Genomic DNA, 72,089 nt, shown 5'->3' with positions numbered 1-72,089 from the left:
GTTGACAACGGATGCCGACAATCGTGTGAGAGACGTTGGCATTAGCAATCGCGCGACAATGCAAATGTTTTGTCATGAAATCTTCGTTTTACGAGGAATCCCCAGTGGCTAAAAAACGGAGTGTTACTGCCAACTTATCCTCTGGTGGAATCGCTTCCCGAAAGTTTGTGTTGGTTTTGGACACAAGAGGAGCCACAAGTGATAACAAACCGCGGAAATCCTCCATACTCATCCTAACATAATTTCTAAAATATGCGCCATCCTCTAGCGTTAATTCGCGAGAAACTCTCTGTGCCACCATCTACGCTTCCTCCGCCTTTTCTTCCTATCATCTTCCAAAAGAGCAAGTGTATCAGCACATAAAAATGTGAAAACTTCCAAATCGTCGTCGGAAGCTATCGCACAGTGATACATATCAACCAGTGTAAACGCACGCTCATACATGTATGAGGTTGATACTTGTCAACTCATACAAGTCGCGATACATGTCGCAAAGTCGCATATACATGTATCTCATACATGTGCCGATACAAATCGCAGTGTAAACGCACCTTTAGAACACCAAAAACTGGACTCTCGATATCTCGACACTCCGGGAAACTCAACAAGCCTGACACAAATTTTGGCTTTGAAAAAAGAAACAAAACATATACATGCATGGTATTTTCGTAAACAGCTAATTTAATTTACAGTAACAATCTTGCTTATAGACTATTACAGAGCACTGAATATAGCTCTGAAAAGACTGAAATGATATAAATCCTAAATTATCATTAAAAGAATAACACACAAAATATTTCTGTCGCACAGTAATAGCACTTTGATTAATAAATGAAATAGCTAATTTAAGCTTACTTTGAATAAGGCTCAGGTTCATTAAATAAAAGCAATATCTCAAAATTAATGCTTTAATACTGTTAATAAAGGTAATACAGTATGCCTAATACTTTCAGTCAAAAGTAAATTGCGCGTTTCAATTGGGTCTTACACCCTAAAAATATTTAAGTATTTGAAAATAAATAATACTGTACTATAGCAATATGGTAATACAGCATTTATTCAAGATGGCGTAGAGTAAACGTGTAACATATTCAAAGCTGACGAAAACTGATATAAATACGAGACTATTATGTGCGAAATGTGTAAAAAATGGTGGCGATAAGGACAAACTGTGCTACTCTTGCAAAAGTAAATAACTGTAAAGGTATGATTACACGATCAAAAACGAACTGTGTTTTGGTGCCACATGGCAATCACAAACTCGTAACGGACTCAGCATCGAAAGACGAAATAACTAAAGTGTTGCAACAGGATAGAAACGTTCTGTTAGCGAGAATCGGCGAGTTAGAACAAGAACTAAGCAGATATGTAAGCAGCGAAAAGTGGTGCACCGAAAAAGTGCGTCCAACACACACAATTTAAAGTCGCAACTTAAAATTCACTCGTTTTATAATGTATCTGCAACGCCAACGAGATCCAGAAAAAGTGCGTCTAAACAAGTCAGTGCACCTTCAGATAAAGAAACTGTTCTGATGTCAGCTGGTAAAGAGCCAGTGCAATGTGTAAGTGTAACTGAAGGCAGTGTTTACACGGCAATCAGAGGAAACGGATCTGTAGTGAACGATACCAACAGTGTTCCAGAAGATAAAGCACCTGAACATATGAAACAAAGTTACGAGTTAAGGAATGCCGTACGGAATCCGAAAGTTTTAATAGTGAGTGACAGCCAAGGCAGGTACTGCAGAAACATTCTGGAGACAAAACTAGACACAAAATATGACATTCAAAGTTTTATTAAAGCAAATGCTCCTCTCTGTGAAGTTTTTAACCGAACTGACAAATTAGCAGAAGACTTAAACGCGAGTGATACTCTCATCTTAATGGCTGTGTCGAATGATACTGAAGACATTGTGGAAAGCATTGATAACGTGTTACCAAGTGTTATCCAACTCAGTAACAAGACAAATATCATTCTGCATCCAATTCCCCAAAGATTCGACAAAGAATATATAAACGAAAAAATTGACATGGTTAATCATCATTTAGTGCAAACAGTGAACTGTTCAAAATCTTGCAACAAAAGTAGAATATCCATAAACTTTGAAATGGAAAGACTGTCTCGTGATAAATTCACACTTCACGGATTCCACTTGAACAGACAGGGGAAGGAGCAAGTATGCAATAGACTGTCTTTGGTAATTAAAATTAACAATCGTACAAACCAGTTGCATGTATCTCTGAATCGACCAGTCTACCTGAAAAAATCAGTGTTTCACCAAAATAAATACAAATGAAAACCACTGCAATACAAGTGCCTAAAATGAAACAAATGCTACGTAACAAGTGGATTACCATTAGAGGCACAACAGTACACGAAAGGCAGGGCCCAGAATCCAGGGAACCAGCTGGCAAGAAGACACCACCCACACCTCAAATCAAGGAGGATTTTTTACAGCTAACAATACTAGATGTAAAAAAGAGGTAAGTGGTCAAGCAAGACACAATATAGTCCCTGCTTCATACTATAAATTGTTCCATCAGAATGTTCAGTCTCTTTCCAATAAACTGAATGAAATACAAATCTTGTTAAATGATATGAGTGATATTTCCGTTTTATGCTTTACTGAGCACTGGCTAAATAAAGACATGATAGAACTAGCACACCTACCTCAGTTTAAATTAGCTGCCACATTTTGTAGAGATGTACTCAGGCATTGTGGTAGCTGCATATATGCCCGAGAAGATATAGACTTCACTAACATAACCAAATTTGACAGCTTATCTAAAGAAAGAGACATAGAACTCTCAATAGTAGAACTGCCAACTAGCAATTCTGTAATCATCTGTGTATATAGGCCACCAGATGGCGATAAAAAAGTTTTTTATAATCATATGGAAGAGATTTGTGGAGATTTCAATGTTGATTTCTCCAAACCCAGTAAATTTAAAGATGAAATCAAAGACTTACTGAAGTCCTTTAACCTAAAACCAACTATAACCAACCCAACTCGTATAACCAATACTTCTTCAAAAACCATAAATCTGGTGTTTGTAAATACAGATAAATATATCTACAACACACAGACTGCAAACACGGTTTAGTCATCACAATGCCCAAACACTAACAATCGCTATTCCAGGAAACGTGAAAGCCCAGAAAACTAGAGCTTTGTGAAGAAATTTAATAATGAAAACATAGATTACTTTTGTTCTCTCTTGAGAAGAGAAATCTGGACTGATGTTTACAGTTCAAACAACACAGATGACAAGTTTGATAAATTTATGGCCACATACAAACATTTTTTTGAAATAGCCTTTCCTAAACAAATGTCACTTATAAATTTTGTGCACAAACCAAGTAAATGGATCACAACAGGAATAGAAATATCATGACAGAATAAAAGGAACTTATATGAAAACTCAAAGCAAACCACAAATCCTCTATTTATCAACTACTTTAAACAATATAAACAAATACTTAAACAAGTTATAACAAAAGCAAAGAAAATGGAAAATGACAAACAAATAAAAAATTCCAGGAACAAGACTAAAGCAACCTGGAGTATCATAAAAAGAGAAACAGGTCCTACATCATTAGCCCACAAAAATATAGAACTTCATGAAAACAACAATAAAATAATCAACCCCACAATAGTGGCTAATAAATTTAACATCTGCTTTTCTAATGTAGCACACCACGTGATTACCAAACATAACAACTCACAACCAGAGAGCAATACACTCCAGTCAGATAAAAAAATTCTTACAAGAACCCTAGTCATGTCTCCAACAACACCTGAGGAATTATCTGTCATTATAAAAAGGTTACCCAATAAGTATTGAGCAGGTACTGATGAAATACCAGATATTATCATCAAAGCAAGAGTAACGTCTATTGTAGAACCATTAACAGATTTTTCAATTCATCATTCATGAGTGGTATATTCCCGAAAAATCTGAAAATGGCAAAATTGACACCATTGTACAAGAAAGGGGACAAATATGAAGCTGCAAACTATAGACCTGTATCCGTATTGTCAGGCTTTGGTAAAATTCTTGAAAAACTATTTTTTAGAAGGCTGACAGCCTTTCTAAATAAAGAAAACATAATAAGTGATGTGCAACACGAATTCAGAATTGGCAGATCGACACAGTCAGCTATTTATACCTTCTTAAATGAAATTCTAACTGCAGTAGATAATAAGCAACATGTGTCTGGCATATTTCTTGACCTTAGTAAAGCCTTCGATGTAATTGATCATAACACTCTGTTGCAGAAGCTAGGTAATTATGGAATACGAGGCCTGCCAAACAAGTGGATACATGACTGTCAACAGATCACTCAAATGTATCATACTAGCATAATGCTTTACAATCACATGCCACTGTATTTGAAACAGATTCAAAATTTACAAAAGTTTAAAGTGAAACTGAAAGAGTACTTGCTTGACCACTGCTTCTGTTCTGTTTCCGAGTTTTTAGAGTACCAGAAAAGTGTAGTGTAACTGCTCAAATATTCTTAATAAGTCTATCATTTTATTTCATTATATTACATTTGTCATCAATATTCAATATGTATTGAATAATTTTAATTATTTATTCTTTCAAAATAACAATGTGTATGATGTTGTATATACTGTACCAACCTCTCTTGTCCTACATCGTTTGTGTAAAATATGTACCTAAACACAATTTACAGGACCAATAAAGAAATACAAATACAAATACTAAACTAGTGCTAATATTTCGAAACTGAAAATTTAACATTATGAATGTATTTAATTCTCTATTTTATAAAGATTTTTAATATTGCTCTAAATGTCACCTTGAAAGGTGCATATGTCGACCATCTGTTTTACTGAATATGAACTCATTGATTACTGGTCGGATATGCAATTCATCCAAAACATCTCGGTGGGCATGAAGAACAGCCAAGTTGTTCAATCGATTCTGTCCCATTGTTGATTGGAGATATAATTTCAGATGTCTAAGGGCGCTAAATGACTTTTCTGCTGTTGCTGTCGTGATTGGAACTACTTAAAGAAGCTTCATGCACTTCATTACTTCACATGACATTTCTCCAGCTGCAGGGTCTTGTGTAATGTACTTTCTTACATCACTCATATTTTTAAGACCAGTTGTTTTTTTATTAGCGATATCGGCTAACATATTCAGGTGTAAGCACAGTCTCTCAATATCTAGGTCATTTGTTTCACCTCAGCTTACTAAAAGCAAGCACTGTCGTTCAACTACAAAGACCTATGTTAGTCCAGTTGAAGCAAACTGCTCAGTAATGCAGGATTGCTCCATTTCACAAACGTCACTGTAAATATCTTTGTAGTATTCCTTTGGGGTTTTGAAATTGTGTGGTGAGCTGGCTTCATTTCTTTCATACTTCTTTCGTATACTTCGATTCCAAGGGAGCGAAGGATCGTCAACTTGTGAAGTTTTTTTTTTTTTTTTTTTTTTTTTTTTTAAACACAATTCCCAAAAGTATTCAGAACTATCAAACCTTCCATTCATTATACAAATCAAGCCCTCATATATTTTTTCCAGATCAGCAACCCTTAGATGAGGTCACTGAATTTTTTTATTGATATCCCCTACTGGGTTCATTGCATGGCAATAAGACGTAAAAAGAAATAAGTCTTGTATTGTAACATTGACTCAAGGTAACCTGCACATTTGTAACCTGCCTCTGTTTTGTCCTCTGCAGAAAATGTTTCAAAAACTCTACAAGTTCTTCAAAGTTTTTCAACATTCTCAAGATACTAGAAGCTCGCATAGGTCATCGAATCGGGCTAAGGGATCGTAGACCAGCTTGGTTATTGACGCTCTCATAGCATATGCTTCTGAAAAGCCTGATCCTTTTGTTTGATTCCCTTACGAGATAAACAATCGTATTACTTAAACAATGCAATTAACAAAGTGTCGTGCATATAAAGAACCACATATGTGGATAACGACTTTAGATCTATTATGGGAACTATAGCCTCATGAACAAATGTAACATGCGCCCTTATATTTCTCATGAGTACGGTGGTAACCAATACAAGGATTGCCATATCACTGCCAACCACCGGGGATAATGATGTGTGCTCATCAATAGCTATGCTTTTTCGCTGTAGATGGCCACAGTGGTTCGATCTAGTTCGCTAAGGAGTAGATTAACAGTTTATATCGTTACTGTTTTTCCGTTTTCTAATGGTTGACATGTCGTTATCAGTATTGCGTTACTCGATATATGGCGGCCTTTATATTTTTCGGGCAAACTTACATTGCTAATCGTTGTTTCAACGAATATTTTAGGCCATTAGAATGTAAGTTTGCTGCATTGAGCAGATAATCTGTGATCACAAGATTGTTCATATTTGTTCACATTAGTACCATAAGATATAATACAGTATGTTGTGTTGTTCTCTTCCTGCTGATTATTTATGTTGCATTACATCAAGTGACGTATATTTATTCTACAATTTTAACTTTTGGTTTTATAAATGGTTTTGTATCTCCTTATATGTATTAACTTTTAAAGAAAATATGTATTTTGTCAAATCTGATGCAACTGCCAATTTTGGCACCTAAACTGAGCCATTCTTATTCAAAAGAGTGGTTATTAGATGGTAAATGGTTTTCGGTGTTTAGAGTTGATTTTACATATTTTGAGCATGCTGCTCTTGTTGTTTTGTGTTTGACTTTTGAGCACCTATTTTGTCAACGGTGGTTGGCAGTGATATAGCAATCCTTGTATTAGTTACCCTTATACTCATGAGAAATATAAGGGCGCATGGTACATTTGTTCATGAGACTATAGTTCGCATAGTAGATCTAAAGTCGTTATCCACATGTATGGTTCTTTATATGCGCAACACTTTGTTAATCGCATTACTTAAGTAATACTTTGTTTATCTCATACTGTAATTTTCACCTGAACTCTGTCAACTTTGGATTTGTGCATTCAGTAACATAGCGTCATCTATTGGAATTACCATAAATGTGCCTTTTGATGCACTTGTAGTTCGTGTGTAGAACGGCAGATGGCCATTGATACCACTATTCAGTTTCGTCATTATGAAAAATAAGTTTCATTCCCTAAATTTGTGTGAATGGAATCATATTTTAGCGAGTTTATCCCTTCTTACAATTCTGACGATCGTCGTTTTGATGTATATACTTAATTTGTTATTACCATTTGACAAACAATGTTAAGACATTTTCACTTTTATAATTATTTAAATTGGTTATTATCAATTACCATCACTGTATAATTTTTTGTAATGTGATCTATTCTTTATTGCTTGTATTTTACATTACTTTTGTATTTTGCATAGAGGGCGGTTATTGCAACGTGGTGCCACATGTTGTCTTGTTGTAGTGTTGACGAATGATGTGTCACTTCATGATAGAAATCTGCCAAAGACTGTGCTTATACTTATGGCATGTCTCGGTTAGAAAAATGGTATGTTATGACTTTGAATTTAAATTTCAGACATCGGTATATGTTGTAATTGATATAACTATGTTTTATTGTAATTTTTTTGTTTGTTAAAGCAGTTGTTGTTTATGCCCTGTCTCTTGTATTTGTTTTAGCACCAATGATGACTGATATCAATCGAAATCGATTAGCAACAGGATAAATAAATTATGTTTCTGCGACTGGTTGCTACAATCTTTATAATTCCCTTACGGTGTTTATTAAGTCCTTGGCTAAAGCCATAATATCCCTCAGAGACGTAAGATGGCGGATACTGTCTACAACTGCCAAGTCTAAACTGTGAGCAGTGCAGTGCACATACTGTGCTTTTGGTTGTATATCCAAAACTAACCTTTTTAGTCCTTTGAACTTATCTCTCATATTAGAGGCATCATGACAGCACTGTCCTCTTAAGTTATCCGTTGACAAATCAAGATGAGCAAAAAGTATTTTAAAATACTAAACAGAGTTTGTGATTCAGTGTTGGGGGTCTCTTATAAGCCATTAAAGTCTTGTTCGTGAACAGAAGAAAAATGTTCAGTCTTCTTGATTGAAGCCAATACCTTTCTTAACACAGACTTTCCTAGAAAATCAATAATCTCGTTTTGGATATCGTGGGACGCCACATATACTCCGAATGCTCTAACCAATCTTTAAACTCAGCTATGTCACTCTTTCAGAGTTCCAACAACTGAAAAAAACTTGAGTTTACATCTTCGTGCCCTCTAGTTGCTAGTCCTTGTCAGCACAGAAATTTCATGGTAGTAAAAATGGTCTCAACAACTAACCTGCCTTTCTTCATATCACTATCTAACTGTTCATTCAATTGGGAGGCTACACTTCGGTTAGTGATAGAATTTAGTTTCTGAACACCTTCTTTATGCTTAAACATACTTTCATGAAGACGGAATTTTTCCAAAGCCTTTTTCCAGATAAAAAACCTACGGAAGTAAATCCATCTTCTTTTTTTGAAGAAAATTGTAATAGTTTTTAGCATCTGCTTCTTTGCAAGTTTTGCAAAAAACTTTTTGGGTAGATGCTTCATATTCTAGCCATGTATATTTGATCAACGAAGACTCCTGAAACAATCTTCCCTTACCGCATTGTCAAGGTTTCGGCTGCGAATGGTTCTCACCTTAAGACGATGAAGCAATTGGCGACACAAAAATTGTTGGTGTTGACTTGCAGTATCGTCAACTTCCAAGCATGCCTTTTTGGTAACAGATTTATCCATTGCAAACTTAATTCACAATACACTAAGACACTAAAGTAAACGAATAAAATATAGTCGTATAAAATAGTCCAAAAGACATTAAAGTCAGAACACTAAACACATCTGCAGCGTGCAATGAATGAAAGTATCCATACTGAATGACTGTGACAGCAGGGTGGGCTTTATATAGCATGTCGTCGTAGTGTCTCAAAGCGTCAAGGCGAGACAAGGTTGAGGTTCCAGGCACTTCTGCTCCATTCCTTTTGATGTCATCACAGCCACAGCGCTGGCCCGCTGGCGCCAGACTTTACCTCAAGGTTCGTGCACAGGGACAAATTCTGACTGTGCCCACAGCACCATGGCACTATCATGATTCACACCACTCATTTTAATTAACCTGCTTACTACTGTAATAATTATTTGTTTTAAGTTGTTATTGAATGTATTTTAAAAGGTAACTATCGTCAAACAAGGAAAATAAAAAATTCCAACATAATTTTGTGATTTTACAAAGCATAATATAACTAATAATTTTTTTAAATAATCCCCCCTCAAGCGAACTTTTGAGGGGGCTTGGGCCGCCTCAGGCCCCATGGAGTCGGCGCAAAACAACGTAAAAAAGAGTGTAGGTACGAAAAATGCTGTTACATAGTCAGAAATGGAATTTCGCTTACTATACAAGGAGCTTGAGGAAGAGGAATCTGCATTTTATTTTTGCAAAGTCAAAGCACCAGTTTGTTTCATTTGTTACGACTATATGCACCCAGAATTACCAAAAGGAACTGCTATCACTTCCTGTGAAAAACTGGTTTCTTTAAGGTCCAGTTGTCAGTCCAGTTCAAATTTTCGTGCAATAGTCACAGCTCCCTCAAACCTTTACCTTCAAGATTTATCAGTTTTCTTTAAACCTTATATCTGGTTTCAAATACTTCAAATGTCTTTCTTGTACAGGGATTAGCTAGTGAAACCACTTACACACTGACCACTGACACTTGAAAAACTCTTTCACACATAGTCACAGGAAGTACTTAGCAAAAAATAAGCCTGCCACAAACACATATTTAAACAAACAGCCCTAATACATTACTTGGTGCGTATTTCATAGAAAAGCATTTTCCAGTGTTGCAGTGTCTGAAGGTTTCAGTCCATTTCTTTGTGAGACATTACAAATCCCTGCCAACATACAAGTAAATTCTACTTACTTATCAATCTGATTCTACCCAGTACTTTTATCTCTTCAAGTTGCAGCCACATTGCAACACGTTTCATTGTAAAATATTAAGTATCGTATTAGTATGTATACAATACTGCTTTATAAATGTAGTAGAGGGCAAGTAATTTAGACACTAACATTGTACAATTAATCTTCCATCATTTATTATGAAATTTTAAATTGCAACAGAAGAAATAACAAAATGAAACAGTTTATAACAAACATGAAAAATAACAAAGAACTGATACCAGCCACAAAAACCATGATGAAACAAAATATGGAGACCTGTGCATGGTCGTATATTAGGAAGAATTGAGCTTGGCGGTCATGTGATCTGTAACAGATGGGTGATGCCAGTCATCAAAACGTTCTTCCCAAGAAAGAAATTACAATGAAATCCAGGCCTTTAGCTGCTTAGAAGCGTTGATAAATATCAATGGGGACAGTTGAAAACGTGTGCCCCAACTGGGACTCGAACCCAGGACCTCTTGCTTCAGCCCCTGTAGGTCTTGTATCACTCAAATTTATTTTCAAGCCTTCTTTCTGTTCCATTAACTCCCCACTACTCTACTTTGCTTTCATCAGCGGTTAAAAGTCTTGTTTAATGCATGTCTGGACTGAATCACTTAGTACTAATTACAAGGGAACCTCCCCATCGCACCCCCCTCAGATGTAGTTATAAGTTGGCACAGTGGATAGGCCTTGAAAAACTGAACACAGATCAATCGAGAAAACAGGAAGAAGTTGTGTGGTACTATGAAAAACATTCGTAAAATATACAAACTGAGTAGTCCATGCGCAACATATGCAACACCAAGGACAAGATGAGCTGAGGAGTGCCGTGGTCCCGTGGTTAGCGTGAGTAGCTGCGAAACAAGAGGTCATTGGTTCAAGTCTTCCCTCGACTGAAAATTTTACTTTCTTTATTTTCGCAAAATTATAATCTGTCCGTTCGTTCATTAACGTCTCTGTTCACTGTAATAAGTTTAGTATCTGTGTTTTGCGACCGCACTGTTAAACCGTGCGATTAGTAGATGAAAGGACGTGCCTCTCCAATGGGAACCGAAAACATTTGATCGCAGGGTCATAGGTCAACCGATTCGTCCACAGGGAAACACATCTGATATATTCTATACGACACTGGTGACGGCATGTGCGTCACATGACAGGAATATGTTGTCGACCCACCTAACTTGTACACTCAGCGAATGGGTAAAAAGATTCTTCTACCTTGCCCGATTTAGGTTTCCTTGTGGATGTGATAATCACTCCCAAAAAAGTGATGAAAACATAAGAGTTTGTCACATAAACTGAAAATAAAAAATTAAATTTTTTCACTCGAGGGAAGACTTGAACCTAGGACCTCTCGTTCCGCAGCTGCTCTCGCTAACCACGGGACCACGGCGCTCCTAGACTTACAGTCTCCAAGATGTTGCCTATCTTGGCATGGACTACTCAGTTTGTATATTTTACTAATTTTTTTCATAGTTCCACATAACTTCTTCCTGTTTTCTCGATTGATCTGTGTTCAGTTTTTCAAGGCCTATCCACTGTGCCAACTTATAACTAAATCTGAGGGAGGTGCGATGGGGAGGTTCCCTTGTTAGCTCCCTCCATCTCAACCACCTCCCACATCCTTACAATGGTCCTTCACCTCCCCCTCAATGCTAGCTTTATCCTGCCCTGCCATTCTACTTTTTAATCTTACAAAGCTGCTCAACAATGTGTAAAAGGTTTTGTGGTTTTGCTTTTGATGACTTCTTCGATGCACCGTCTTCTGCTGTTGCTGCTGCAGTGTGTGTCTGCCTGGATGACTGCTTTGCTACTTCCATGACCATTTCTCTCCATTCAGCTCTCGTCATCTTCTTTGTGTAACGCTTTGGCATCTGTCTCCAGCTTTTGTCTTTAACATTCCCCTTTTACCTAATGCCAAACTACCAACAAACAATTACGTTTCACGTTTCTTCTTTTCTGATGACTAATTACTCATTTCTAATGTTCCTGTTTTCACGTTATCCGGACATCTAATGCACCATATTTGTAACATTGCTTCATATCCTGCTCTCTTAAGGAGAACACCCTACTGCTACCTGCCAGCAAAAACAAAATAAGACCTAACATTGGTTTTTTATTAGGGCAAGCAATGAATGACAATCCCTATGTGACAGTATACCTAGACCACTTTGACTGATCTGGTATAGTAAGCAATAGGTTTGAGGCTTGTGTGGCAGGTCCTATCTATGGCATTAGCAGCACAGTCATCCTCCATATTTCCACGACCTTTAAACAACCTTGCCTGCAGTACAGCTATTCATGCATTGTTCATCATCACGTTAATTCTGCCTCTCTACAAAAGTGTAAAACTGATGCATGGAAGTGAAGGTTTGCCATTGCTAAAGAAAGTAACAAAGTTCTGGTAAAAATGAAGTAATTTCTTGAGGTGCGTTGACCTCTATAAAATCTTTTTACAAAGTTTCCCAGAAATCACCACTTTCGTGCTGCAGTACTCTGAATCCGTTAGATGGCGGATGTGTTGTTATGCCCATGTGTGTGACGCTTACCCCACTGGTGCAACATCCATTCCAGTTCCAATTTGTAATGAATTGTTCACAATTAGTATAATCACATTTGTGGCATTGAGGCTAATGGTCTTTTTGCCAAACAGGTCTTCCTTATACAATCACAGAATATTTTCCAAAGGGACAACATGGAACTACACAGTCTCGCCCCATTAAAGTCCCGCAATTCAAATTAGTAGCGATGTTAACCAATAGGCTATCGTCGACTTCTGCTTGACTACAAAAGAGAAGTACAGCAGCTGACTTACCATGACCGACAGGATCCCTGTTGTTGAGAAGAATAAGCTTTGCTAAGTGAACTGCGTCCATCTATGCCTCTATCATTGTCACTGTCCAAATCACAACCTATGTACACATTACTTCATAGTCTCTGGTTCTGTTTGAATAAAACGGAAAGCTTATTTACAAGGTTTGGGCTAGCGACGCTGACGCCCATCCGTCCCGTTTTCCCCTAGAATTCCAAGTCCTAACAATGGCGTTCCTGCCACCCTTCCTTGTCTCTGCCCAACCATCTTTTTGGTGAAATTGAATGTGCTCATGCTTAACTCGTTCTTAGTGACGCCCTAGCACTCGCATCACGGAATTATGTCTTAGTATTAATTTTTAGAACAGTTTTCTGCTTTACTTTAACTGTTTACCGACACAACTATTCTGTCTTTGCCGGAGGGAACTAGTAGAACCAGTCCATCTTTCCCAATGTGGAGGGTTGTCAACCTATAGGTACGTGTTTTGAGTTTTTGACCTCCTCTTCGCGGCCCCTGTGCGAATATCTCTCGGTTATTCACTTAAACCTGCTTTTCAAAACTTTGTTAGGAGGCTTTCTCTTGATGCGTCTGGCAGCTTCCTTGGGCTTTTCATTCTGCAGCGGTATGCACGAGTGTTTTGTAAGCAGTTTCATTTGTAGACGTTCTCTTTAATAATATGTGGAGCTTTACAAAACCTGGAATTACTTTCATTTTTGGGGGACACTGCAGGAGCCTCCACGAAGATTGCGTTCACCACTCGAACAACAAGCAATCGGGCGTCCCCTGGAAACGACCTAGTCGGCCAATCCTGCAAACACCGGAGCACCAAAACCAAAGATGACAAAACTCTCCGAAGAGACTCAAAAAAGGCCTTTATCAAGACCATCACTAGTGACAACTTCCTGCAATATTGAAGGCTTATCTGTAAATAAAGAAATTTTACTATCTGACATGTGCAAACGAAACAACTGTGATGTTTTAGTGTTACAAGAAACACACAGAGCACCAACTAGCCATAGACCAAAAATACAGGGCATGAAATTAGTCCTCGAGAGACCACACGAAAGGTACAGAAGTGCTATATTTGTGAAACCGAACTTAGACGTATGCTCCTGTGCTCTGACCTGCGAAAAAAATATAGAAATTTTAACTATTGAGCTACATTCATGTACTGTAACATCCGTGTACAAACCACCCAGTGTGAGGTTCAAATTTACGGAGCCTAGAAATTTCCATTCAAAAAACATTAAAGTTGTACTAGGAGATTTTAACTGTCACGGTCTCGCATGGGGTTATAAAGAGACAAATGACGATGGCGAAATGCTGGAGACCTGGGCAGACCAGGCTAAACTGAAATTGATACATGACCCAAAGTTGCCTGCATCATTTAACAGTGGAAGATGGAAACGAGGATTTAATCCAGATAACATCTTTGTCTCCGAAAAGGTATTCCTGCAAACTGTAAAGCAAATCGAGGACCCAGTTCCAAGATCGCAACACAGAGCAATAACTTGCTGCATTACTGCAGTAATCAAATCAGATGTAATGCCCTTTAAGAGACGCTTCAATTTCAAATAAGCTCATTGGGAACTTTTTACAGAGGACCTTGATAAGGAGATCTTGGAAATTAAACCAGAGATACAATCATATGAAACTTTTATAGACCTCGCCAAGAAAATCTCTCGACGGCGCATACCTAGAGGGTGCCGCACCCAGTATATCGCTGGACTAAATGGTAGCAGCAAGGAAGCTCTGAAAAAGTATGAAGAACTATACAATAAGGACCCCTTCTCAGAGGAAACGATCCAGGCAGGTGAGGCACTGATGTCTGGTATCTCCGAAGCGAGAAAGGAAAAGTGGTGCAACTTCCTTCAAGAGACGGACATGAAGCACAGCAGTAGGAAGGCATGGAAACTGGTCAAAAGTCTCAACAACGACCCAACAGAACCACAACCAAATTACAGTGAAGTTACACCCGATCAGATAGCTCACCAGCTACTCATGAACGGAAAAACTAAAAGGAATGGCAAAATTAAAAGAAAATTGAACGAGGAGATTAGCTTCCTAGCTCGCCCGTTCTTCATTCAGGAGCTACAAGATGCCATCAATGATTTGAAAAACAATAAGGCCGCTGGCCTCGACGATCTGAGATCTGAGCAAATTAAACATTTTGGACCGGGAGCATGGATCCTAGAGCTAATGAATAACTGTATTACAACAATGCAAATTCCTAAACTGTGGAGGAAAGCTCGGGTTATTGCGTTACTAAAACCAGGGAAAGACCCAGCTGAAGCTAAAAATTTCCGGCCTGTATCACTGCTTTGTCATTTATTTAAAGTGCTGGAGCGAATGGTCCTCAAACGCATAGCTGATTATGTGGACAAAGCCCTCATTAACGAACAAGCTGGATTCCGACCAGGAAAATCATGCTGTGGCCAAATTCTTAATCTCACACAGTACATCGAAGACGGCTATCAGAGAGGAGAAGTAACTGGGGTCGCATTCCTGGATCTCAGTGCTGCATATGACACAGTCAACCATAAGTTGCTTACGCAGAAAGTGTATAATGTCACTAAGGACTACACCCTTTCTATGTTCGTGCAATGTCTGCTACAAAACAGACGCTACTATTTAACCTTACAATCTAAAAACAGCCATTGGAGGACACAGAAAAATGGACTTGCACAGGGTAGTGTCTTGGCTCCAATATTATTTAACATCTATACCAATGATCTTCCCATCAGCCGCCAGACACGAATGTTCATATATGCTGATGATGCAGCAGTGGCCACACAGGATAAAACCTTTGAACAAGTGGAGGAGAATCTCACAGGAGCCTTAACAGAACTTGCTACCTATTACGACGGCAACAATCTCAAACCAAAACCTAGTAAATCTCAAGTATCCGCCTTCCATCTTAGGAACAAACAAGCCAAACGGAAACTCCGAGTCATGTGGCAAGGGGAAGAGCTGAAACATACAAACAGCCCAAAATACCTGGGAGTAACATTGGACAGAGCACTTACATTTAAGCAGCATTGTCACAACACTAAAAAAAAGGTCTGTGCCAGGAACAACATACTGCGGAAGCTAACAGGTTCATCTTGGGGAGCTCAACCACATGTTTTGCGCACCACGGGTCTGGTGCTGAGTATCTCAGCAGCGGAATATGCGGCGCCAGTTTGGAGGAACTCTGCTCACACTAAGCAAGTTGACGTCGCCGTAAACGAAACTGTACGTATTGCCACAGGATGCCTCAAACCATCTCCCACAGACATCATTTACCCCATCATAGGCATAGCACCACCCACTATCCGCAGACAAGTAGCCGCCGAGATCGAAAGATCAAAACAAAAGAATGATCCTCGACACCCGATGCATATGCACCGAAAACAACGTGTCCGGCTGAAATCCCGCAGGAGTTTCATTGAAACTACTGAAGAGCTCGCCACCAAGCCCGCCGCAAGGCGGCTATCTCTTTGGGAAGAAATGGTGCCACACTCCACAATGGAACTACTTGAGGAGGGATCTGCAGGATTTCAACTACCCTTTACAACTTGGAGGTCATTAAACCGGCTGCGCACTGGAGTAACTGGGTGCAAATCAAACCTATTTAAATGGGGTTACAGTGATGGGGACAGGTGTGAATGCGGAGCAATACAGGACTTGGACCACCTACTGATCTGCCCAGATATGCCTATGACATGCACTGAAGATGATATTTTGAAAGTCAATGACAAAGCAATCTACGTTGCTAATTTCTGGGAAGGGAAGATATAATTGGTGCATCCGGACACGGAAGAAGAAGAAACTTTCATTTTCAATTTAAGTCCATATTTTTCAAAGGTTGCGCTCTCTAATCTCAAACTTTCTATTCCGACAATTGAATTCTTTCATAAGCGTTGTACTTCTCTTGCAGAAAAAGACGTTTGGCACCTTAACTCATACTCACCACAGTAACTGTTATCAGAAACTATACTCTTGCGGCAGTGAGACGGTACAGGTCCATTCAATATTCGATGCACATCCTTGAAAACTTGTGAAACACTTTCATCACTTCTCACACCGCGAAATTCATTTTTGTATACTACCGCCACGAGCGATCATATTCCCAAGAGCATGCTACAGAGTTAAACATCGACAGATCATTTGTGGCAGAGATACCTATCTTTCGGAAGTGTGCTGAATTTGTGCAGATGGTGTTGTTAAGTTGGCGAGTGTGTAAATGTAAATATGAAGTTGTTTGTTTTCGAAAGTGTGTGGAAATGCGGGTTCTATGTTTTCGCTGTAATTTAAGTGATTGGTGGAATAGTAATTGTGAAATTTTGATTATTTTTTTTAAAAATTATGAAACCCAATTACAGAGCATTGAGTAATATTCATCAGTCACATTGGAACAAAACGGAACCACAATAGGATTGTAGCAGCACATCAGCTTTTGTGTTGTGTTCTGTCGGTACTGTCAGGTATTACGTTAATCAAGCACTGATAGACTGTAGGTGCGAAGATCTAACTTTGTTCCGGTATTCTATATGACGTTATCTACCTATATACACCCAGCTCGTTCACGTTAATTTTTTATGAAATTCGTTTATGTTATCGTAAGTTGATAAATCTCATTAATGGTATGCTACTGAGTCTCTTGCGTAGCTTCCTGAGCCCAGAGAAAATTTATAACATGGGAAGGGACAAACAGCCTATGTTTCCCATACTCTTTAGCTTTCAATCAAGAATAGGCCTATTTATATGGCATGAGGAGTGATTGCCTAAAGACTAATTGGCAAAATGGAATTTGGGTATCTGTGCTAGCTGCGTATTAAAACTATTGAGTTGTCAGAAGATACTGATAAGAAAACAATGTGGAGACGTCTAACATAGGCCTATACATATAAATATTTTTTTGTGCGTTTAAGTAGGCTATCTTGAATGAGTGCATTGAGAAAGTGTGAAGAACTCTTCAGTGATTGGAATTAAACGTTGCTTATAGTTTAGCGACTTGGATGTTGCACAAGTGGTTACTTTTTGATTTTTCCATTTGCTTCGGTTTTTTTTATACATATAAAAAAAGACCATGAATGTCGAAAACTAATTTATAATCCACTCTCACAAGCAGCAATAACAGCTTGTCATTTATATTCCAAGTAAAGGTCATAGTACCCAACCAAGACTATTGTGCTGTTATCATGGCACCAATAATAAAGCCAGGGAACCTAACTAGTTTGAATTTGTGGGACTTTAATTTTTGACAACTGTTACATATATATATATATATATTTCGAAATTACTAGAGACCAGTGTATTACTGACCAAGAGCAGAGCTAGCTGACTTGTCCTAATGATATGGGTCAAAACTGTGGTAATTTTTTACGTTTTTCTGAGGATAGGAAATCAATAGCAAATGCATTTTGCTGTTCCTTTGCAAAATCTAAGTAGTTTGTCAACAGACCTACTCATAATGGGATGTAGAATTTTTAGATGCTTTTCGTTTATTTGTTACTTATATTGTATACTTAACACTTCATTTGTCTATTAAAACTTTTATTGGAATCCCATACATCTTACAGTGAGACCAAGTCAAAATAAACAATAAGGATGACATTATGGTTGTAGCTATTATGAAAAGAAGGGGCAGATAATCAGTTATTAGCATCTCGCTTAGACAGTGAACTGACATCTCTTAGTTCCACTACGATGGGCAAAGTATAGTCAGGTTGTAAATCATGGCCTGGAGAATTACATGCCTAGTAAGTGGATTAAGGATGGAAAAAGTCATCACTGTTTAATAATGAGATACAGAAACTGCTGAGGAAGCATAGGCTGTTGCACTCTTGGTCCAAACGAGAATGCACAAATGGCAACAAGCAAAAGTTTATAGAGACTCATGTGTCTGTGAAAAGGTCGATGCGCGAAGCATACAACTGCTACCGCTATCATACCTTAGCAGGTTAGCAGAGAACCTGAGCAAAATTCTGGTCCTGTGTAAAATCACTTAGTGGGTCTAAGGCTTCCATCCAGTCACTTGTTGAACAGTCTAGTGCTGCAGTTGGAGATAGCAAAATGAAAGCCAAAGTTATAAATTTCACATTCAAACAATCATTTGTTCAGGAGAATCGTACAAACATACCATTGCTTGACCGTCAGACTGACTCCCTTATAAACGACATCCCCTGCGTAGAGAAACAGCTGAAGGAGTTGAAAACAAATAAGTTGCCATGCTGGATGAAATCCCAATTAGGTGTTTTGAAGAGTACTCTATAGCATTGGCCCCTTACTTAGCTTGCATTAGTCGAGAATGTTTCGCCCCCCTGCAAGGTCCCAAATGACTGGAAAAAACCGCGGGTGACTCCTGTGTATAAGAAGGGCAGAGGAATGGCACCAGAGAAATACAAATCAATATCCCTAAGGTATAATCCGTATCACTTCAGGCAGGGGGGCTACCTTCATAGATTCAGATGTTATTGAATTTAGCACATATTAAAATTCACGATTAAGTAGGAAATGTGTATTTTTTTGTTTTCTCCAAAAAAAATCCTGTACTGATATACAGACCTCCAAAGATGACACTGCGAACACAATTTTGAAGCTGTGAATTTTGAAAAAAAATTTTAAATGCTGTATCTCTGTAACAGTTCTAGATACTTTGTTAGAGTTTTTTTATTTTAAAAGATAACTGATTTATGATTACAATGGTATCCTCCATTTGGACATATCTGTCAAAGTGCTTTTATCGTTACTTTTTTCTTTTTTTTATAATTTACAGAAAAAAAACATTTTTTCAAAATTGCCAATCCAGAAAAGTGAGATTTTTTTCTGTCGATTAGTACCATGTAGTACTATATTCTATGTAAAGGAGAGCTTCCACATTTTAATTTGGACAGTTTTTATTTTAAAAAATCATATTTTTTAACTTTCATGGGTAATGTATGTCTTAACTGAAGTTGTTTCTTACTAATTTCATTGTTACAAAGTTTATTTCTATTGTCTTTGTTGCAGTTACTTCTTATTACTTTCTTTGTTGCAGTTATTTCTTCTCACTTTCATTGTTGCAGATATTTCTTACACTTTCTTGTAGTTTCTTGTCAGTTTCTTTGTCCTGCTTGTTCATTGCTGGTTTTTATATTGTAGTTGTTCAGTGCAAATTTGTTTACTGAAGAGGCTTCTAAGAAATCTCAGACCATCCAGTGAGTTCTGCGTTTTTATGAGGAATTTGCCTGTTGACACAGTTGCAGTTTGTTTTGTGAAAAGGACTGTTTGAAATGCCTTCTGATTGGGGCCACAGAAGAGTGAAGTGTGCTGACTATTTGCATATCCATAAAAAAGTGATATATAAGACAAAAAAAAACAGACTTTATTCAGGTTGGAAATAAGTGTTCTCATATGATGTCAGTCTCAAAGTGAAGATTTTTCCAGTGACGACTTTTCGTGTTCTAAATGTTTTGACAGAATAACAACAATGATAGTATCTGAACAAGGTGAAGCCTCCCATGGTGCAAATGATGCAGATTTTGCATCAGTAGAGGAAGAATTAAATACCTTGAATCAATCAAGTCAGAATTAGCTGTTAGTCCTGTTGAGAAACCGTGGTCAGTGAAGTCGAGTCATAAGCTATATGCATCAAGAAAGTACAGAGAAATTACTAGAGGTATGGATGAATACACTACAGCAAAACTGAACACACTCTTCAAAGTAGGCTAGAAATTCCATCTTCAGAAGAAAATTAACCAAAGCACTCTTGCACCTCTTGCCAGGAATTTTTCACGAATATCAATTCAGCTGTTAAATATTGTGCATCCTACAGTGAAAAGGCGCAAGATTTAATTGTTATCCCAGAGGCATTTTCAAAGAAAACAATTTGAACCATGTTCCATCAGTATCAAAGTTCATGGTAGACAAATCAAGAAATGTGAGGTCTGTAGAAGGAGCCTTTGGAAGACCAGATCCCTATTATGTTCATCCTGTAGAAGCAGCTCAAGTTCAAATAGTGCAGTCATTTTATCTGGAAGATAAATGGGACTGTTCTCACCAGAGTGCCAACAAAAAGGACATCATAACTGTAACAGCTGGAGATCAAAAACATGTGAAAGTGAAGAGGTATATGACTCGCAGTATTAAAGAAACTTTTGCAATTTATAAGAGTGACTATACAACTTCACATATTGGAAGATCAAAATTTTACGCACTTTGACCTAAGTGGGTAGTTCCACACCCACCTCGAGATGCCTGTTTATATGTGCACTGCGCAAAATTTGAACTTTGTGTGGTAACTTTGAAGAACTTACTGGAGCATATGAGATATGGCACCTGGACTGAGCCTGTGAAGTCATTACTAGTTTGACATAAAGCGAGAGACTTGTTTGTTTCAAGGATGTGGTGACTGCCCTGGAAAGGGAGGAATGTCTTAACAGACACTTGGCCTGGAAGAAGTAGCAGATAACTCTGCAGAAATTACATATGCAACACGGGAGGAACATAAACTAATTACAAAAAATGTTGCCTTTGTCAGATTCAATGATGAACTTCGTAAATGGTCAGCGAAAATAGTAACACACCAGCATCTGAAGAAATTGCAAAAACAGCACATTGCTGAAGTGAAAGGGAGTCTACAGGCTGAAGAACTATGTTTAGTGTTTCACTGTGATTTTGCTAAGAACATGTCTGTAATTCACCCATAAGAAGTACAAGGGTGTCATTGGAGTAATGACCAGGTTTTAATTTTTACAGGAGTGACATATTTTCAAAACAAGACCACAAGTGTTGCCGTTATAAGCGATGACAGCACATTCTTTGCTAGCAATGCCCAAAATTATTCAACTGCAAACAGGGGCAGAGAAGATCATCATTATTTCTGATGTTGTCATAGTCATTTTAAAAATCGTTACCAGCTGTTTGAATTGAGTAAGTCACTTGTGCCAACTGACTGGGTATACAGTGCTACTGGTCACGGAAGGGACCTTGTGATGATGTAGGAGGCCTGCTGAAGCACCATGCTACAACACACAATCTTTCCAGACCAAATACAGCTGTGATTAAGAACGCTGAGGATTTTATGAGAGTCGTGAAATCTTACACATCCGCAGCCCTCACTCTTTTGTCCATTGAGGAAATCGTAGAATTCAGTGAGCAGAAAAAAGGAGAATGATCCAAACAAACTACTCCTGTGAAAGGAATGCAGAAGACATATTTTTGCAGTAAAAGTGTTGGGCGAACTCATATTGCACGCACTTTAAAGAGCAAGAAAGAAGAAATATCATTTGTTTGGCTGACACCTCAGAAACAGCAGGATAATATTCAGATTCACAAATGGAGAAGGGGGATGTTTGTGGCATGTGTGTATGACTGTGACTGGTGGATTGCAGAGATTATTGACATCAATTATGAGTTAAACGAAACTGTAGTGAACTTTATGATACCACATGGACCAGCTGCTGGGTATAGGTTTCCAGCTGAAGGACAGCAACAGTGCCATCAGTGCTCACTTCCTATTCACAATGTTTTGAAGATTGTTAGTGCCCCAGTTCCTATTGGTTCAACAGGAAGGCAGCTCTCTATATCAAAGAAAGATACTGAAGCAGTGGAACACATTTTTAGTGCATTGACTGGCTAATTTCAGTACAAAACAGAGTGCACAGGAGTTGTATAAATTGAAACCTTTAAGTCTTTGGACCTTTCACATACATTTTGGAGCCATTTAAAATACTAGAAAAATGAGTCTCTTACTCATCTTTCAAAACTATTACCTTGTTAAATAATTCTAGACTTTTATTTTTGTTAGCCTGTTATGTGATAACGTGGTAATAAAATAGGTTTTACATATGGCAAAAATTTCAATTGTTTATAAAACCTGTTCAACCTAAAAGTGGAAGCTCTCCTCTTCAGGGAATGTTGAACTAATCAACAGGAAAAAAAATCATAATTTTGTGGCTTGGCACTCTTGGGGATGGGGGGGGGGGGACAGAACTTTGGCAGATAAGTCCAAATGGAGGATCTTTGTAATCATAAAGCAATTATCTTTCAAATAAAAAAACCAATAAAATATATAGAACTGTTCCAGAGATACAACATTTTAAATTTTTTTTCCAAAATTCGCATCTTCATAATGGTATAAACAGTGTTATCTTTAGAGGGCTGTATCTCAGAGCAGAAATTTTTTTGGAGAAAACAAAAAAATACATGCTCCTTACTTAGTCCTTCATTTTAACATTCAGTAACATCCGAGACTATGAAGGTAGATTTTTTCCCAGCCTGCCTGAATTGATATGGACTATGCTGTAACATTGATTTGCTGCAGAATCTTTGAACATATTCTCTGTTTGAATATTGTTGTGACTTGACAAGACAGCCAAGTCACTATGAGAGGAAGCCGAAAGGCACGCGTTAAGCTCACGCAGACTGGCGTGAGGTCTGGAACAGGACAATGTCTTGAGAATTGCAATAAAGTACGAAAATCTTGTAATACTTAACTTTAATCCATAATCGGAGAACATCGCTCTTGGTTAGACGTTATTACACTGAATATAAGCTGGTAATGGCGCCTTGCTAGGTCGTAGCAAATGACGTAGCTGAAAGCTAAGCTAACTATCATCTCGGCAAATGAGAGCGTATTGGTCAGTGTAGCTTTGCTAGCAAAGTCGGCTGTACAACTGGGGCGAGTGCCAAGACGTCTCTCTAGACCTGCCGTGTGGTGGCGCTCGGTCTGCAACCACTGACAGTGGCGACACGCGGGTCCGACGTATACTACCGGACCGCAGCTGATTTAAAGGCTACCACCTAGCAAGTTTGGTGTCTGGCGGTGACACCACAAATATAATGAATTTTCTTGGAACTGAAAGCTTATGACCACAAATCAGCATGGTTTCAGAGAGATCCACATGCGAAACTCAGCTTGCCCTTTTCTCGCATGATACACTGCAAACTATGGATGAAGGGCAATAGCCAGACTCCATATATCTAGATTTCCAGGAAGTCTTTGACACGGTGCCCTATTGCAAGCTTATAAAGAGGGTATGAACATATGGAATAGGTTTACAGATATGTGAGTGACTCCAGGACTTCCTAAGTTATAGAATCCAGTAACTTGTTCTCGGCGTATCGTCAGGAGTACCCCAGGGAGGTTTGATGTGATGGGACCACTATTATTCACTGTATATGTTGTGATTTGGTGGACAGGGTGGACAGCAATCTGTGGTTCTTTGCTGGTGATGCTGTGGTGTGTGATAAAGTGTCAAGTTGAGTGACTGTGGGAGGATACGAGGTAACTTAGACAAAATTTCTAGTTAGTGTGAAGTATGCCAGCTAGCTCTAAATGTAGACAAATATAAGTTAACGTGAAAGAGTAGGTAAAGTAAACCCTAATGTGCAGATACAGCATTAGTAGTGCCCTGCTTGATACAGTCACATCATTTAAATATCTGAGCATTATGTTGCAAAGCGATATGAAATGGAATGAGCATGTGAGGCTTGTGGTAGGCAATGCGAATGGTTGTTTTCAGTTTTTTGGGAGAATTCTAGGAAAGTGTGGTTCATTTGTAAAGGAAGCTGCATATAGGACGCTAGTGTGACGTATTCGTACATGGCGTAGTGCTTGAGTGTTTGGGATCCGTACCAGGCCGGATTAAAGGAAGACATTGAAGCAATTCAGAGGTGGGCCGCTAGGTTTGTTACTGATAGTTTTGAACAACACACAAGTGTTACAGAGGAGGTTCAGTAACACAGGTTGGAATCCAAAGGGAAGGCGACATTCACACTGTTGAGAAAATTTAGAGAACCAGCATTTGAAGCTGACCGCAGAACATTCCTACTGCCACCAAGATACTTTTAGCGTAAGCATTGCAAAGAAAAGGTGCAAGAAATTAGGGCTCATACAGAACCATATTGACAGTTGTTTTTCTTCTTTCTGTTTCCAAGTGATGGTACGAGGTACCCTCAGCCACACAATGTAAGGTGAATTGCAGAGTATTGATGTAGATATGGATGAAAGTTGCAGATTTCACTTCTTTATTTATTTATTTGTTGACCAGTTTTGGACAGGGACCCATTTTCAAATCATTCAGATAAAAAGATGGTATTTCCGAAAATACAAGAATCATATAAAAATATTGTGGAATACAAATGAACAGTTTCAGCACATAAAGCACAGTTATGTGTATACACTGTAACTGTTCATTTGCCTTATGATATGTATATATTTTTGACATGATTCTTGTATTTCTGAAATACCATTTTTACCATCTGGATGATTTGGAAATGGGCTCCGGCTGGGAACCAGTCATCAAGTAAATAAAAAAGTGAAATTTATAACTTTGGCCTGTTTTCCCTTGTACTGTACATTGGAATAGTTTCTGGCAGTTTGTTAGTGAGTTATTTTAATGTTGGCAGTTATGGGCAATAGATTCATTTTCGGATATGGAGTTATTAGTGCAGTCTGCTGTATATGGTTGGAGATTTACTTTTATGTGGAAATACGGAAGCGTCCGATCCCACCCGTCTGCTTTGACCCATGACGTCACAAATATGGCGGAAACAAAAACAAACACACACACTTTCCACAAGAAGCCTAATGACACTAACGGGACAAGCACGGGAAATGGGGTGTTTTGGGTGGGGGGCAAACTAAATATAAACAAATTTAGATGCCTTGCGTAGCTACAACGTGTAAGTGAAGACAGCCATGCATGAATACCCACCCACCTACCCAGGGGTCGTAACCCCTGCAACCCATAGAAGATAAAGATGCTTCAGTAGCTGATTAGTGTTTTTTGTCTTTTAAAAAAAAAATCTCACGGGATAGAACAAACAGATCAGAAAGATAAATATAATAAACTAAAACAGAAATTGGAGGAAACAGATAATTAAAATAAGTGTTTTTAAATTAAAATAAAAAAAAATCTCACGAGATAGAACGAACAGATCAGTAAAGTAAATAAAATAAGATAAAACAGAACTGGAGACAGCCACACTCAAACCAAACTCCGTGGCGTCATGACGTCACACACGACAACACCCTTACGTCACGGGTCAAAGCCGACGCGTGGGATCGGACGCTTCTGTCGACCCCTTTTATGTTTTATTTTTTGTTAGTTATAGATGCGACAATGAAGTTCATTAGTAGGTCCCTGCATGCTGCAATGGCAGACAACATTTTGACTGTGATTAAATTGCTACAGTTATTTGGTTAAATTGCCAAGTACGTGAAGTGTTGCTTTTCTGGAGAAGGTATGACATTAATCAAAGTTGCTCACCTTGGACCATGAACCAGTATATGTGGTGATGTCTGCTGAATAGAGTATCTAGAGGGGCTTTGGTTTGAACACTCTAGGCTGGCCATTCGAGAGATTGCGTCATCGACATTTTTGCAATGACTAGTTTACTAGATTTATTTGTTGGCTGATTTTGTTTGGTAAGTATGTTTTTATTTTTTTGTTATATATGTATGGATGTGTGTTCATACTCATAATTGTATGTTTCTTATACATCAAGATTTGGTGTTAATCATATTTTTTGTGAATTTTTTCATTGTGTTGTTGGTAATTATGCTGAATTGTGATTGGTAGCAGTTGTGAAGGTTTTACCTACACTGGTGAAGTTGGGTTTTTAATATTACTTATATACATGAGTTTTGGTTTTGTGGTCCTGTGGACTTAGTTTCAGCTATGTAGGTCAAGTGAAGTGTTAGATACTTTGCTCAATGTGACAAGTTGTGTGTGGCTTTTTGGTACCATAGACATAATTTGAGGTGTATAGGTTAAGTGAAAATTCTGGTACCAAGTTTTGGATTTATGTGTGGTTTCATGGTATTGTGGACATCGCTTGAACCGTATAGGTCGAATGAAATTTCCGATCCAGTTCTTATTAAAGCTTTTTGAATTGTGGTTTTCTTGATTGCTGAGGATTTCATTTGTTTTATTTTTGCTTTAATAAATTTTTTGGTATGTCTTCATTATTAGAATTGTTATATATTTAGTTTGTTCCTGCCCAAATGTCCAAATTTTCACAGTTTTACCTTTAGTTCCATGTTATTTCTGAAATTAAATGTGTTTCATATTATTTTATTGTTTCCACTTCTGTGTAATGAGTGACATCATGGTTACCATATTGTATAAGCTTGAAACAGAGGTGCCTCTTCTGTTTTGCCAAGGAGTTTAAATTTTTCTTGTAGAAAATACTACTGTACAGCTCTGTCGTGGATCTTTATCTTTTAATATTTACTGTATTTTGCTTAATTCTACTTTTCTTTTACCTCTTAGAGAGCTTAAGATTCCAAAATGCACAAGAAATGTAAATCTCAGCAGTGACCAACTTGTTGATTAGCATGTAGAGATACTTTGCAGTAAAATTTCCTCAATTTTGTGTGATAGTGGGTAATATGGCTATGAAGATAAACAATCTTGCCAGTGGGGATTACAGTTGATGATTGAATGTCTCTTTAAGTGTGAACATATTATGTTAGGCTTTACCATGACTGTTATTGATTTCGAATGAAACAACATGTTTGCTGTTACCACTCTCGGTTTGCTTGTATCTACACAATGTTTTAAAGGTTTAAACGTCCACCATCAAGTGGATTTACAAGTTGTAACACAACATACCCATCGTACTAACACAGATCCACCATAATGATGAAGGTTTAAACTTTCAAAACCTGCTGTGGATGTAAACATACAGTGACTGGTGACACAAACTTGTTGTTTCATTCAATTCAGTGTCTCATTTGGATATGCACACTGTGGTTGATATTCCGTGTGAACTATGTGACGTTTCTGTACAGACTGTCAGTAATGAGTGAAAGAAAAATAAGGTAGGTGTTGTGCACTCAGGGAAGACAGTATCAAGTTGTACAGTGCAGAGTCAGTTTAAAGATACTGTGTCATGGAAGCTTGATTTTGGTAGTGATTGAGATCCCAGGAGGACGACTGTTAGATCTGGGTCACCAAACTGATGCAACGCAATTCTTAATACAAATTGCACCTAAAGGCATGAGGTGTAGGCTCAATGCAGTCACACTGTATTAGACCTCAAACATACTGGATTGTTGTTAGGATGTGCTGATGTGTGGAACCAGTGCATGTAAGAGCAGACATAATGTGCCTGGACAATAGCAATAGCTGTTGAAAAATTAAAACAGATTTTCATTTCAGTCATATTTGTGATTTAACACTAGTAATTACTGGTTTTCAAACAATGGAAACACCAGGTAGGTATATTAACAATCTAGGAAAAGACAGATTGCTACTTACCATAAAGAAGACACTCAAGTAGCAGACAGGCACAATTAGAAGACCCTTACATATAGCTTTTGGCCACAGTCTTCATCAGTTAAAGCGAGAGAGAGAGACACACACACACACACACACACACACACACACACACACACACACCTCATGTACACATGACCACCAACTCTGGCATCCATGGCATTATGGCCCGAGATGCTGCAGTTGGTGGTCACGTGTCTGTGAGGTGTGGTTGCTTGTGTGTCTCTCTTTTTACTGATGAATGCTGTGCCAAAAGCTATATGTAAGTGTCTTTTAATTGTGCCTGTCTGCAACTTGATGTGTCTTCGTTATGGTAAGTAGCAATCTGTCTTTTCCTATATTGTCAATTTCTGGTTTTAGTCATTACAGGTGCTCACCTTGAGGTATGATGGGAACAAAAGAAGGTGTGGCAGCTGCTGGCACCACACAGCCACTAAGAGCAGTGACATGTTTTGTAGCAAGACATGAAATGTTTTACAACAAGACGTTACAGGTTTTACATCTACATACATATTCTGCAAGCCACCATACCGTGCATGTCGGAGGGTACCGTGTACTGCTGCTAGTCATTTCCTTTCCTGTTCCACTCGCAAATAGAGTGAGGAAAAATACTGTCTGTGCATCTCCATATGAATGCTAATTTCTTGAATCTTACCTTTGTACTCCTTACACAAAATGTATGTTGGTGGCAGTAGGATCGTTCTGCAGTCAACTTCAAATGCTGATTCTCTAAATTTTGTGAACAGTGTTTCTTGAAAAGAACATTGTCTTCCCTCTATGGATTCTTGTTTGAGCTCCCGAAGCATCTTTCTTAGCACTTGTATGTTGTTTGAGCCTTCTAGTAACAAATCTAGCAAGCCCACCTCTGAATTGCTTCGATGTCTTCCTTTAATCTGATCTGGTGCAGGTCGCAAATACTTAAGTGGTACTGAAGAACAGGTCACACAAGCGTCCTATATGTGGTCTCCTTTACAGATGAACCAGACTGTCCTAAAATTCTACCAGTAAACTGAAGTCGACTATTCCGAACATTACAGGTTTATTTTTCCTACTCATCTGCATTAGATTACATATTCCTACATTTAGAGCCACGTGCCATTCATCACACCAACTAGAAGTTTTGTGTAAGTCAAGTTGTATCCTCCTGCAGTAGTAATAGTAGTAATACTTTTCTGTACATTCACCATCAGTGCAACACACTTTCCCAGTGATGAGCGACTTAATGGACATTGTAGAAGTCTGCATTTTAATTTTGGATTTTCAGGAATCATTCCACCTAGAAAATCACGTTCTCATAATTCTGGAAATGCCTGCTACACAATAGTTTCTTCAACTAAAGAAACAGGAAGAAGACACTCGGTATCATGTTAGGAGAATAGTTGCAAATTCTTTAGCCCTCTGCGGAATGTAATGGGACATTATCATGGATCAAACACCGCCCCTTCGATAGGGTCCCATGACATTTCGTCTTAACAGCCTCCCATAACCTTGTCAGGAGATTTTCATAGTATGCATTTGTGGCAGTTTGCCTCTTTTGGGTTAAAAGGACTCTTAATCACCTTTTCCAGTGATGGCTGAATCTTTGCTTTTTTGGCTGTGATGAATCCACATGCTTCCAGTGGTTACTTTGTTCCCTTGTTGTCATCCTGATTTTGCAGATAAAAAGTCATCTAGATTGACCTGACACAGCTGCCTCTATTCGGCAGGCTCTTTAGAAAGATGTGAGCAGTCACAGAACCCAGTAGGTGACCACCTTTGCTGCCTTAAAAATGTTCTATAATATGTTGAAAACTAGCCCGTGACTGCTTTTCACTTTTACCACTATTGCTTCAATTCTGATGTGCCGACCTTTGAGCACTAGGGTCTGACAGTCATTGTGGTTACTGATTCTTCACAGAGAGATGGTCTGCCACCTCATTCTTCATCATTCACACTTGTTTGACTGCACTGGAAGCATCTGAACTACTTACTCATTGTATTATATGACGATGCGTAGTTGCCATCAACTCAACACGAGTGTTGCAGTGTTGTTTACGTCTAAATGGAGAAAACAAATAACCAGACAATATTCAGTGTTATGTTTGGACTGTGTCATTTTGTTTTGACTCCTCTAGTGGCATTCTACAGTGCTTTGGCATGGAGGATTCATTCTACCCCTATACAAACATCTTTTTTGTGGCAGCTAGTTTTGTTTTGTATTGATCATCATCTGTTTGATCATAGCTATCCTTCTGTTATGGCATCTCTTTGGTGGTGCTCATGTCATTGTTGCTATTTCTTTATTCAGGTAACTACTTAGTGGGCCTTGTGTAGTTCGCTGGACTCCATTCTACCATGGAAACATCTGACGTTGACTAATATCAAATTTGGTTTCTCTGAATCTGTAAGTTGGAATGTCAGCTACTAGACACTGTCATAGATGGTTGGAAGATCCAGATGGGTATCAGGGAAGTAGAAATTGATGACTGTAATTCATTCAGAAGCGAAGGAGCACACTGCTTAAATAGTAGAAACATTGAGTTGTCAGCTGGCACACAAAAAAGAATGAAAACTTTGCTAGAATCCTTTAACAAGTTAGAGTACAGAAACACACACACACACACACACACACACACACACACACACACACACACACCTTTCTGTGCAGCTATGTTGTACCAGATTAACCCACAGTACTGGGATTGTAGTTCAGCATGTGGACTCTGGTGAAGGAATGGGTGAAGGGAGAAAGAGGCCAAAGGAGGGGATGGAGAGGACGTCATTGGAGCTCAGAGGGAGGCAGCAGGTGTATGGCAGGGGAAAGGGTGAGGGAGGAGCACAAGCTAAGAATGCATCAAATGGACACGAGAACTGATGAGTTTGTCCAGTGCATGATGATATGGATTGGGAAGGGGATCAGGACAGAGGAAAGGAAAGCTGTTGGACAGGGTGTGTGTGCAGTGCGTTAACGGAGATTGAGGCAAGAAGGATTACGGGAGCAAAGACGTGCTGTAAGGATAATTCCCAGCTGTGAGTTCAGGAAAGTTGGTGTTAGAGAGAATGATGCAGATGGCACAGGTTGTGAAGTGGCCATTGAACTCAAGTGTGCTGTGCTCAGCGGTGTGTTGTACCACCTGGCCACAGTTTGGCAGTGGCCATTCATTCTGGTGGACTGTGGATTGGTGGTCATGCCCAGATAAAATTATGTGCAGGAATTACCTTAGGGCTGGGATATGGATGGTTGCTTTCACAGGTGGCCCTGCGTATGAGGGAATAGGATAAGCCTGTGACAGTACTAGAGTGGGATCTGCTGGGTGGGCAAATTGGGTAGGTCTTGCACCTGGATTGTCCACAAGGATATGACTTCTGTGGCAAGTGATTTGGAGTGGCAGAGGAATGGATCAGGATGCTCTGTAAATTTGGTGGTTGGTGGAATATCGTTTTAGGAGGGGTTGGAAGTTTTGAGGGTATGCAGACAGATAGTTGAAGCTCTGGTTAAGCAAGTGGTTCAGTTGCTCACATATGCGATGATATTGTGTGATGAGAAGTGCACTTATTTTTAGCTGGTTATTGAGGATGATCGGAATATTATGGTTGTGTGAGGTTATGGCACAGGAAATTTGTTTGCAGAGAAGGTTTGGGGGCTAGTACCTCTCAGTGGAGGCCTTTGTGAGACCTTTAGCATACTGGGCAAAAGGATCCTTGTCACTGCAGATATACCGTCCACAGTTGGCCGGGCTAAATGGGTGTGAAAGGGGTAAATGCCTTGAAATGCAGATACTGTGGGCTTGATATGGACAGAGATATGGATGAAGTCGTCATGAGGTGGAGGTCAGTGGCCAGGAGGGTGGCACATTTGTCTGAGAAGGACCCCTGGTGTAGCAGATGGGAAAGAATGTGTGGAGATTGTGGAAGAATGAAGAGAGCCCTGGATCCAGATCATAAAAGTATCATCAGTGAACCTGAACCAGAGAAGGGCTTTCGGGTTTCAAGAGGCTGGGAAGGTTCCCGTGTATGATTAGTTAACAGGCTGGAATAGGAGGGTGCCATGCAGGTGCCCATAACTGTGCCTCATTTCTGTTTATATATTTTCTTGTGCGTGAGGGTGTAATTGAGAAGGTGAATAAGGAATGAGGTAGTGGGAGGCTGTTGGGAGAGGTAGTGTTTGATAACAGCATGGCCATGGGCATGAAGCATGTTTGCGTATGAGGAGGTGGCCTAAATGGATGAATAGGGATTCAGGTGGTAATGGGATGGGGATGGTCAAGAGTCAGCAAGGGAAGTGTTTTGTGCAAGAGCAGATCAAATATAAACAGAATTTTATTTTTTATTTAAATACATTTATTGAAAAACTCAAAGCAATTATAATTTATTTTTCCACATAGTCTCCTGCTTGGAAATGCATTTGTCCCAGCATATGGGCAGCTTTTTGATACCCTCATCATAAAAAGAACTTTGTTGTGCCACTAGCCAGTTGCACACAAAGTCTTCCACACTCTCTTCATCTTCAAATCGTTGCCCTCCTAGAGCTTCTTTAAGTGACCCGAATAAATGGAAATTGCAGGGTAATAAGTCCGGGCTGTAAGGAGGATGATCGAGTGTAGTCCAGTGTAGCTTGGAGACAGTTAGAGCAGCAGTATGGGGTCACGCATTGTCGTGGAGGAGGATGACCTTTTGAATCGATTGGTCTTGTCTTTTGTGGCGATATGCAACTCTTGCCTTTTTCAAAAGTGCGCAGTAATAAGCAGCATTGCTTCTGTGTCGCTCATGCAAAAAATTGATCAGCAAAATGCCTCGCTGATTGAAAAAAAATGATTGAAAGAACCTTACCAGCTGACAGTCGAGTCTTGGCTTTCACTGGTGCTGCCTCCTTTCCTCCGCCACTCCTTACTGGCTTATTTGGGTTCTGGAGTGTAGTGGTGAACAAGTGTTTCGTTGCAGGTGACTATCCGACTCAAAAATGCATCATCTTCTTACGCAAATCTTGCTGTAAGCCTCTGACAGACCTCCAAATGTCTCAACTTCAGATTTCCGGTGAAAAGTTTATGGACCTATCTGGAACATACTTTACAGATTGGTAGGTTGTTTGTGATGATTGCTTGACAGCTCCCATAACTGATTCTGACTTTTTGTGCAATTTCTGATACTCTTGCCCGTCGATCGTCATCAGTAATGTCTTTAACCTCACAAATGTTTTCGTCTGTAATGCTAGTCCGAGTATGGCAATCGTGTTGCTGAATTTCCACATGTTTTGTCCTTCTTTGAACTTTTTATGCCAGGCAAACACATGCATCCTTGATAATGTTTCATCACTGAACTGTGCAGTCAATCTTTGGCCAATTTCTGGTGCTGTAACTCCTTCACAAGCAAGAAATTTGATAAATATGCATTTTACAATGCAGGGGTGCACCTGTTGCTCAGACATCATGAGCGTTACTGACGAAACAGCAGGAAATATCTAACAGCACGCTCTCCTCATTTCTAACAGTCCCACCTATGCATTGCAGACGTGCAGGGCCAGTCCTACCAGCTGTTGATGTTCGGGAACAAAAATCCCATTTACATTTGATCCTCCCTCATATATATGAGAGGCTAGGATATGGGAAATTGGTTGGAGGTATTGGTCAACAAGAGCAGAGATTCTTTCAGTAGGAAAACAGTAACCAGGTACATTGGAGCTTCCAGCCTTCATGGGTTTGTGGATTTTGGGAATCATGTAGAAGATGGGTGTGCGGGGGTTCATTGGTGTGAGGTGGGAGTTGGATTCACGGGAAAGATTCTGGAATGGGCTTAAGGATTTGAGTAGGAATTTAAGTGGAGTTGGTAGTTGTTTGAAGCCTTCTGTTAGTTAGTCGCTGTGAGCCATCATCCCAGTGGTGCAATTCTTGTCTGCACAAAGGACGATTAAATAAGTGTCTATCTTGGGATTACGAAATACTGTTCTTTCTTCTGTTGAGAGGTTTGTATTCTAGGAAAGGGATCTGGGAAAGGGTGCTGAGACCAAGTTGGAGGCAAGAAATTCCTAGAAGGTGACCAGGGGCAGGTTAGATGGGAGAGGGAGAGAGCCATAGTAGGATAGTGGAATGATCTGAGAGGCAAGATTCAGTGTGAAGGTTAGGTTGGCATTGTTTGGAGGGATTGGTACTAAGGAAGTATTTGCACTGTAGGGACCACTGAGGGAGGTGGCACAGTAGTTAGCACACTGGACTCGCATTCGGGAAGACGACGTTTCAATCCCGCATCCGGCCATCCTGATTTAGTTTTTCTGTGATTTCCCTAAATCACTCCAGGCAAATGTCGGGATGGTTCCTTTGAAAGGACACGGCCGACTTCCTTTCCCGTCCTTCCCTACCTAATCCGATGAGACCGATGACCTCGCAGTTTGGTCTCTTCCCCCCAAAACAACCCAACTATAGGGACCAGGGGGGGGGGGGAGGGGCAGATGAATATCTGATGAATCCAGTATGTTTGAAATTAGGTGTGGGATTGAAGATGATGCTTTTGGGTAGAACTGAACCTGAAACTTCTGTGGGAATTGAAGTTCTTGGTGGATTGGTGGAGAACTGTGTTTTGGGTTTGTTTAGGTTCTAAGTTTCGTGGAAAATTAGGAGGAAGTTTGGGAGGATGTGGCAAATTGAGGAAGATTGCAAGGCATGGTCTGAATGCTACAAGGGGTTGATGGAAAATGGAGGGGGGGGGGGGGGTATGCTAAGATAGCTGTTGATGGATAGCGGTGCTCTGGATGATGTCTGGTTTGTGGAGTGCTCAGCTGCACGGTCATCAGCGCCCATACAAAGTACCAATTTTTACACAGTCCAATCCAGCCACAGTCATGGATTATGATGATGACAATGATGATGAAGACGATGACGATAACACAAACACCCAGTCCTTGGGCAGAGAAAATCCCCAACCCCTGGGAATCGAACCCGGGCAGCAATGCTAGCAACTAGACCATGAGCTGCCAATGTGGTGCTCTGGGGCAGGAGTACAGGATGTCAACAAGTTTGATAATTTATGCAGTTGGTGTCTGGAAAGCTTTTCCATGTGTTGGAGGGCAAGGTTTTCAGTTTGGGATATGTGTGTTATGGGTAGTTGGGACTGCATGGTAACACCACTTTGCCACAGTAGCAGGAACTTGAGGAGGAGGTGGGAATGGTAGTGGGATGCCTGCACCATGATTTGTTTCTGTAGTACCAGGTTTGTGAGGAATAGGGACTGGTGGAATCGAGCAGTATAAAAGACATTGTCAAAGGAGGGATGGGTTCCAAAGAAGGAAACTTATGGTTAGAAAATATTTAAGGAACAGGATTCAGGACTGGTTTTTAGCTAAGAGTATGGATAATGAGCTAACATGGATAGATAGAACAGTAGTCAATTTGGAATGGGATATCGCTAGGAAAACATGAAATACACAAAGGAAGTAGATGAATGAAAGCATTAGACACTTGTAAAGGGAACTGTAGATAACCAGTGCAGATGGTGGAAGATGATGTGCTTAGGGCTGTCAGATAGTTATGTCACTTGAGGAAATTTAATCACACGTAAGCCATCATTGCCCGGGAAAAAAATAAAATAAAAAAAAATAAAATAAAAAAAATAAAACCAGATGTATAGTTGTGATGGAAGTAATGTGTAAGGAGAGGTGGGGCGAAATGGAGATGCACTGTAATAATTTGTTGCTTAGATAACTTTCAACTATAATCCAGCTGACAGGTAGTTCATAAGATAGCATGCGATACAGTCTAAGTGGCCACAACTCATGTTGCAGGGCATCACAGAAGTAATACACCACCATGCTTGTAAGAAAGGCGAAGAGGAAAACATAGGTAAAGATAGGGATGAAGAATACGGGGAGGACAAAGCAGATGTCAATTAGTTATGAAATAGTGGAAGTATTGAGATGTCAACAGCTACACAAAAAAGACTGAAAACTTTTCTGGCTTTCGGACAAATCCTTTGATGAGTTAAACACACACACACGGGTTGGGGGTTTTCTCTGCCTGGGGACTGAGTGTGTTGTCCTCATCATTTCATCATCATCTTTTGTGACAGTGGCTAGATTGGACTGTGTAAAAAAAATTGGACTGTGTAAAAATTGAGACTTTGTACGGGCCCTGACAACCGTGCAGTTGAGCACCTCACAAACCAATCATCACCACCACACACACACACACACACACACACACACACACACACACACACACCTGTGCAAAAATTTTGGTGGCAGCATTGTGCAATCCATTTTTTGCTAAAGACAACAATGTGGAGTTAATGAACATCATTTTTTCTTCTGGTGTTTAATTATATACATCGTTGTTCCTTTTAAAGAGCATGGGATTATTTGCAACAAACCTCATGAGGAAATAAATATATACTGTGAAGCAATAGTGAAAATGCCTAACTCCTTAAACAGATGCCTACACAATGATTGTGAGTGAACACCACATATTATTCTTACAGCATTTTTTGAGCAATGAACACTTCTTAATGGTGAGCTACCCTGGAACATTATTCCATATTCCATTGATGAAAATATCCAAAATATATCAACTTATTGATTTATCTCTCCCCAAAATTTGCAATGGTTCAAAGAGCAAATGTGGCTGAACTAAGTTGTTTTAGGAGTTAAAAATGTTTTTTTTATTTGTTTTATTTATTTATATAGTTTTTTTTTGGGTGGGGGTGGGTGGGGGGGATTAAATTGCCATCAATATGTACACCTGAAATGTTTGAAGTTTCCACGCTAGTTATTATGGCCCCACCATGTGTTAAACCCATCATTGGTGTTGTGCATAAGGATGGGCTGAACTGAATTTGTTCTATTATATTTTTGAAATAGAGAGTGAGATCATTTGCAGAAAACTACTCAGTAATACTTTTAAGAACATCATTTATCACTTCTTCTATTGCTGCATGTGCATTTGGATTGATTGAAGCACTAATGTCATCTTCAAAAAGAACCAATTCTGCTTGTTTTATGTTAGACAGAAAGTCATTTACATGGTGTGAGAAACAATAGTGGACTTGAGGTTGAGCTTTGTGGAGCCCCATAAATGATTTCTCCCCAGTAATAACTATCTCCCTTGCTTACATTGGTTGAATTATTAAGTATAAGTTTCTGCATTCTTTTAGTTAGATAAGACATTATCCAGTGGTTTGCTGTACCATCAGTTCCACAAAACCTCGGTTTATCCAGGAGAAGATTGCAATTCACACATTTCAATGTCTTGAAAGATCACAGAAAATACCAGCTGATGCTATTTTGTTACTTAGTGCTTGTAAAATTTAGTGAGTGAATATGTAAATGGCACTGAGTAAATATTCTGAAATCCAAACTATGATATACTAGGATATTATTGTTGTTTGTGTGATAATGTTCTGGAATACATGGTCTTCTCAGTAAGTTTGGAAAATGACATCAGTAGTGAAACAGGTTGGTAGCTATTGACATCTCCCCTATCAGTTTTCTTACAAAGTGGCTTACCAATTGAATGTTTCAATCTCTCTGAAAAAATGCCCTGAGTTCATGATGCATTACATATTTCAGAAAAGTTGGTGCTTATTATATTGGAACTTTAGTACCCTCCTGGAAAGCCCATTGAATCCAGATCAGCTTTTAGTTTTGAGAGAATATGCAATTTTCTTAATTTCAGAAGAGGGATTGCATGTCTTATTACGTCATCTCTGATCAATCACCGGAACCAGTCACAACCGGTATTGTTTTTTCTGGATCAGTCTAAGGTGAAAAAAGGGCAATTCCTTTGTCAGCATAGAAGGCAGACTTTAGACTGAAATTCATTGGAAGAGTCTGAAGGAGTGTATTTCACAGACAGAGGAGGTTGCTGACGATACCCTTATCCTCTTGATTTTTGTATAATGTTCATCAGCTTGGCAAACTTGTAAAATTAATGGAGGGGTATGGGTGAATTCAAAGCTGAATAATGTGATATGTCATGTTATTGTTCCGTTAACATTTAAGCTTCAAAGAAATGCTCTATGAGAGATACTGCAGGTAAGTCATTATGATTGAAGAAAAGGTTTAACTCTTAAAATTCTGAGACCCTATAGCTAGGCAAGTAAAGGAATAAATTTCTTTCACCCACTTACATCTTCTGTAATCATCATGATGGTAGAACTAGAAGAAATTTACCCTCGTTTTCCATCACACAGTCTGCAGTTGTAGTAGGAAAAGTGCAAAATATGAAAGGTGCACTATTATAAGTCCCTACCAAAAACTGCGCAATGTGCTATGGAGTACAAAACAATGTCCCAGAAAAAATCTTCATTTTCAAATAGCCTTTCAAAATTAGTGTTGCAACTGAAAATCCCTCCAAATGTGACAGCCGTTCTGTAATAAGGGTTCTAGTGGCAAACGATTTCTAAATTCTTGATATTCATCACATACTTTATGCTCTGTATAGACCAAATAAGTGTGGGTATTATGCATTGATATTTGTTATTTAAGAGTGGAGGGACAAATGTTCATGATGATGACAGAAGTGCGCATCCATCAGTAATCATCAAAGAACTGGTGCAAAAAATTGACAGAAATATTGTGAAGATTGAAATCACGCAATATTTCAACTGTTGGACAATTTTCCACAGATTTCTTGGAGTGTTTTGCATGGGATTGTGGCCAAAAAATTACGGTACCACAAGTTCTGTGCTTGTTGAGCTCCAAAACTCATTTTTGAGAACCACAAAACTCAATAGATGTCTGCTTTTCTGGACTTTCTCGTGTGTTATGGTGTGTGGAGAGAAAGCCTACCATACATGAACTTGACCAATGACAAGACACTGAGACAAAACAGAAGTCAGTAGTGTATGGACATTCTGCCAAGAAACCAAAGAAAACACACCAAACTCTTATCAGCTTGAAAAGTTATGGATGCCCCTTTTTGGGGCTCTAATTGAATCTTGTTTATGGATTTTATGAAACATGGAATGATGATCAATTCAGAAGCTTACTGTGAAACAAAAGAAAACTGAAAAGAGTAACTTCAGCCAACCAACACAGTTACAGTCTCTAGATGTGCAATATCATGTTTTGCAAGACTGCTTGGTCACATTCTGTGCGCAAACACTAGAATTGTTACATCAGTTCAAATCGGACATTTTGTGAACATCTACCTGACAGCCCACACTTGGCTCAAAGTGATTTCCACATCTTCAAACACATTAAAGGTTCTTGACTGCCAACAAATTTACTCCGATGAAGAACCGTAAGAGACTGTTACGATCTGACTGCAATGTAAGGGGACAGAATTTTCTGCATATGGAGTTTGACAACTTGTGAAGAGATATGCTTAAATTTGAATGATGATTATGTAGAGGAGTAAAACAAAGGTACAGGTTTAGATTTTTCTGACCAGTTTACTTTAAATTTTCTAGTATTTCGTATGTAGCAATATGACTGATGGGTGTAGCTTAATTGACAGAAATTGAATGAAATTCCTGAGCATTAATTGCTTTCTGGACACGATCGATTTTAGTTAGCGAAACACTACGTATTTAGCATGCCTGTGTCTAAAAAAAGCGATTTCAAGCTCAGTTCTATATAACATTTCAGCAGATGTTAACTCTGTGTGTCACTTCTGCTTCAGAGACATAGATGTGTTAAACACAGTGTTAATTGTTACTTAAGTTGGTAGTGACTAGAAAGCTGATAATACCAGTCAAAGGCATTCAATTTCCATCCATTTAGTTGCTGTCCTCAGCAATCTCATCAAGAATCTGTTTGTAGAATGCATAAAGTATATTCTTATTTCTTAAATTTTTCCATTATGAATTCAAGAAACTGTAGTGTGTGGACATAAATATTTTGACATGTCAGCAGATTCAACATAATTTGCATTAGTATAATGTGTGTGAGGGGTGAATGGCTCTTCTTTGCCAAGAAAATTCTGTGCACTTCCTGGTGTTGGTAATTGCAGTCTTTGCTGCAGCAAAAATCTGAAATAATGTCTGCAAATTAGAGTGTGATACCCCAGGGGCCCCACAGTTCTTTGGTGGGTACATATGATGCGTACATGGGGCCCCCAGCTATTGCAGCCTTTCTTCTCTCCCCGACTGCTCTCCCTTCCCTATACCCACACCTTCCAATCCTAGCTCCTCTCCTGCCTGCATTCTGCCCCTCCCCCTCCACCTTTCTCCCTCGATGTTTCCCTTTATGAGGACCCACCTATGTCCTTGGATCAGCTATTCCTTTTCAATTTTGTGTTTCGTGTTCCCACTTACTCTGTCCCCCCTCAGCCCCACCTCCTTTTTTTTCCTGGTCCCCTTTTGGGTTTGACCCCCCTTTCTAAATTGTGTTTCCATAGTGTTATGAGCCATTTGTGGAAGAACTCCATTCCTATGTAGCCAGTTTGTGTGCTGGAGCTGTTATATGCCCGTCTGGCTGAGCCCCCTGACAGCATGGGGATCACACTTCTGGTACCCGAGCTGTCACAGCTTGTGTATGCCTAGGAAAGATTGCTCTTCTTGTTGGGGTATCATAACTCCTGGCAACGACTGCTTTGCCTGGTGGCACTGGCCACAACTGTATGGCACCCACAGCATGATCCACTGATCAGAGTGGGTGCTACCATGGCAGACGTTCTGCACATGAAGCATGCTCAACTCAATTGTGGTTGCTCTTTTGCAGCCATCTCCTCAGACAGGAATGGCTCTCTCCTTGCTCCTACTTTTTCTTCCCTGGCCTTCCCTTCCCTGGCCAACCCCTGAGAAGAGGGCCAGGTCCACTAACTTGGGGCAAGACTGTTCCCCCATTACTTGGTTTGTTCAAGGCAAGGGGAGACTTTCGTTGCTACCAAACCACTCCTTTTTTGTAAAACATGTTGAAGTTTGGTGAAGTTGACTCAGTAAGAAGCCAACTGGTTCCATACTGATTAAAGCTACTTTTGCCAGTCAGTCACTTCCCTTTGTGCTTGTGAGTGTGTAGGACACATTACAGTGAGCATTACTCATCACCAGTCCTTAAATGTGACCAAGGGCATTATTTTCCACACACAATTCGTTCTTAAATCTGATGAGGAGCTTGAATCTGACGAGTCCATGGAGGTCCTAAGGACAGTCGTGTTGATACCGGTGCTTTTATCATGGCTTTTGAGGGGGTTACGCTTTCGGGAAAAGTCAAATTTATGGTTTACCGTTGTAATGTGAAACCTTGTATCCCACCTCCAATGCACTGTTTCCAATGTCTATGATTTGGTCATATGTCACCATGATGTACAGCAAATCCTGCTTGCGGTGACTATGACCACCCTCTCCATGTGTGAAGTCCTTGCTCCCATCATCTAACTGGATGAATTGTTCTGGCCCACACCCTCTACACTATCCGGATTGCCAGATGTATAAAAAGGAAAGGATAGGAAGATTCAGGAATTCAAAACTCTTGAATGTCTATCTTACTCTGAGGCCTGACACAGATTTGATCATCTCCACCAGGTATTTTTAACATCTTCCTTTGCTGATGTTGCATCCTTTCTGTTTCCTCGGTCCTTCTTACTTCCATCCTGCCTCCCTTCCATTTCCTCCTCCCAGACGGTTCCCATTCCCTCCCTTCATAGAACCGCTCCTTGTGCTCGGGTGGAGAAGAAAACTTCTCTGGCAACTGCTTGGGCTGGGACTCCCTGTAGGAATCCCCCTCTCTGGCATCTCCAAAACAAGAAGCCTGTTACTTTGAGTCAGATGTGAGACCCAACTCTGTGGGCCTCAAGGTTGCTTGTTCTCTCAATCAAAACAAGACATGATTGTCTCAGGTTCTCTTTTGGATCCTGATATTAGCTGTGACTTACTCTCTTCCTGACCACACCTTCACCTTTTCTCTTGCGCTCTGAAGTAGAGGAAGAAGTGCAGATCCCAGGTAAGGCTTCCCCGCCCTCTCCCACTCTGACATCCCAGGGATGTCATTCCTGGATTGGATGTCACTGCATCCTTACACTGAGTTGGCACACTGATGATTCTAGCCCATTCGGCATCGATCTGGACTGTTGTACTACTCTGCTTCCATGGAACTCTAATGGTTGCTGTCACCACCTTCTGGAATTGCAGTGTCTTCTTTCTCTCTACCCTGTAGCTTGTGTTTTATTGCAGGAATTTGTTTTGGGATGCTCGTTCACTGACTTGTCGTATTTTCTCAGCCTTCTTCTGGAACTGGGTCAACCCTTTGCGAGCCTCTGGCTGTGTCTGTATGTTGGTCCACATGGACATTGTTAGTTCCTGGGTTCCTCTTCATACTGTGCTGTAAGCAGTGGCCATTAGGCCCCATTTAGACTCTGCTCTAACAATATGCAATCTTAATCTCCCTCCAGACCAGCCTCCTACACTGCTTGCTCTTCTTGTCCTCCTTCAACAGCTCCCTCCCCCTTTCCTTCTCCTTGGGAATTTTAGCATCCATAGCCCTCTGTGGGGTAGTATTGCAACCACTGACCGGGGCAGGATTGTTGAAGACCTGCCGACAGGGCTTGATCTCTGCCTCCTCAATACGGGAGCCCCCACATACTTTAGTGTGGCACATGGCACTTTCTCAGCTGTTGATATTTCCATCTGTAGCCCTGGATTCTTCCCTTTCATTTAGTGGGCATTTTGTGATGATTTGTGCGACAGTGATCCTGTTCCAATCGGCTTACCTTTTCATTACCATCACTCGCCTGGACTCCCTCTCAAGTGCGTCTTTACTAATGCGGATTGGGATACCTTTTCGTCGACTGCCATCCCATTCACTCTACCACAGAGCAGCACTGATGATTCCGTATGGAATTTGCTCGAAGCCATCCTTTTGTCAGCTGCTTCAGTGACTCCTTCCTCTTTGGGTTCTCCCTGATGGAAGACTGCCCCTAGGTTCACAAAAACTGCTGCAGTTATTAATGACCGCCACTGTGGCTTCCAACGTTACAAATGGCATCTTTCTGGTGACCACCTCTTGGTCTTTAAACAGCTGTGCCTGAGCTGTCATATTCTTAAACACCAAGAACAGATTTGTTGGGAACGATTGTTGCTGCCCTAGGGCCATACACTCCCTCTTCACAGGTATGGGCAATGATCAGGTGCATTTTGGCCACAATCTCTCTACCGGATATCCCAGGAATTTCCGTGAACCAGCTATCACAGCATTTTGCCGGATTTCGCCCAGTACTCATCATCAGTCCACTATCCACCTGCATTCCATCTTCTGAAACATTGCCTGGAATGGTTCCCTTCATCTTTTGTTCCTCACCACCAGCCTTAAAATGCCTCGTTTAGTAAGTGGAAATTTTTTTATTTAATAAAATTGCAGCCAAATAGCCATATACAGTTACTTTGCTTAATATTTTACATTTACATTTTACATATTCATTTATCGATTTCACTCTTTTACTGCACAGTTCTATGTGATATTGTTCACAGGCTTCGTTACACAGTTCACATACACATGTTGCGGTTGGGTCATGATAAGTTTTGTTCTTGCAGATTAGATGATGAAAGCCGTGAATAGAAAGTCTAGTTACGACATGTCACTGTTCGAAGTTTGGTGCTGTCCATGAGCGGTTCGTCATTGCTTCGGTGCCATAAAACTCCGGCCATATTTTTTCTCGTTTGTCCTCCATGATCTTCAGTTGCTTTCTGGAAGCCCTGGTGTGTGGCATCATATATCGAAGTCTGATGTCTTCAATTAGGAATGTCTCTCTCGCTAGCAGGTACACTAGTCTAGATCTTGTTGTCTTTGAGAGACCTAGTGCTCTTTTTAGATAGGTCGATTTTACCTTTTCTAGTGTTTCTAGATTTTTTTCTGTCAGGTGGTCCCATATAACCTCCATCCCATAGGCCAGGATTGGCAAGATTTTTGTGTTGAATAATTTCATGGCTGTTTCTAGACTGAGTAGGCGGATGTTTTTGATGTCCTGTATTGCTATTATTGCTTGGGCTGCACATTCTGTTGTATGTTTTGTGAAGCATTTAGCTGTTGGTTGCAATGTCACTCCTAGGTATTTAAAGTCTGATGAGATTTTTATTTTTTGTCCTCTGATACTGATTTCCGCATTATTGGGTGTTTTGCCTCCTTTTCTGAAAATTACCATTTCTGTCTTTGTTATGTTTATGTGTAGTTTGTGTTCACTGCACCATCTGTCTATTTTCTCAATGATTCTCTGCAGCTTCTGTATATCTGTTGAACCTACGGCTATGTCGTCAGCGTATGCATATACATACACATCTTCTTCATTTTCTCCAATTCGGAGTACTTCTTCAGTGGCAAGAATGTACAGCAAAGGGCTCATTGGGTCACCCTGTAAGACTCCGTTCGATTGCAGATGGGGTTCGAAAAAGAGAGGTTGTCTGATATTGTAATTAAGTTGTATTCGAGGATTGATTTGATTATTCTTGCCCATACGCTATCTTCTCCCATTGTGTTTTCCAGTTTTCAGACTATGAGCTCTCTTTCCAATAGGTCAAAGGCTTTGGTAAAGTCTATGAACACTGTGCAGAACATTTGTTTCTTTTGTAGCGCATCATCGATGTTGTTTAGAAGAAGCCTGACTGCCGTAAGTGTTGATCTTCCAGATCTGAAACCCATTTGTTGTTCTGGGAGATGACTGTCCACAGAGGCTTGGATTTTTTGTGTTATTATTTTTGAAAACATCTTGAATTGAGTATTTTCCAGGGCTATGCCTCTGTACTTGTTTGGGTCCATTGGGTTTCCTCTACCTTTGTAGAGAACTTTTATTGTCGAGTGTCTCCATTGTGTCGGAATTCTTCCAAGTTCCAGGCATTTGTTAAACAGTTTGGTCCATATGTGTTGGAGGGCCTCTTTTGCATCTTTTATATGTTCATTATATATATTATCAGGTCCTGCTGCTTTCTTATTCTTCAGTGCTTTTATTACTTCTTTCATATCATCTTCATTTAGGGGATCCCATATATTGTCTTTTTCCTTAGTTTGATGTTGTTTCTCTTTCTTTGGGGGTGTTTTGAGTCCTCGTTTGTTCAGTATCTTACTGAAGTGGTCTTCCCATTCCTTCAGGTCTATATTTGGTGTATGAGCCATTTTTCTTGGTCTTGCTGCTATGTATGGGTCTTTCTCTGCTTCATCCGCTTCTCTTTTTGCCTCACTTTCTATGTATTCTTTTCTCTTCTCTTCTATTAGTTTTTTGTAGATTCTCCTCTCTTCTGCGTACAGTTTGTATGTTTCCTCGTCATGCTGGTTTCTTAGTCTGTGGAGGATTCTTAGAAAAGTGTTCCTTTTGCTGTAGCATTCAGCATCGAACCATAGTTTGGCCATCCTTGTTTTGGGGCTTGTTTGTATCACTGAATTTTTTAGGACGTCTTCTATTTGGTCTGTTGCTTTTTCGCGGTCTCCTTCCTCTATGAAAGTTTCTATTTCTGTTAATTGTTCTTGCTCGTTTGTTAATTTTTCTATATCAATTTTTCTTTGTGTGATTTGGTGGGTCTTTCTTGCTGGCGGTGACGTGACGATATTTAGTAAGTGGAAATTCACCAGTGTTGTTGCTCTCTGCCTTGACATGGCTTGTGGACCGGACCAGGTGCAAACCAAATTTTTCAACACTTATCAGTTGCTAGCCAGAGTTATATACTTGTTCTTTTTAACTTTCTTTGAAGTCAGAGGAGTAGCCGTCTCAGTGGCGAGAAAGTGTCATTATTCCAGTTTTGAAATTTGGTAGCCTAAAATGTCTCTTCAAGTTGACAACTATTGTTCAGTCAGTTTAACCCATGTCCTCTGCAAGTTACTTGAACGTATGGTGAGTTAAATGCTGTATGGGGTCTAGAATCTCTGGGCCGTTTGTATTTGACCCAGGGTGGTTTTTGCTGAGGTCGCCGTACTGCAGATAATTTAGTCCATCTGGAGTCTGCTATCCCAATGACTTTTGCAGTCTTCCGTGATCTGCATAAAGCTTATGATACCACATGGCACCACCACATCCTTGCCACTTTACATGAGTGGGGCCTCCATGGCCCACTCCCAATTTTAATCCAGAATTTTCTTTCATGTCGCACTTTTCAGTCACAAGTTGGTGCCTTCAATAGCACCTCCCACCTGCAGGAGAACGGAGTTCTGCAGGGTTCTGTGTTGAGTGTTCCTCTCTCTGTAGTGGCTGTCAGTGGTCTGGTGGCAGCTGCAGGGCCTGTGGTGTCCCCCTCTTTGTAAGCTGATGATTTTTGCATTAATTTTTGTCTGTCTGCAATGGGCATTGCTGAATGCCAACTGCAGGGATCTATACACCAAGTGCAATCTTGGCCTCCATTTTTCAGCTGCCAAGACCTGCGTTACACATTTGGTTGTCACCATACAGCCCATCCCCATATGGATCTGTACCTTGATGGCCAGTCCCTCAGGTCTTTGATACCCAATTGACATGGCTTCCACATCTTCATCAGCTAAAGCAGACACGTTGATCACAACTCAGTGCTTTTTGATGCCTCATCAACCCCAACTGGGGTGCGGACCACTCTACTCTGCTACATTTCTACAAAGCATTGGTGCAGTCCTGCCACATATGGCTCAGCATCATCTTCTGTGTTGCAGATGCTGGACCCTATACACCATTTTGGGGTATGACTGGCAACTGGTGCCTTTCAGACAATCCCCGTAATCAGTCTTGTAGCATAGGTAGGGGTTCCAACATTGCAAGTTCTGCACCAACAACTGTTGATCGTTTATGTGTTAAGTGTCCACTGCTTCCTGGAGCAACCAAACTGCTGTCTCCTCTTTCCAAATACAGAGATCCGCCTCCCACAATGGCGACCCAGATCTGGGATTAAGATCGTCATCCACATCTGGGAACTCCAGCTTTCCTCTTTTCCACCTGTTTTCCGGGTCCACTCATGTACACTTCCATGGTGCATCTCCAGTCCACAACTCTGTCTTGACCTATTACAAGGTCTGAAAGGTAGCTTATCCTGAGACACTCTGCCGACAATTCTTCTCCATTCTTATCACATTTCGGGATTCAGAAGTAGTCTATACAGATCATAATGGCTCGATAGTTACTGGTCATGCTTACTTTGCTGATGTTCATGTAGGATGTAATGAACTCTTGCACCTTGCTGGATGGCTCTAGCATTTTCACTGTGGAGTAGCCATCTCTCGTGTTCTTGAGCATATCCATTCCTGAACTGGATAGTCTTTCCTCATCTGTTGTGAATCTTTGGACAGTTTACAAGTTCTTGACCAATGTTACCTTTGCCATCCTTGGGTCCTGACTATCCAGGATTCCCTTGTGCCCTTAAATGTTGTGGATGCCTGGTGGTCTTTGTCTGGACTCTGGGTCACATAGGGATCCCAGGGAATGAAGTCACTGTCTGGCTGGCGAAATTGGCCACTGGCAAGCCACCTCTTGAGATGGGTATTCAGGAACTGGACCTTCGATCGGTGTTAAACTGTCAAGCCCTAAGGATTTGAAGTAGGGCATGGCATACTCTGCCTTTGCCAAACATACTATGGGTGTTAAAGGTGACAACTAATTTGTGGAGGTCCTCCATGTGGGCCTCTTGCAAGGACTCCATCATCCTTTGCTGGCTCTGCATTGGCCATACTTGGCTGACTCATGGTCATCTCCGTAGTGAGAATCTGCCCCAATGTTGTTGTGGTGCCTATTTGACAGTGGTCCACATTTTGCTGGGCTGTGCTAATGTAGCTGCCTTACAGTGGTCTCTTAATTTTCCTGATTTGTCAGTCCATTGAGGGTTTGGCAGAGCCCATTGAGCATTTGGCAGGATGCCTTGTTGCCTCCTCTGCCGCAAATGGGCAGCGGCTGTTTGGATTTGGTGCTCCACCCCAGCCCACACTCTGCTGGTTCTTTTGCTCGTCTTTCCCCTTCTCGTGTGTTCTGCTTGATATGGTGTTCTTCCTTTGTTTTCTTGTGCAGGCTCTTCTTTACTGTGCATTTATTTGTTTATTTTTATTTATATGTCTAGTTCTGTAGGACCAAATTGAGGAGTAAACCTCTGAGGACATTGGAATGTGTCAGTACATGAAATTACAACATAAAAGTAATAAAAATAAAATGTTTATGAACCCCAAAAGAGTCAAGCCATAAGTTTATGAAAACACAATCAACAATATAACAAAGGAATCAGCTTAATTTTTCAAGGAACTCCTCAACAGAATAGGAGTGACCCATGGGGAAATTCTTCAGTTTTGATTTGAAAGTGCATGGTTACTGCTAAGATTTTTGAGTTCTTGTGGTTGCTTATTGAAAATGGATGCAGCAGTATACTGCACAAGAGTTAAGGAATTGCGATCCAAATGCAGACTGGGTTTCTGCCTAGTATTAACTGAGTGAAAGCCGCTAATTCTTGGGAAACAGTTGATATTGTTAATAAAAAATGATATTAAAGAATGTATATGTTGAGAGGCCAATGTCAGAATACCTAGACTAGTGAACAGGGGTCGACAAGACGTTCGAAAACTTGAACCACTTATTGCCAGAACTGCCAGTTTCTAAGCCAAAAATATCCTTTGAGAATGGAAAGAATTACCCCAAAATATAATACCATAAGACAATAGTGAATGAAAATAAGTAGACTAATTTTCGTGTCAAATGATCACTTACTTCAGATACCGTTTGAATAGTAAAAATGGCAGCATTAAGACACTGAACAAGATCCTGAACATGGGCTTTCCACGGCAGTTTACTATCTATCTGAATACCTAGAAATTTGAACTGTTCAGTTTCACTAATCATATGCCCATTTTGTAAAATTAAAATGTCAGGTATTATTGACTTGTGTGTTAGAAACTGTAAAAACTGAGTCTTACTGTGATTTAGAATTACTTTATTTTCTACAAGCCATGAACTTCTGTCATTAACTGCACTGTTTGAAACTGAGCCAATGTTGCACACAACATCCTTTACTACCAAACAGAAGTATTTTAGGATTACCTTTAATACTAGAAGGATATAATTTACATAAATAAGGAACAGGAGTGGCCCCAGCACTGATCCCTGGGGCACCCTACATTTGACCATACCCCTCTCAGACCCCACATCAGTGCCATTCTCAACACTGTGAATAATGACCTTTTGCTGTCTGTTGTTAAAGAGATGAATCAGTTGTGAGCTACTCCCCATATTCCATAATAGTCCAACTTCTGAAGCAGTATTTTGTGATCAACATAACCAAACGCCTCAGTTAAAGCAAAAAAGATGCCTAGCATTCGAAACCTTTTGTTTAATACATTCAGTACCTCACGGAGAAAAGAGAATATAGCATTTTCAGTTGTTAAACCACCTCTAAAACCAAACTGTACATTTGATACCAAATTATGCGATATAAAATGAGCAATTATCCTTACATGCACAGCCTTTTCAATAACTTTAGCAAACACTGATGGCTTAGAAATAGGTCTAAAATTGTCTACATATCCCTTTCTCCCATTTTATGAAGTGGCTTTACTACTGAGCACTTTAATCATTTAGGAAACTGACCATTCTTAAAGGAAAAATTACAAATATGGCTAAGTACAGGGCTAACATGTGCAGCACAGTACTTTAATATTCTGCTAGGCACTCCATCATATCCATGAGAGTCTTTTGTCTTCAGTGATTTAATTATTGACTCAATCTTGCCCATGTCTGTATCACTGAGGAGTATTTCAGACACCAATCTTGGAAAGGCATTTTCCAAGGGAGTTATATGATACCCTGTAGAAACTAAGTTATTATTTAATTCACCAGCAATGCTCGGAAAATGACTGTTATTTAAATACTGTACATATATATGACTTACCAATAACAGAAATATTTTTACTACTATGAACTGACTTTATATCGTTGACCTTGTGCTGCTGACCAGACTCTTCCTTCACAATGGTTTTAATTTTATCATGTGAATTAGCTGTTCTATTACTGCACCACATACTCTTTGCCTTCCTAATAACATTTTTAAGCACCTTACAATAGTGTTTGTAATAGGCTACTGTAGCTTGATTGTGATTACTTCTAACATTTTGATGTAATTCCCGCTTTGTTCTATGTTATATCCTTGTCCCATTAGTCAGCCACCCAGGCTGCCTTTTACTGCTAGTACCATGTTTAGAACATTCTAATGGAATGCAACTCTCAAAGAGCATGAGAAATGTGTTAAGGAAAGCTTTATATTTGTCACCTATGTTAAAACCACTATAAACATCTTGCCAATCTTGTTCCTTAACAAGGTTTAAAAAACTCTGTTGCCATTGGATTAGCTTTCCTATATAGTTTGTAATTATATGTGACTTTTTTTTTACTACAAAAACCTTTTAATGTTAAAATTTGTGCATCATGATCTGAAAGGCCACATTCACCCTCTTACTAACAGAATGTGCCCATCTAGTAATGAAGAATGAATAAAAATATTGCCTGTGGCTATGCTTCTGTTTCCCTGCCCCTTGGTAGGAAAAAACACAATCTGCATCAGAACATATGATTTTAGGAGATCTACCAACATCCTTTTTCTTGCACAGTCATATACAGAATTAATATTAAAGTCACCACATGTAACTAGCTTTTGGCACTTCCTATAAAGTGAACCAAGGACCCTCTCTAGCTTGAGCAGAAATGCTCTGAAGTCAGCATTAGGAGACCCGTAAACAGCAACTACAAGTTTAGTTTCACTAAATTTAAGTGCCCCTGCACGACGTTCAAATATCTGTTCAGTGCAGTGCCGTGATATGTCTACGAACTCAAATGGAATACTGTTTTTTACGTGCATGGCCACTCCCTGATTACACAAGAACCTTCTTGAAAAACAGCCAGCTTATCTGTATCCTAGTAAAGGAAGTCTCTGAATTGTCAAATTATTTATGTGGTGCTCCTCTATACCAATACCCATGTCAGAGTCAACATCTATCAGCAGTTTACTAACTTTATTTCTAATACCTCTTATATTTTGATGAAATATGCTAATTTGTTCGCTACTTGGATACCAGATCTCCTCTGAAGGTGATTTCTTTGTTAGAGGGACTGCCTTTAAGCAGATTTACTTACCTGCTGACTTTGTTTTGCTGACTTTTTGGTGACTGGCCTGTTCCAGGAGAGAGGGACTGATGACCTCCTAGTTTGGTCCCTTTAATTAGTAGAGCTACCAGCCATATTGTGGGAGGTGGATTTGTTGTATAAACAATATGTACTACCATCAAACGGGGTGATTTCGGACAGTTTTGTCATTATTTTGATTGTAACTTTCGTATATGTTGTTAGATTAAATTGATTGTTATGGAAGTGGTAGGGTATATGTGTAATGAATAAAATATCCCAGAACCAGAAAGTGTATGTGTAGGTATATTTATCTGAGGCAGTTACCGTAAAGAAGTGTCCGAAGTCACCCCATGGATGGGGGGGATTGCGGACACATGTGATTTTTAAATCTCTGTCCGAAGTTACAGTATATAGAGGGCGAATTTGGACAATTACTGCCTTTTTTAAAAAATTCTACATGCTTTTCATTTGATTTTGGTGACATTTTAAACATTTTAAGGTAGCCCTTTGTTACGAGTAAGTGATACGGAATGATGTAATGAATTTTATGTATTACAGATAAGTTTTTATTTTGCAAGAATTTAAATAAAATTTTTTTACAGCTCTTAACTGAAATATTAGAAACAGACAGAAGCAAACAAAGTAATTTAACTAAAAGGTCAAAATAATTTTCTCACTCATCATTCTAAATTAAGTTGCAAACACTTTAAATAAATGATTGTCTTCGAGTCTAAAGCGCATCTTCTCTCGAAAAATGAATATTCCTCTTTTCACAACTAGTGTGGGAAGTATTCTCAAAATTTGCAATTTTTGTATTGTGTCTTCATCGGAGACATTAGGAAACACAAATATGTTTTTACTGTTCTCGTGTGGGCGCAAGAATTTCACACTTACTTCCCTAGCACCAACATTTGTGGCCACTGCAACATACTGCCTTGTTTCCACATTTATATTTGTACTCTGCAACAAGAAAAGCCTCTTCTTTCAGCAGTAAAACTTTGTTGGATGATGTGTTGTTTTCACTTTCACTACTGCTAGAAGCACTGTCACTTGTTTCAGCACTGTTTTCGTTTCCTTGAAAATCTTGGCCGGTGATTGATTTTCGAGGTTGAATGTCTAGTTTGCGGCGGCGGGAGCTACCAAGGTTATTTGGAAGATAACGAATTTCTTTGAGCATTTCTGCAAAAGTGGAAGACCATGCGTCTGCATTGCTTTGCTGGCTCTCCTCATTATCAGGCAATTTTCATAAGACATGATCTAGATCAAAAGGGATTAAGCCTGTGGTGCGAAATCCACCCTTTATGTTTTCCTTGGAGTTTGCTGAAATCTTAGTTAGTGTCTGCTTCAGAAAAGATGTGAAGGCATCCTTGGAAATGGTCCCACGAGTGTGTTTCTTCCAGTCAGTTAATACAGCACGCCAAGCTGCTTTCATTGGCCTGAAGAAGCTTACATCGAGCGGTTGGAGGAGGTGCGTACTGTTGGGGGGAAGGAGAATGAATGAAATATTGTTCCGCTCACACTCTTCAATAACACGTAAAGACACGTGACTGGATAAGTTGTCTCCAATCATGACTGTTGGCCCGTTTTGCCTCTTCAAATAGGGCAAAGAGATTGTAAAGAACAAGTCTTCAAATATTGGCAGGTCAAACCATCCACTTTTGTTCACTGAAACGGGTTTCTTGTGGTCCACTTTCTTCCCACGTGTCCCACAAATGGTCTGATTTGTAAAGAACGTACGGAGGAAGCAGTTTACCATCAGCACTAGGTGCTATCATTATTGAGACACTAGATTTTGATGAGTCCATCACTTTGTCAGAATGCTTACTCCCTTGTTTTGTAATTATCTGCTGCTTGCCTGGATCATCTGACATATTGGTTTCACCATAGTCGGTCATGTTGCTAGGTGGGAGATTTTCCAGCTTTGCCTTGATATTGGAGAAACACATCTTAACAATCTCTTTGTTCACTTGTGCATGAGCTTGTTTAATAATATTTTCACTTAAGTGAATGGAAAAATCTTCTTACTGTTGTTTGAGGAATAAATGCACCCATTCTTCTACTGGCAAATTATTACGAAATTTCTTCTCTTTTTGGCCAGATTTATCAAGGTAGCCTTTAACTAAATATCTAATATCCAGTTTAGTGAAGGGAAATCCCCAATGTGCAGCCCTCAAGATGCTTTGCTTCAACATTTCTTCTTCTTCTTTCTTTAGCACTGGCTGCCCTCCCATTTTTTTCGGATGTGCTTCCTGCACTTTATTTTGTAGGGTTGGTTTAGGTATACCATACAAATCACACGCTTTTCTGTACGATAATTTACCACTCTGAATATCACAGCTTTATCTAAAAGTTCCGGGTCGTAATTACACCGTACTGTAGCACCTCTCCTGCACTTATACGTTATTGACGTTGTCCGAAATCAATCTACACAGTACACAGTTTTACAAAAACCATCATTATTTTATAACCGTACATGAGAAACTCGACAAACTTGTACAGAAATTGTCTCAATGCTGTTAGCTACTGAGTGCGTCGATAATTACGGTTACAATAACTTCCCGCTCGGCGCAACGATAGAAAGTTTCCACTTTACGATAATGCATGGATTTTTAACACTGAGACTGTTCGTCAATTATTCACCTAGGGAAACAACTGAACCAAAATAAAAGTTGTGGAAAGCGATAAATGCAATCTTGTGCTTAAAATATCTGGCACACGGATGTTAAAATAAGTAACTCTTTGTTTCTATGCAGTGGCAAAGAGCAAATAAGCCATATTGTCTGAATTTGCCCCGGTGTCCGAAATCACCCCGTTTGACGGTGCTCATTTTTTTGTAGCCAATAGAATCACTTTCCCGGCATATTTGTGATCAAGTGAAGTTTGTCATTCCCAAGTTTTCACACTCATGTGGCCAAAGGGGACCACTCGCCGAATAACAGAAGAGAATGAAAACTTACTATCTTTCATGAATGAGTTATGCATGTGTGAATGTGTATGTGTATGTGTTTTGTCTGTATCTGATGAATGACTTAGTTTGATAGCTATTATTATCTAGCAGTTTTTGTTCAGTGTGCCTGTGTGCCGCTCAATACCACATCTATGTGGTCAGTAGCAGTTTGTCCTCTTCACATAGTTGTCAGTACAAATGCTATAAATACGGTATCTATAAGTTTATGAATCTTTGTAAATAACACACCTTCTACAGAAATAACTCACTAATGTTATAACATGTCTCAGAAAAGGCAAAAATGTAGACACTGTTTGCTCAAGCTGCTGACCTCAAAGAACCTTATATCTCTAATAATTCTTTTACCTTGTCTTCTTATTGCTATTTCTGTTGTTATACGTTTTAAGAATAGTTTTCTTCTTAACCGTTTGTTTTAAATAACACTCTTATCCATTGATCTGCTGTTTATTTCCTTTATGATCCTGCTGCCATCATACTAATGTTATGAATAGGCTGACTTGTCTTTCACAGTCTTGCTTAGGAAGCGACTGCAGCTGTAAAGCTAAGACACAGAACTTTTATTTATACGTATGTGTTGCCTGTAGCAAAGTGATTACTTTTTCTTGCTGAATTAATCTGTTTTCAATAATATTATTATATAGTGATGTTATTGTGCTTGTATTTGAATTTCTGTCATATACAGCAGAAAAGTAATTGTAAATTTCCCTTTTTATTAGTTTGTTTCATGAATAAATATTTCATAGATTTGAAAGGGTTCTTGAAATGCTATACACATATATGCATATACACAATAAGGAAGACGCCGAGAGAGAGAGAGAGAGAGAGAGAGAGAGAGAGAGAGAGAGCATAAAACCTACTATTGTGCAAAATATAGGCCTCTTTTCTGTGGTGTGATGTTGTGAGTGTTTTTCTCATTAATGGAAGGTAAATAATATATTTCTCTGTGGTGTGTTTATCGTCATAGTGAATATTGGATTGGTATTTGTTTTTGCAGGTTCATTTGTGTATCATCACCTATGTCATACAAGAAAAGAACTAAATTTATGTAACTTTTTGTGCACTGCAGATATTTCGTTGTATTGTTAAATAAAAACCTTAAATGACCACTTTTTAAGGTCTGAATGAAGTATTGTTGACTAAAAAACTAGCCTATAAGATACATAAATCACAAAATTAGTGCCTCCATGTTGTTGGCTGAGCCAATACAAACTGCAGTATGGATAACAGAATAACAACACAACCAAATGAAGTGGGTTTTACACTATACATATTGTGATCCTAATTTTTTTCTTCTGCAATGATGGTAAAGACTGTAAGATAATGTTTATGAAGTTTTGGAGTGTCATATCATGAATGCCGACACATATTCATTTATAAATTTGTCCCTCGTTTCCCAGTTCCTTCAGTTAGTGAAATGTATAACACCATTTCATTTTGTGGTGTTGCAGATGATAAGGACTGGCAGTGGTCAACATATCCACCTCCGACCAAGCAGTTTCATCAACATCCTCATGGGAGAGAAGCAGAATTATTATCAGGTTATTCAACAACACTCACACTTAAGAAAGATTTCCAACCTGTAAGTTCCCTGTTGCCATCCCAACCTGATCCATTTCCATGCACGCGTTGTGGAAAATTGTACAAATGGCGAACAAATTTACTTCGGCATATAAGGCTCGAATGTGGCAAGGAACCTCAGTTTCAGTGTCCCTTTTGTCCAAAAAAGACAAATCGTAATGACACACTGGTGAGTCATATTAAACTGGTACATCGCATTCCTGTACCAGCACGAAATGCTGATGGAAATTTCTTAGCACCAGAAGATTGCCGCTAGACATGCTTTTGACATTGTTAATATATTTCTAAAAAAGAATTCATCCTAGCAACAATACGAGAATATTTCTCTCATGAATTTTTTGTCTGCAAAATCAAATGGAACGTAATTATTTGCTGCTGTTCGTGTTTCAGAAGATTGGATGTTATTGAAATGGTGTGTGAACAAATATTACAGAGAAGGTTTGAGATCATTGTTTCCATAGTAATATTGTAATTGAATGTGAAGATTATATTGTCATGAATCAGATATTTTATTTTGTGTGTAAAATGTAAAATATCAATAGTCCCCTGTCTCTTATGTATACTTCAATTAATTCTTTGATTTAATTATTTATTAAGCTTTATTTTCACAACATTAGATTTATTAGTAATTTTTTGACCTTGTTGTAAACTAATAAATCAGCTTGTTGAAAATTCCAGACGCAACTATACATACTTCAGAAGTTATGACAATTGCTTTTCATTACAGTTTGATATTTATGTGAACTTTGGAAAGTAGTTGTATGCTGTGTCAAAATTTCTCACTAGTTTCTAAGCTATAACATTTGATGAGAGTGCCTAGATATAGCTATTTTAAATGATGTGCCTAACATATTAGTGTTGTTTTTACATTCTATAACTTGAAACTATCTTCCTCAATTTTGATGTTCTGTATGTTCATACAAGATCCTTTATTTTGTTGTCATTTAGCACACAGCAGATACATCTGTTGCTTGTTGATTTGGTATTAATGATGATTGTAACTTGTGAACTGAAATTTAGCAAAATAAAAGGGGGTTATCATGTATAAATTTTCTGTTCCCAATGTCTATATTGCATTTTCTAGTGATGCCAAAAGTTACACTTCATCACTTTTGGTTGTTTGTAATAAAATGCTAACAGATGACTTATGTGCTTGAAAATTTTTGTAACTTTTAGAGATATGATGTTGATTGAATTTAATATGTGTATTAACAGGCAAATAATGTTGTTTATTTACACTCCATGCATATGATTTTGAGATCTGCTTTTGCTTGTCATTTTGCTGCCCCTGTTTCTTTGCTGCCCCCCCCCCCCTCCCCCCAACACACACACACACACACACACACACAAACAGAGAGAGAGAGAGAGAGAGAGAGAGAGAGAGTTATCACGGCTATACGTACTTGTACCGTTAGCATACAGTGAAGTCATTCATTATTACAGTAACTATTTTTATTGTTTACCATGTGGTGTTTTTGTAGCTGTATGGACAGCAGCAAGCTGACCAATGCATGTATTACCTAATTCCTATTTTTGCTTTCCTTTGTGTTAGTATTTTCCTCTTGTTGGTCAGATAATTTAATTGCCTAATAAACACAGAGCAGAATTTTGCTTATTATTGTTTCTGTGTAAAAAAAGAAAAAACCACTTTGTTTCCCATGAACTCAGCTGAATAATATCGAGGACAGACTCTGATCATTTCTTTCTGCTACATACTTTAGCCTAGACTGTTCAAAGTGAAGTGCCCGTCTGCAGGCAGCTGGGGCTCCCAGTCTGTGGTGATTAGTGCTAGCAGCTATTCAGCCAGATGGTAGTGTATGCTCCATGCTACTCTGGCCTCATGTGCACGGACAGTAGTTGCCGAGTGATGCGCACATGCACAGAGTGCATGCAGTAAGGCTACTTACCAGGTAGCCATCACTAGCTGAACTTGCCTGCGAGCGAACTGAAGGGCACTCCCCTGCACCCGCGCCCCTTGGAGCTGTATTGGAACAACTTACTTTAGAGAATCTTTTTCTTTTTGGGAAGGTTCTAAGGTTTTACTTGTTTTTGGCATAAACTGCTTCAATACATTCATTGTTGGGTCCATGTTTTTGCTCTGTAAATATTGTACTTTAAGATATGAAGTAACTATTTCTGATCTTAGTAAGTAATAACTAACAACATAGGACATGAGATACAAATTACGGAAGGTTTAGTTTGTAAACACATATTAAGTGGCCTGTTAAACAGCTGAGCTTGGTGTATTATGCCACAGCTAGTGTGCCAGGTTAGATCTTTTCTGTTACTAATAATGACTTGCTTAATTTAGAAGGCAAATAAAATGTTAACTTCATTTTATGCACTTAATTCATTGCATCACTATCTGTATCTGGTTTATTGTGATTTGCCTGTCTTAAAAAACTTTTATTGGTTACTAATATGGACTGTGGGTAGGTACTTGTATCTGTGACTAAAACAGTGTATATGGTAAGACCTGTAGAATGTATAGTTGAACTACTAATTTTATGCCTTCCAGTTGTAACTTCTTGAATATACTTTTATAAAGATGTCACAGAGTTTACAACTTCCTTTACTCTTTAACAGCACATACATTAGATTGAAATATGGTACTATTCATCATAATAAAGAGGAACATCTCCAAGTCATGGATGCGAGCTTACTGAGAAAACAGCAATATAAATAAAATTACATTTGCAATTTGAAGTTACAATTCTTCTATATAAAGAATACATCTGTGCTGTATGCTTGGTGCTGTACACACCAGCAGCTTAGTTTGTACTCGGATCCACAGTCATCATGAAGTTATTGAATGAAACCATTTTCCTGCATAAGCTGTTACTTTATTTGAAAGAAACAGTTATATCACACAATTGGTCAGTTATGACACTTTTCAAGTGCGCATAAGTTTAAGTGCATAACACCTACAAATTCAAAAGAAAAAGATATTTTAGCTACCAACCCACCTACAAATTACCCGATTATCTTCTCGTAGATTTGAGAATTGAAACCTCCTATTAACTGTATGATGAGTAGCAATATTCAGTGTAAAATGCCTTTTTGTTACAAGTGTAGAATATGGTAGTGTAGTGCTTAAGCTAGTAGTGGGAGATAAATAGCAGTTGTTTAACAACACAGAGGCAGAAACAGCATTTCCAAAGTAGCAACTTTCCAGCTAACCTTCAACATTGTAAACCATGGTAGTAGTGTACAGCTATGTTTTTAATACAGTGTAATGATGTAGTTTTGGATAACTGGTTGGTGTACAGATTTAAATTTGAACAGCTGAACTCATTCCACTTTTCCAAATGGTTCTGCTTCTTGATTGGATATGTGAAAAACAATCAGTGAACAAATGAAAAAAAATGAAGAGTATGATTGGTACTGAACTTTCCATGTTCTATTAACAAGGGAAAGCTTTAAATGTACATCTGTTAATGCAGTGTTCAACTGCTTCATGTTCAGAAGAAATGAAATAGATGCTGTACAACTATTCAGACTATGTAAATTCCACTTGAAATGTCATTGATAAGTCCAGTCAGAAAGATGGGTGTCTGGACCTGTGGAACAAATGCTAATGTACGCTAACAATGAAAAGTAGTTATTACTAACTTCTTTTGAAAGCTGTATTAACAGTTAACTAACACTAATATACTCTGAAATACATTATTCATATTTGAAAAGCAAATACACTTTGAGCTAGTGGCCACTTCTCAGAAGAAAAAAATACCTGCTAATATCACAAGGACAATATTAAGTACCTCTCTTCTGGTACTGTCTGCTTAAGATTAACATGAGTAGAATGATACCAGATGATGGTGATTATCTGTGTGTTATTACCTTTTTATTACTAACAGACATCGCAAACTCCAAAGCAAGATAACCAGATGATTGAAACAAGTAATGGCTAATAAGGTAAACTTAAGTGTACGTTCAAAATTATGAAGATTACCAATTTTTGTAGCTTTATATCTGTTGTGTATGATAGACTTTCGCATTGTAACCAGGAAACAGAGCTGCATGGTCTATACTACAATTATGCTTGTGCTTTGTATTGTAGTTGTGTAAATTATAAGTTAATAATATTTTCCTCAAATACTCTTAATCTGGGAATGTATATTCCAGAAGTGTTTATAGAGACTGGCTGAGGCGTATATATCTATTGCATACAATATTATTATTCCTGACATTGCAGTACCTTGGAAGACATATCCTTAAGACAATGCAGAGTGGTTGTGCATAACATAAACTGACGTTTTTGTGTGTAACTCATAGCAGCGGTACTTCTAAATGTAATGCGTACCAAACCAAGATTGTTTTCAACTTAGAGCAGATACTGAAAAAAAATTCGTCTTTCCATCAGAGTTTGTTACCAAATTTTCAGACTTGCTGAGAAAGAATTCAAGCAACCTAAAATTTCTCGGAGTTGTTAATTAATCACATGATTTTTTTGCTGCACAATTCACTGATCTTTTACTGTTTGTTTATTGTCATATATTAAGTGTTACATATCCAGAGACACAGACGACTACCTTGGCATATTTAAGGAACAACTGTTGTATTGGACTTTACTGTGCAAACTAGGAAGGTGATTTACACTTTTCAGGTACTCACTTTATTCTAAGAAAATGCAGGAATAATTGGAGAGAATATTGATTTGAAGTTATGTAAGTATTCATATTTACATTTCCATGAAATCTTTAACTGCAACAAATGCTGTTGTTAGTGATTAGGTCATATATGCATTTTATTTTCAAATGCATCAAGGCAGTTTGTAGAATTTTTATCTGATAAAAATGGTACAGAACTGCAGTTATTTCCATCCAGTGATTGCTGTGAAAAATGGTGAAATCTTTCTATAACATACCTGAGTTGGTTACATATTTTGTGTGTCAAACTTAAGATGATACACCATTACTATTAATACTGAGTATTGCCTGAATTATATAAAACTAAAGTAAAGTAATAAGAACAATTGATTCTGTGTTGTCCTAGTGCAGAGAGTGAATGTTGACTTTTTTTGTCAAATATGGACAAATATGATTTCTTCTGCTGCAGCACTATTTTCATTTTGGTTATGCTTGAGGTTGTTGTCTTTTGCAACAACAGAGGGCACAGTTGACATGGATTAGTATTAAGTTTAAAATTTATTTCAGGCATCAAGCTTGAGATTTAAAAAAGTTTACATATATACAGTTTAAGAACTGCACTAGAAGAGTATTTTTTGTGATGTGAGTATAATAGGTTGAATTCTTTTTCAGCTAAAGAATCAAGCAAGTGGCTTCAGCAAGATCGTTCCTCCCACTCATTCCTTCGATTGTCTTCAGAATCTGCTACAAAGTGCTTGACAGAAAATAACTTTCAGAACTTGGAGACAAATTTATACAGTGGGATGAATTCAAATTTTGCAAAACCAACAGGAAATACAGCATTTCAGCAGTCTGATGACATCAGTAATAAGGAACCTGTATTCAGCAACAACTTCAATAGCGCAACAAATCAACAACCTGCTAATTTACAGCTATTTACATTCCAGGATTTTCCTCCATCATTCCCTTGTCCAACTTGTGGCAATGTGTATCGTTACAAATCATCCTTGGCCAGACATGTAAGGCTAGAATGTGGGAAAAATCCTCAATTTCATTGCCCATATTGCCCACACGAAACAAAACATAAAAGCAGTTTGTTGAGTCATATAGAAAGTAGGCACAGGCAGGAGAAAATGTAGGTCACATGTATAGAATAAGTTATTCAGAATATCAGGTTATTACACATAATCAGTCAGTGAAGGTAGGTGATGTGTAAGAAACACTACAGGAACCATCCAGACAGCTTTACTTTTTTTTCATATGAGTATGTCTTTATCTTCACATTTACATGAAATACACTGAGATCTGAAAATTGTTAGTTTGTTTTCTCAACAATCTAAGTGCGTTTGTCCATATACAAAGTGCCTGCCATGTGAAAGCATAGTTCAACTTTGGAAAGTCAGAGCTTAAAAAAAGGGGATGAAATTTAGACATTTGCCAACATTAAAACTGTTGTTGTACTTTTAGTGAGTGTCAAATTTCCAACAATGAAAGAATGGCATGTGACATTATAAGAGTGAACTAGTACTCATCTGAGGGAAATGATATCATTTTTTCAGTCTGCAAACATTTGTGCCAGGAAGCCATTCATGAATGGTGTGAGGAAGGAGTATGATTGATAGATGGTTGGTCTTGAATACACACTTTGACTGAGACTAAAGGAAGCCTGTCATAAAGTGTTATCAGATGGCTGTAGCTTTCATGGCAAATTATTTACAAGGATGTGATAAAGAAAACTTTCAGGTAATGATACATTAAATGATGTGGAGGATTATGCAGACTCCACTTCAGAAAATAATTCTTTAGATAAAACATAATTCTTATTCCCTCTTTTAATATTTTTTTTTTTTTTTTTTGTGGTTCATTATATTTCTTGTTATTTGTGTAAGCACATATTGCAGTCATGTATTTATACCTACATTTATACCCATTTAAATTTTTTTCGTCTTTGTGCTTCATTGTATTTCTTTTATTTGTGCAAGCATTTATGACAGTCTTATGTTTATACCTATAATTATTTGTACAAGCACATATTGCAGTCATATATTTATACCTATAATTATAACTATTACCATTTTTATGTTCTCATGAATTGCAGTATTTGTAAATGATATTTCATAATAAAGTGCAGCATCCCTAACATACATGCAGTAAGCATCTCAAATTACAATTCTTTTTTCCCTTGGAAGATTTGTATCTGTTCGCAAGCACTAGTCCCTTACTCAAATTTCTCTTTTTTGTGAATTTCTGTAATATCTTTATATGTCCAGCTGTCCATCAGTATAATACTATTATCTTGGCATCATGGTGTTTGGAACATTGATGGTATGTAAAAATTGAAACTTTCGAAGAATCAAGGTCTAATTTTTCAATTTTGGCCTGACTAATGTCTTGAGACATTGGTATGCTGGCTTGATGCTCCCATTGAATTTTATGTATGTATGTACATTTTTTTTTTTTTACATTTCTCAATTTAACTGTATACGCTTTTAAACAGCTTTCTGTCAGCAAGTGAAAGCAGTCAGCAACATTCATCAATATATTCTTATTTTGAGTTAGATGTACAGGTAATTTGAGACTTAAGTGGGGTAAAATATACATTTTTGTTTGTTTTTCAGTTGCAAGTTTAATAACTTGGTTATCCAGTATCTGCTGCTTCTTTCACAGTTTTTAAGTATTATCACCAATACTTTTTCTTTCTTTCAAACTTTTTATCCTCTTTTTCCATGGGCATTTGTTTTCTCGTAGACTATCATAAATAAAAGTAAATGTGTTTATGGATATTTCAAACTAATTTTTCAATGACTTTTAGGCCATTAGTATTGTGTTTGTTTATTTGCGATTTTCTCTAGGCATGTCTGTCTGTTGTACCATTGTTTTGATAGGGAAATGTGGTTTAAAATGTTCTGCTGCATGTTAACCAATGCCATTTTTATGTTGTTCCCTAGAATACTTAGGCTGTAAATATTTAATCATAAATAAGTGCATCTGTTGTGCATAAATGGCACAAAAAACCTATTCATGTCAACTTCTTGGCTTAATTCTGCAAACCACTCATTCTCCTCTTTCACCTTACCTTGTAGAAGATTTTAAAAACATTAAATACGCATTTGTATGTGTATGAATAGACACACAAATTTTTCATTACATGTTTTTGAACAGCATATACCACTAGCATTTCTGTTAGTTTTTGCGGTGGAGTATTTGTGTATTCAGCAACATTTTATGTAGACAAATCTTTGTCAATTTTATCAGTACTTAAAAAAAATCCTGTGTCTCAGTGTATTATAATCCACTAAAGGCAACTATTTGAATATTCTTCCTTACATTTAATGTAAAAGTTTTGTGAAAAATATTAAATATGTAGCTGAGGGTATCTGCTTCGAAATTACCCAAAACATTTGAACTAAATACATTTTTTGTTTATTACCAAATGTATTGTTATAGAATCAGCTACTTCATCCCAGTTTTCCAAACTGGTTTCCTGTAATCTTTTGAACTAATGACTAGTATGTAAATATATTTAGTGTGTGTTGGAACCTTTCCCCATATGTTCTCTCTCTCTCTTCTCTCTTCTCTCTCTCTCTCTCTCTCTCTCTCTCTCTCTCTCTGTGTGTGTGTGTGTGTGTGTGTGTGTGTGTGTGTGTGTGTGTGTGTGTGTGTGTGTGTTTTAATTAATTGGTGAAGAAGTGCTATTTAGTTTAATCATGAAACTTTTGCAATGTGATATTCAACACAAAACTGCCAAAATGATGCCTGACTGTCAAAGTCTCACTGTGGCTATCAGCTGGATATTACTGCTCTTCAGTGTTAATGTTTTCTCCACTGATGGAACATTATCAGGATACATAGCTCTTGTGTATTAAAATGACAAAGCAGCTGTAATTGTTATAGTAAAACAGTCAGCATAGTTATTCATCAATACTATGCTAACTGACAGATTAAAACTGTGTACTTGTTAGGTATTTGAAATTACAGCTTTTGCTTTTCATTTGCTAAGACAAAGTTGTGGATTTGAGTACCATCCTGGCAAACAGTTGTAAAGTACATTGGAAATATTTTTAATACTGCACTTTGTATTGTGGAACAAAAGTTTCATTCTAATCCTGCATACTGACTGTCTGTATTAAGTACCTTTATGTGTCTGTGATGTGTATGTCAGTTGTGTACTAGTGTTAAATAGCAGTTCGGTTTTCAGTTTAAATGTTTCCATTTTAGTGTATTTGCAGTAATAGATACTTTTATGTACAACATTTATATGAGTATTCAGTTGTTGTGGAAGGTTGCTTGTATTTACTATGCACGTTTGTGGGTTTCATAAGTCTTTAAGCATGTCACATTTGACAAACTGCTGGAACATTATTTCCTTTCACTGCAACTGATATATGCGTTTTGTTTCAGACAGTGAAAGATTATGGAGTTCCTACTACGAAGGCTGGACGTGTCCCCCCAGCCCACAAAAATTTGGCGAAATTGTGTCAGTGGTCAGTATTAATAGTGAGGAACGAAAGAAATTTAAATGCCCTAATTGCCTGAAAGGTTATTGCTCCAGAGGTACATTGTTGCGACATTTGAAGTTAGAATGTGGGAAAGATCCACAGTTCCATTGTCCTAATTGTAGCTATCAGACAAAACATAAAAGCAATCTCCAAAGACATCTAGCAATACACAGAATAGATTAGGTGAAATGGTAGGGTGCCGTGGAAAATGTGTGTATTTAGAGTGCAGCCAGCTGAGTATCTGATGTAACATACGAAAGACAAATCTTAGCTTAAAATATTTATGTTTGAAAGGTGTTGTAAACTGATTATATGGTAAACCAGCAATTGAATTATGAAATGGGAAGATTTGTTGCACTAATTAACTTCTTTGATCTCTCTCTCTCTCTCTCTTCTCTCTCTCTCTCTCTCTCTCTCTCTCTCATATGTTGAGAAGGAGAATAAAATGACATTAAACAGTATGGACATTTGAAAGCAGTTGTAGGAAAGATGACTTAGATTTGTTTTGAGTATTCTGGAAAAGTGTGTTGTGTACCTGTTTGGGTAACCACGTTTGGAATCTTTAGAGGTAGACCTAGTTGCGGAGTATGAAGGAATTTTGAGTGCAGTGTTAAAATCATAATAAGTTGGTATGGCTCACAGGAGAGAGTAACAGAGAAGCTTAAGGAAGTTAAATGGGAACTGTTGGAGTGAAGATAGTGTTATTATCAGGAAACAGTATTGAGTAAATTTGGAGAACCACTATTTGAGTTTCACAGTGTGACAATACTTATGCCTCTGTTTCTATGCATCTGTTCATGAGAGTAGGTTAAGAGAGATTAGGAGAAATTTGAAAGCATACCAGTAGTAATTCTAGGAACAAACGGGGGGAGGGGGACAATAAGTAATGGTAGTAAATACTCTCTTCCATGCAGCATACAGTGGATTGTGTAGCAAGAATGGATAAAAAAAATCATATTCTGGATAGAAAAATAAAAAAATAAGTTAAATATTAAACACACATACCCTCCGTTTACTCACCACTGATAACTGTATGACATTCATGCACATCTTGTTTATACAACAGCTGATTAAGTGTAGTGTTTCATTGCCTTGTTTTTTCAGTATTGCCAGTGGTAATAACTTCTCAAATAATGTGTGGAACAGCAATGAATGTGCTATTCAAATTGCAAGCTTTGCTGTTTTTATTTTGCTTGAAGAGGCAAATATTAAATTGAGGCTTATTTGAAATTCTAATGCATACTAGCTTTCTAACAGAGAACCTTTAAGCCCCTAGTCATAACACACAGCACACACAAAATAAGTTAAGATTCCAAAATGAAGTGCTATGGTGTCATATTCGAGATTTAGATAGAAATTTACTGGACTTTTATTAGCTCGTGTGTCATTTAGATTCAAAACTTGTAAATTATCTTTGTGTTCAAAATCCATCAATCCAATGAAATATATTGAAGTGGCAGGATATTTTAGTCTCATTTTGTTGTTGTTGTTGTTGTTGTTGTTGTTGCTGCTCATTCCTTGTTTCATACGTAATGTTATTCATGATATGAACTACACAAAATAATTAAAACTGTCCCTAGTATTGTAATAATGGAAGCATTTCATCTGAGATATTAATGAAATGAAAAGAGATTTGTTAATGTATATCCCCAAGTGTTCTCAGAAATGTCAAATGCCTGTCAGAGGTGGATAAACAAAACGGTGTGCAGTGAGTTATGTACACAGTGTTTTTTCAATAATTAAGCATAAGAATGTAAATTGGATAGTTGTGAAGAGAGAATATTGACTGCTTTAGTGAAGGGAATTTGTTTTGGAAATGATTCGTAGTAATAGTCTACATTGTATGCTTAAAACATTTGTTTTGGGCATGCCACTTTTATATTAATGGCACACGCATTAGAGTTTAATAAAGTGACATAAAAATAAGCTTTAGCTTACATAATTCTGTTTTTTTCCCCCCTCTCTCTCTTTGACTTCCTCCTGACCATTGTCTACAACCTATCCCAGCATAACCTGAAAACAGTATTTGAAATCACAGTTTTCATTGTTATTATTTATTACTTTAAGCGTCCATTAGTTTCAGAGATTAGAGATGATAAAACCTGAGGTTTGTATTTTGCAGTTTTATATCCAGTGGTATGAGTCATAACTGTCATATATGTATCGCAATTTAGTTAAAAATATATGATTTTTTTTTTTTAAAGTAATGAAATCTAAGAACACTCCACGTTCAATTTTGTATGTATGCTTGGTTTAAGAAAAGTTGTGTTAAGTGAAATACTGAATGCAAAGCAAATATTAACGTAAGTTCACCAAGAATAAACTATGTATTTCAAGTAATGAAACTCCACCATTTCTCTATTTCCAGTGCTGTAAAGTCATAAATCTTTCCTCCTCTTGGTAACCCCTGAATGAATGCAATTCTGTGAGATTCTATGGCCCTAATTTCTTTGTTTAGGTCTTTAAGCAGGTAAACAATATTTTTCATAGGAACTGATTCTTGCCTGTAGATTTATCCGCTGAATGAACACACAACATGGTTTTGTGTGGATGCACATTTAACATGCAAATTTCCATTGCTTTCTTCAACTTTTATGTATTTAGGTTAATGTTGCAAGAAAATCCTTGGTGTATATGTCTTTATTAGTTTTGAACTTACTTAGCCTGACAAATCAGAGATTTATATTCAAGTATAAACATGCAATATAGAACCTTGGAAAAATATGATGATGCAAAGAGACTGTAAGTTGACATGTAAGTTGTAGATGAATGACACCATTGTGTGGCATGGAGATATTGTTTCGGCTAGACACACTCTACTTATAACAGAACTGACTGGTCCATACGAAATCAGCATGTGGAAATAAACTAAGATCTAATGGAGTGAGACAGCATTTAGGTTGAAAGAAGGGGACAGTTTACATTTTTGCAGACAGAAAAGCAAGAATTGGTGCCTTAGATGTGGAATATTAAAGGGAACTTCCTGTAAACAGTTCTTAAAATGAAACAAACCCACAAGAATGATGAAAAGAAACTTGTTTGTGAAAAAGATTAAACATAAACATTTTGCCCTTTGAACAGGCTACCATTTTTCACTTTTTGTCTTTCTATTATACTCCTACTCCATAGTCTTTTTTTCTCTCAAAAGCATGAGGAATAAATGTAGACTTCTGCAGTCAGCACAGTGTCAGTAATGTTATTCTATATGTATTATTTCATCTTCCTCCATTATTTTTTCTAGTATTGCAGGTAGCCACTTTCAGGGTGATTTTGTGTGTTACTAAAGCAGTGCACCACAGCGTTATGTACATACTGTTGCATCTTCTTGTCTTTGCTGTGATCGAGGTATCATGGAACTCCTATTTTCACCCGTTTATGAGAGCATGAGGTATAGGACCTTAAGTGCTTTGTTGATATTGATTTCCATTTAATTTTATTAGGCAGTACTGGTGAATCAGGTAATAGACACTGCTATAGTATAGCACTGTTCGCAGCAACTGGGTGTGATTGAGATAAGTCATTGTTTTATGTTCCTTTAGCTGCAAAGTACAAAGTTTTGTCTGATGAAACAAATGCATTTGCATTGTATGCCTGTAGGCTGCCTGTTGTTAGCAGCTAGGATAGGAGAAGCTTGTATACATCAGGCTGTTTAAACTATCAGGAAGTCCTTGTCTTCTTTGCAAGGCTAAGACAAAATGCCTGTGCTGGTTTGTGTGATTGATATTCTCATCTAGGGTAAAGATATTTAGTATCAAATGTCATTGTTTGTGATATCCATCGTGGACGCCCATAAATTATTTCTTGGAAATTTCATCTTGGATGACTTCAATCCTTGACTGATATTTTGCTGAGTGTGTCGAGTTCTCACCTCTGTAAAGTAGTGTGAGACATGCCATTACTCTGTCAAATTTAATTCTGATCTTGTGTGTTATGTGTGTGAACAAGACTATATGCTGGAAAACATAAGTTTTTATGTGAAATATTTTTTGAGTTGTTGCGTTATAACACACTCGTATATTTGAAATGTGCCATTCGTTTAAGGCTGTTTACTGCAATTTAACATTTCACTGGTCTTACATTTGTAGGCAAATAAATTTGTCTTTTCTGTCAGTGCTTTAATATAATATTGTGATACTTTTGCACCATCAGGCAAGCTAATAAGTCCCTATGTCTCACTTATTTATATTAATCCACTTTCACAGCTTTCATCTCCAAGAAGCTGCAGTATTTCCATAGAGAACAGCAGATTACCAATTTTGTTACTGGTATGGTAAACTAGTTTGATGACCACCTATCTTAGAAAATGGTCACAGAGCCATGACAGTTGTAGCATGATGGCTATTGATCTGTGTCCTTATTCTTGTCATCCTTGTCTTTGTTTCAAATTGTCATTATTTTATCAGTGGTATTCATATGAAACCTTAGCCTCAGATGATACAAACCACTTTTTGGAATTCGACCTTCCAAGTCTTCAGCATCACATCTCCAGTGAATATTCTTGCTTGGTGTCTGCAGAGCAGAATACTTTTATTTTTGTTCATCAGTAAGGCATGATGTCTAAGATAAACATCCAGTTGAAAACATCCAGTTGACACACATGGCAATGATGGCGATAAGGCTCAGTCCCCTGGCCAACCACAGCAGGAGGTGTGCAGCTCAACAAAAGTCTTGTGGTTATAAAACACCGCATCTGAATTAACATAACAAACTAATACATCTTAAGTGATAAATCATAGAATAACAGCTACACTACAACGGCAGCATACACCTGGTTTGTCCACATTAACTAGTAAATTCAAATTAGAGTTAGTTTAATGATTTTGTGGTTACATATGTGCAACTAAATAACAGAAATTCTCATTTTGTCTTATGTGTTTCACCTTGTTCGTTAAGAAGTATTTTCTGTAGCCTAAAATATATATGTATACAGGGTAGTCAGAAACAGTCTGAAAGGCTTGTAAGGTAGTTGTGCTGAGAAATAATTGTCAAGAAAAAAATTGAATATGTTGCACTGTTTCCGAGTTACTTAGCATTGAAGTTAGCTAATCAAGACATTGCATGTGAAAATTCAAGTGGCTTGCCAGAGATGGTGTCACCAAATGCATTCTTCATTTGGTTTCCTAGAATCGAACAAGAGACTGATACAAAAATTGGACATAGAATGGTAGTAAGAATTGAATGCAAGCCAAAGGGTGGGCATTCCCATGCACTATCATCTATGCTCTGAGAATGACTTGACACTCATTATATTTGGTGGACCGCTTAAATTTGCATGTGCAACAGCGTGCTTGGCTAATTCAAATGCTAATTAAATTGGAAGTGGCATTATGTATTGAACTTTTTTTTTAAGGGTTATTTCTCAGAACAACCTACCCTGCACTACCCTTACAAGCTTTTCAGACTGTTTCTGACCACCCTGTGTACATGCAGCACTTTCCATTAATATATACTAACTTCTCTGTTTAGGCTATAAACTGTTTTGTCACTGTCACATATGTAGCGAAAATTTTCTTCTGCCTCCGACACTATGATAACTTTTGTGCTGGTGAATTTGACAACTTTTTGCTGGTGAAGTTTTTCTGTTTTCAGTACTATAACCAATTGTCATAGCAACTGAGAATTGATGAGTCATCTGCATTGAAGATCAAATTAAAGCTGTAATTACTAAAGTGACTCAGTCACCCTTTCCTCCTGTTTGTATATTTCACCCACAACATGAGTTTCATGATTCTCCTGTCAGGTTACAAACAAGAAAGGGAGACAAAACAGTACTGCACTGGTTGAGTAATATACATAAGCAACTAGACGAAAGCCGCCTGCAGTAATGTCTGAATCTATTAGGGTATTTGGCATCATGATTGAGTCACTGAGCCAAAAGAATATTAATGAAAACAATAAATATGTAACTTTTCAGATTGTTCATGCGGGTTATGTTCAGTTAGGACAACACAAGATAACTTGGGTATGAATATTACATTTTGCTTTTTCATAAAAATTAATGATGTAATTGATTAAAAGGAAAATCTCATCCAGAAATATGAAAAATATACAGAGACAAATGGACTGGCCAGTACTTCCTTAGTGCAGTACAGCTGCCAGTCACAAAACATTTCCCTTGCCAACTCTTAATTTAGGGTTATACTCTTTTTCCCTCTCTCTTCTTTCCTCCCTGAAGGGACAAGTTTCCCAAAGCTAGATTTTATTAATTTTTGTTGGTTTTGTGTAACTGTCAGCAATACTGATCCAAGGTAAGTACTGGCCAGCCCATCTTCCTCTTTGTATTTTTTTCACATAACTGATGTAATGTTCAGTCTGAATGGATATCTATAATTAAAAAGGTGATAAAATAATGATTACAGGCTCTTTTAACAATTACTTGCTCTGGTGTTGTTTTCTTTTAATTTTCAGCAACATTTGAGCATTACATCTTAATCTTGAGGGAACTTCTTTTCTGTCACACATTTATGTAATTCTTTCACCCTTCATATGAAAGAGCAAGGGTGGTTTTTATGTCATTGTTTACTGTTTCCCTTTCCTAATTTTTAATCTGAGTGAGCTGTATTAGTTTTTATTGCTTAAGTACTTCTGAATGTTTTAGCATATTTGGAATCAGTTGTATTATTACACGTGAATGGTGGGAATATGTTGAAATTGGAGAACGTGCAACACCTTCTGATTCTTTTTTGAAAACACATTTTTCATGCAATAGTGAATCCATTATATTTCATATGATTTTTTCTCATTTTTATAGGTACTTTCAGTGTGGGGCCTGTTTTAGATTGGACTACTTCACAAACAAAGATAAATTTGAAGCCATCTGTAGAAGCAACTGATAAAAGAGAAGCGGTGAAATTATTTTTACCAAACCAAATTACAAATGACGAGTTGTTCCTGAACAGCAGTACTGCAGTCACAAAACCAGACCAGCCGCCACTATTTAAAGTAACTTATCATAGTGAGAGTGCAGTAGGTCAGTTTGCTTGCCCTAAGTGCAACAAAACATTTTGTCACATGCGTATTTTTGTAGAACATTTGGCTCTGGAATGTGTTCAGAAACCTCATTTCCAGTGCCCTTACTGCCCCCAAACTATTACAAAGAAAGGCAACCTCAAGAGGCATATAAGGGAAATACATAACTGTGTTTTGTGACTGGAGTCTGTGAACTGTTTACCTTGCTCAATTTGAAGAGTCACTGGATACATATATTTATTTATTTATTTTATTTTTTTACTAGGTAACTTTATCCAAAATTCAGTGTCACTGTCACCGTATATGATTAAGAAGTTGGTACCCCAGTAACGTGTCTTCACATATTGAAGAATAAATGGTTGTCATACGTCATGCAGTAGTTAACTTCAATTTTTTGGATTTGAAAGTATTTCATCCGGCTAAAGTTCTTGTGCGCATGTTTTAAAAATCATGGGATTGTACTTTTGAAGTTAATTATCATTTTTCTGTTTAATTATGACATTTTACAACAAAATATCATTTGTGGTATACTGAATGGACATTTTTGTTAGAGTTATTATCTATAGGAAAGATG

General features: G+C 38.3%; 1 protein-coding gene across 1 annotated transcript; it reads left to right on the top strand.

Moving 5' to 3' along the window:
- Positions 1-16,099: 16,099 nt before the first annotated feature.
- LOC126252674 (uncharacterized) lies at positions 16,100-61,893 on the top strand. The gene is made up of 5 exons (XM_049953577.1): positions 16,100-16,216; positions 16,644-16,721; positions 16,825-16,951; positions 55,329-55,418; positions 60,720-61,893. Exons 1-5 carry the CDS (start codon positions 16,100-16,102, stop codon positions 61,184-61,186), a joined length of 879 nt encoding a protein of 292 aa, XP_049809534.1. The 3' UTR covers positions 61,187-61,893.
- The last annotated feature ends 10,196 nt before the right edge of the window (positions 61,894-72,089 follow it).

Source organism: Schistocerca nitens, chromosome 4 (genome assembly GCF_023898315.1).
Source record: "Schistocerca nitens isolate TAMUIC-IGC-003100 chromosome 4, iqSchNite1.1, whole genome shotgun sequence".
Classification (NCBI taxonomy): Eukaryota; Metazoa; Arthropoda; class Insecta; order Orthoptera; family Acrididae; genus Schistocerca; species Schistocerca nitens.
The sequence above is the reverse complement of the archived record's forward strand: the minus strand, read 5'-3'. Positions and strand labels throughout refer to the sequence as shown.

Coding starts and splice junctions, on each gene's coding strand:
- LOC126252674 (XM_049953577.1), top strand. CDS start 16,100: ATGCATATGCACCGAAAACAACGTGTCCGGCTGAAATCCCGCAGGAGT. Junction 16,952..55,328: donor AAGTTGGCGAGTGTGTAAAT/GTAAATATGAAG, acceptor GTGGTGTTGCAG/ATGATAAGGACTGGCAGTGG. Junction 55,419..60,719: donor AGAAGCAGAATTATTATCAG/GTTATTCAACAA, acceptor ATTCTTTTTCAG/CTAAAGAATCAAGCAAGTGG.